Here is a 70,078-nt window from a genome sequence, read left to right as displayed (position 1 = left end):
GTCTTAGTACCCCGATTAGGGTGTCCCTAATTGTGATACCCGACAGTAGCCCCCGAGACTTTGGTTGAATCAGTGGGTTCGGCCAAAGGGTAATTCGGGGATTTCCCTTTTGACGTGATCAGTCAATGTCGCGCACCCGTCAGACGCGCCTGAGCACCAGCCCGGCGGATGCGACAACACGCTGGTCGGGATAGTACGCCCGTGGGGGGAGTACTTCGAGGCACGCGCCTCTTTGTTTGTTTGTTTGAAGGACAAGATGTGTCCGCGCGCTGAGGGGGGCCAGGGCGACGGTAGCGCCCGCTGCTTGGCAGCTGGTGCTTTCGTCGTGCTGTCCCGCACGTAGGGCCTTGGCCCCGGCGTTCCCGGTCGCCTTACGGCGCGCCGTTCGAGGGCAGCCGGCCAGAGCCGACGCTGCACCGCTCGGCGTCCAGGGGCTCAGCTCTGCTTTATTTCGTTCGGTCGTGTCTCGGCGCGGTGACCGAGGACCTCTTTTGCTCGTGGAGTGCCGTGTCGTCACGGGTGAAACAAGCCTCCGCTCCTTGACAAGCTTGAAGCTACAAGCCCGGCGCAGCTATAAATAGGGGTCGTGGGGTTCCCTTTCCTCCCCAACCTCCCAACTCTTTCTTCCAGTACTGCCTAAATCTTGTAATGTTTCCTTTGCCTTTTTGTGACCGGCCCCCAGGTGGGGTGGCCTGGCTTTATTAGGCTTTTGGCGCTAGAAGAATGCTTGTGAGCGGTAGGGGAAGACCGGAGTGGGCGTGCGCTCCATCCCTCAGGTTCAGTGGGATCAGCAGAAGAGCATTTGGCCCGTGGGGTCCCGCTCCTGCGATGTCCCCTAGCCTGAAGGGGGATGGAGACGCCTGACTGTGGCGCTGGCGCCAGGTCTGGCGGCTGTTTTTCGTATCGTTCTCCCCGGTGACAAGGTTGCTCTCGGGGAGACGGTGCGGAGGGCGCTGTCCGCCAGCTCGACCCCCCGCATGGTCTTGGGTGGAGGAGACGCTAGAAGAAGGCTTGCGAGGAAAGCACCCCGCTGGACCCGTGTGGTCTGGGGGCTGGTCCTCGCATCCCTAGCAGCCTCGCTGTTGCGTCAGCTAGGGGCTCGGTGCCTTTCTTCGTCGCTTGCTCCTCCCCAAGACAGGGAAAATTGCCACGTAGGTGGCAACGTGTTTGTATCTTTCGATGGCTTCGCGCCGGTGACCCTTTGTAATCTTTATTTGCATTGAGCAATAAAGTCCGCTTTCTCCTCTACGGGGAGCATTACCGAGGGTATAGGGGTGTACAGAGAGTCACGACCCTCGAATATGTGTGAAGTCTCCTTCGCGGGGGCGCGTCAGCGCACCCGCGGGTGTAGCCCCCGAGGCCTTGGAGGAGAGTTTGTGCTCGTCCAAGGGCTATGAACGTTGTCCCACTGGGTAGCTTTACTGGGGCGGCTGTCCAGCAACTTTTTCAGCCGGCATCAGCACTCTTTCAGCCGGCCTCGGCACTCTCAGTGCTGGTACAGTGGCCCGGCGCTTAGCTTAACCATCAGGAGAGCGCACGTCAACAGCGGAGGGTTTGGTTTCGACACGTGGAGTCTTCACGATTGACGGTCGTCGACTTATTCGAGGGTGTGGTTTGAACCGTGGTGTGCGAGGAGCCCCCGAGCCCAGGCCCGTGTGAAGGCGTTCAGGGGAACCCTCGACTTCGATTACGACCCTCGTCGCCCTTCCGCAGGGAGGACGGGTGAAGCGCACCATGCTACCCATGCCCGGGCCGCGAGCCATGGCTGCTTCTGTGAGCTATTAGCGGGTTGTTCAAGCGGACGTCTGTGCCCCGTTCGATAGGGGTCGGCTCGTGGTCCATAGACATGTCTCATAAAGCGCTCGCGAGGGTTCGCTAGGCGGGGCTCGAACCCATTCGGTAGGGTTCGAGGGCTCGATGCTCTCCCTCGATGGGATCCCCCTTCTAGGCACCCTCGACCGGCCTTGAACACTGCGTAGGATGTCTCGAACTCCGCGTTCGAGGGTAGCTTGTACGGCACATCCCTGCAGTCCCTGACTCTAATGATCTGGGGTGCCTGTCGAACCCCCCGAAGGGCCAGGCTTCGAACCCCTGATCAGTAAGGCCTCGAAATGCGATTCCTTCGAGGGTAAAGAGACCCCATGAAGTAATATTCCATCGTGATCTGAAAACGTCGCAGAGTCGCGAGCCACGCGCGTGCGCGGGTCTTCCGCCGGTAGCGGGCGGTGTGGCCCGATTTGTGCGGCACGGTGTGGGCGCGCCTTTTCAGGCGATAGCCTCGGGCAGACGAAGCGGCGTGGGCGGCGGCTGACGGATGGGATAGCGCAACAGTCGCGCCGCGCCTGCCGGTTACCTGCCGCATTTATTGCTGCGTGCGCGCGTGGGAGACTCCGCGGTCGTGGGGCCCATCCGTCAGCGATAGCAAAATCTACCGCATTCAATGCGGTAGATTTAGGCCGTGGCTACGGATGCGCCCGACTAGGTGAATAAATATGAAGAGAAAGGGGATGTTTTGGGTTCACCTAGCCATTTGCCTCCATCCTGCTTCGCCTTCTCCGCCTCCATCGCTTCCTGAACCCGTAGCCAAGAGCGAGAAGGAGAAAGGAGAAAGAGAGAGAGAGACTTAGCCGTTTTGGAGCCTTCTTTTTCGCATCCCCCCTCGACTCTCGGAGATGTCGGACATCCAGGAGCCCTTGCCATGGGGAAGTCCTCGCCACCGTGGCGGTGCTGGAGCAGCTGGTCGCCGACCGGCTGCTGCCACGGAACCCGGACTTGGGGGCGCCAGCGTGGATTTCCCCGCACCCGGACGAGACCGAGCCGAAGCCCCCGCAAGGCTATGTCGTGAGCTTCGTGCGCCTCCATGAGCGAGGCTTCGGCGTTCCCGTCAGCAGGTTCATGCGGGCCTTATGCGACTACTACGAGGTGGAGCTGCACAATTTCAGCCCCAACTCCATCTCGCAGGCGGCGGTCTTCGTCGCCGTCTGCGAGGGGTACCTCGGCATCGAGGCCCACTGGGACCTCTGGATCCATCTGTTTCGTGGCGAACTCTTCATCGAGAACGCGCGGAACCAGCCGAGGCGGTACGCGCGTGCCGGTGGCCTGACGTTCCAGGTCCGCCTGACCCGGAGGAATTTTTACATCACAAGCAAGATGACGACGAACAACTCCGGGTGGAGCCGAGGGTGGTTCTACCTTCGGAACCACAAGGGCGCACTTCCGGAGTTCACCAACAAAGTTCTCCGGGAGCGACCGCCGAAGTGGGACTGGGGGGTGTCGCCCCCAGCGCAACAGGCCAAGCTCGAGGACCTTACCGACGCGCTGGCGCGCTTGGCGAGAAAGGGGCTGACAGCAGCGGCCGTCATCGCGAACTTCCACCGGCAGAGGGTTATCCCTCTCGTGGAAAGGGCCCTGCCGATTTTCGAGCTCTTCCCTGGGAGCAAGGTTGAAGGCTCGAGGACGTCAAGCAAGCTTCTCTCCCACACCAACGCCGCCCGGAGGGCGAAGTACACGGTGGCAGAGTTTCCCCAAGATCCCGCGGATCTTTGGAGGATCAAGATGCGCCCCGAGCCGGGGTATATTTCCTTGGTAAGTTTTGGCTTCGAACTCGTCGTGCGTCATGTAGTTCCCCTTTCCTGACCCCATTTCGGGTGTGTTGTACAGGGGTTGAGGTGCGGCACCTCGAGGCCCCCGGTCCCAGAACAGCGCCTGATCAATCGCCTCCATGCGGAGAAGATGAAGAGGCGGAAGGACGCGGCGGAGATGAATGCCGAGAGGAAAAGGAAAAGAAAGGCGAGGCACGACAAGGCGTGCAAGCTCGCTCGAGCGGAGGGGAAGGCACAGCCCGCCACACCCGAGTCCTCGGAGGAGGACGAGAAGGAGGCCTCGGACGCCGAGGACCACGCTCCGAGGAGGGACGGGGAGGGCGCGAGCCCCCCACCGTTCTACCTGTGGGACGAAGAAGAGGGAGCAACCGTGGCGCCAGAGGAGCCGAGGGCCGTAGCGGGGTCATCGGCGAATCTCTCCCTCGAGGGTGCGGCGCGGGGGTCATCCTCGCCGGCGGCCGGCGAGGAGACGCCTGCGCCCTAGGTGCTGATCCGTGGCCACGAGGCTGTGGCGGGAGAGGAGTCGTCCGTGCTGGCAGCCTCGAGCCACCGGGCCGACACGAGGGGGGCGGCTTCGGGGTAGTCTTCGAGGGACAGCACGATGCCCCGGACCCGAAGGAGCGCCACGAGGAAGCGGAGTATGAGTGCTCGATCTGGGTAAGTATTTCGGATCTCGTTTTTGTTACGTATTTGGCGGATTTCTCGATCCTGCTCAACTCGCGTCTCTTGATTTCCAGCCCCGGGGCCGTTCCCAAGGATGCAGTGCGGCTTGCCCCGGCCAAGGCTCTCAAGACCGGGGCTCGCAGCACTCCGCACACGGCGCCGCAGCCCCAGCCCGCCGTGGATCTCGAGGCGGCGGCCGCTAGGCTACGGGAGGCCATGGCCCGAGGGGCCCAGGCGGCGCAGCAAGCCCGGGAGGAGGAGGGTGACGCCGGTCAGAGCGACGCCGGCCAGCGTGATGCCGAGGCGGCTGCTCAGGCGGCCGACGCCGGCAAAGAGGCCGGCCAGGGCGGTGTCGGTGGCGCTGCCCAGGCGGCCATCGACGTTGAGGCCGGTCAGGGCGACGCGGCCAGCGCCGCCCGACCGGATACGGAAGGAGAGACCGGTGGGGGCGTGCAGGAGCGCCCTGCCGACCATGTGGAGGAGACCCTCGTCTTCGAGCCCTCGAGGGCCGAGGCCGGGGGCGTCGCAGAGGAGGGTACGGCGCAAGAGGCACCGGCGGTGGAAGGAACCCCTGCGCCGGGGCCCGCGGAGGCCCTGGACGAGGGTACCGTTGCGGTTGTGGCTCAGCCAATGGCGCAAGGGGGTGTGACAGCGGTGGTGGACCTGCCGGACAGCAGCGAGGAGTACGGGGATTCGATGGACATCGACCCCGCTGCTGCGGCGAGCGCCGCCGTACACATCGCCGAGTTCGCGTCGGCCAGCGTAGGCGTGCTCGAAGCAGGGGCGTCCGAGGGGAGCCACCTCGGGGTGATCGTCCCGTCCGGTGTCCCCTCGGAGTTCCTTCGCAAGGAGTAGGAGGAGGAGGAGGCCTGGAACAAGCAGATGGGCGTCGGGCGCGAGATCTTGCAGACCCTCGACCGCGCTTATCAGCTTCATCAGAACGCGGATTACCAGGTCAGCCAGGTAAATATTTCCCCGCGGAAATTGCTCGGATTCGGTTTTGGCTTTTACGCGTCTTCACCCATGCCCTCCCCCTTTGCAGCAGCTGAGGCAAATCTCGCGCGAAAAGAGCGCCGAGATGAACCGGCTGTACTCCCAGATGAGCCAGCTCGGACAACACAACGCCGAGCTGGTGCTCAAAAACATCGACGCCAACACAAAAATGGCCGATCTGGGAGCGCGTCAGCAGGCGCTGGAGGAGGAGCTGGCGCGGGTTGCTGGTGAGCGAGACGTCCAGAGGGCGGCAGTGGAGCAGAAGGCCCGGGAGGCCAAGGCGCAAACTGCCGAGCTACAACGCCTTCGGACGGCGCTCGAGGAGAGAGCTCGTGAGGCGGAAGTGCAGAGCACTAAGATGCAGCGCCTCTGCACGACACTCGAGGAGCAGAAGGTCGAGCTCCTCCATAAAGAGGTGGCCGTAGTCATGCTCACCGGGACCCTCCGGGAAAAGGGCGAGGCCCTCAAGGGGAAGGAGGTGGCCCTCCAGAACATGGGGGCCGCTCTTAGAGAGAAGGAAGCCTCCTTGTCCTCGCTCGAAGAGGCCGCCCGTACCCAGAGGGAGGAGGCGCAGAAGAACATGGCGGGTGAGTACCTTCGATTTTTCGTCGATTTGTTTTCTTTCGTAACTGACATTGGTTTCCTTTGCTCAGAGCTGAGGCAAAAGGTGGCGGACGAGACCGCGGCGAAGGAAGCAGTTCACACCGCGCTCACGGCGGCACAGATGGAGTTTACTGAGCTGGAGCAGACCGCCGTGAGTGTGTGTCAAGAGCTCGAGGGGGAGGGTGCCGTCTCGGGCAGTTCGGTGATCAGCCGCCTGCGCGCGCTAGGTGGCCGGATAGCCGAACACGCCAAGAGCACCTTCCGCCTCGGTGTCCTGCGGGCTCTCGCCGTGGCCTCGACGCATTACCTCATGGATCTCCAGAAGGTGTCGTCGGGGTACGTCGTTCCTGATGACGCTGACGCGGACGCCGCATCGGCCATCATGGATGAAGCCGACGCAGCCGCGGAGGAGTTCGCCACCGTTCTCGCCGAGAAGCTCGAGGTAGACATCCCTCCCATCGCCGAATTCGACGCCCCTGAAGACCCGCTAGGGGGATGATAGCCTGTAGGAGAACTGGGCCTCGAAGCCCATGTAAATAGATTAGTGTTTATCACAGTCGCGCTTTGTAATCGCATCCTATGAGTATATGAATATAAGAGATTTTATTTTCGTAATTTGAATGTGTGGCCCGTCGAGGCCTTGTGTGTTCGAGCCTGTGTTCCTTTACTTTATTCCCATGTTCTTGTATGCGACTTGGACGAACGTCTGCGAGGAAGCTTGCGTTCATAAGCAACGTAGGCGTAGGGTGGTGAGGGGGGTGCCGTATCCCGGAGGCGTAGGCGGCCCCACGACTCGGCCGGCCCCGTACCATAGTTGCTTATGCCTTGCGTCCATTTTTTCCAAGGATACGAGAAACTTAGGGTCGAGACGGAAATATTTCGAAAAACAATAGCGACTTTTTGGGGACGTTCGGGGGTTCCCACCGTAGTAGCCCCCGAGGGAGGCTCGGCTTTGCCGAGGGTAAAGCCGAGCATACCTCAGAGTTAACGCGCATCCTAGCCTTCGAGGGCCCGGATGGTTCCCAAAAATAAACCAGTAAAGCGTACTTTATTATTTCGGGGAATTGAAGATGCGAGTACAAGCAAAAGTACAAAAAACTTGAAGTTCTAGGGATATAAGCGACGTAGCTGTTGTATATTCCAAGCGTTGGTGAGGACTTCGCCTTTTTCGTTTGCCAGCTTGTAGGTGCCGGGTTTGAGCACCTCGGCGATTATGTACGGTCCTTCCCATGGAGGTGAGAGCTTGTGGCAGCCCCTATTGTCCTGTCGAAGCCTCAGCACCAAGTCCCCTTCGTTGAGGTCTCGGCGCCGGACCCTCTGCGCTTGGTACCTTCGCAAGGACTGCTGGTAGCGCGCAGAGTGGAGGAGCGCCATGTCTCGAGCCTCGTCCACTTGATCCAGCGAGTCTTCGCGAGCTCGCTGGTTTCGTTGCTCTTGGTATGTCTTGAGCCTCGGCGATCCGTACTCCATGTCAGTGGGGAGTATAGCCTCGGCGCCGTAGGCGAGGAAGAACGGAGAAAAACCCGTGGCTCTGCTCGGGGTTGTCCTTAGGCTCCAAATGACCGAGGGTAGCTCTGTGAGCCACCTCCGGCCAAACTTGTTCAGCTTGTTGAAGATTCTTGGCTTCAGTCCCTGGAGGATCATGCCGTTGGCACGCTCCACTTGCCCGTTCGTCTGTGGGTGTGCCACAGCCGACCAGTCCACACGTATGTGGAAACTATCGCAGAACGCCAAGAACCTTTTGCCTGTGAACTGGGTGCCGTTGTCGGTGATGATCGAGTTCGGGACCCCGAACCTGAAGACAATGTCGGTGAAGAACAGAACTGCTTGCTCGGATTTGATCTTGCTGATGGGTCGAGCCTCTATCCATTTGGAGAATTTGTCGACCGCCACTAGCAAGTGGGTGAAGCCCCCGGGCGCCTTCTTCAGCGGGCCGACGAGGTCCAGTCCCCACACGGCGAACAGCCACGTGATGGGGATTGTCTGCAGAGCATGGGCCGGGAGGTGTGTTTTCTGAGCGTAGAACTGGCAACCCTCGCAGGTCCGCACAACGTCAGTGGCATCGGCGACCGTGGTGGGCCAGTAGAAACCTTGTCGAAACGCGTTACCCACGAGGGTGCGCAGCGCAGCATGGTGGCCACAGATGCCAGCGTGGATGTCGCGGATCAGCTCCTTGCCCTCGGGGACGGGGATGCATCGTTGCAAGACACCCGAGGGGCTGCGCTTGTGTAGCTCATTGTCGATTAGGATGAAGGACTTGGCCCGCCTGGCGAGGCGCCGCGCCTGGGCGCGGTTTGAGGGTAAGACCCCTCGAATCATCCAGTCAAGGTACTGGACGCGCCAGTCTCGCAAAGTGGGGGTCTCGTCAACTTCCATTGCCTCGCCCTCGTCCGCGGAGGTGGTTTCGAAGTCAATGTCCATGGGTTCGACCCCGTCCGCCGGGGGATTCCCACCAGAGCGCCCAACGGACGAGGGGCCCGACTCCGTCGGGTCCATGAACTCGACGGAGGGCTTGGTGATGTCTTGAGCGAAGATGTTCAGGGGGACGGTGGTCCGCCCCGACGCAATCTTGGCTAATTCATCGGCGTCCTCGTTGTACTTGCGCGGGATATGATTGAGCTCTAGGCCGTCGAACTTGTCTTCGAGGCGGCGCACTGCATTGCAGTATGCCTCCATCTTCGGGTCGTGACAGCTAGACTCCTACATGACTTGATCGACGACGAGTTGAGAGTCCCCGCGCACGTCGAGGCGCTTGACGCCGAGCTCGATGGCGATGCGGAGGCCACTGAGGAGGGCCTCATACTCTGCCATATTGTTAGACGCAGGGAAATGCAAACGTATTACGTACCGCATGTGTTCCCCGAGGGGTGAGATGAAGAGTAGGCCGGCTCCAGCGCCGGTTTTTATCACCGACCCGTCGAAGTACACTGTCCAGCATTCGCCCTGGATTTGCGGTGGAGGTAGCTGAGTGTCCGTCCACTCAGCCACGAAGTCGGCCAAGATTTGGGACTTGATCGCCTTGCAGGGGGGGCGTAGGTGAGCGTTTCTCCCATCAGCTCCACAGACCAATTGGCGATTCTACCCTCGGCTTCCCGGTTGCGGGCTATCTCTCCCAAGGGGAAAGACGAGACCACGGTGATGGGGTGGGCTTCGAAGTAGTGGCGCATCTTGCGCCGAGCCAGAACCACTGCGTAAAGCAGCTTCTGAATCTGCGGATAGCGTGTCTTAGTTTCAGACAACACCTCGCTGATGTAGTACACCGGCCGTTGGATGGGCAGAGCATGGCCCTCCTCTTGCCTTTCGTCCACGATCACCGCGCTGACCACCTGGGTTGTCGCAGCTATGTACAGATAGAGGGGCTCGCCATCCGTGGGTGGCGTGAGAATGGGGGCACGGGTGAGCGATGCCTTCAGCCTTTCGAGGGCTTCTTGAGCTTCGGGGGTCCATGTGAAGCGCTCGGTTTTCCTCAAGAATCGGTACAGGGGTAAGCCTTTTTCGCCGAGACGCGAAATGAAACGGCTAAGGGACGCTAGGCATCCCATGACCCTCTGTACCCCCTTTAGGTCTCGGATCGGTCCCATCCGAGTGATGGCCGAGACTTTGTCGGGGTTGGGTTCGATGCCCCGCTGGGAGACAATGAAGCCCAAGAGCATGCCTCGAGGCACCCCGAACACGCATTTCTCGGGGTTAAGCTTTACCCCTTTGGCCCGTAGACAATCGAACGCGATCCTAAGATCGGCGACCAGGTCGTCCGCCTTCCTGGATTTTACAACGATGTTATCGACATATGCCTCTACGCTGCGCCCGAGATGGTCTCCGAAAACGTGGAGCATACACCTCTAGTATGTGGCTCCGGCGTTTCTGAGGCCAAAGGGCATCGTGACGTAGCAGTACATGCCGAAGGGTGTGATAAAAGAAGTCGCGAGCTGGTCGGACTCTTTCATCTTGATTTGGTGATAACCGGAATAAGCATCAAGAAAGGATAAGAGTTCGCATCCCGCAGTAGTGTCTACAATCTGATCGATCCGTGGCAAAGGAAAGGGAACCTTCGGACATGTCTTATTTAAACTAGTGTAATCTACACACATCCTCCAGTTTCCACTCTTTTTCTTTACTAATACTGGATTAGCTAGCCACTCGGGATGGAATACCTCTTTGATGAATCCGGCCGCCAGAAATTTGGTGTAGCCACATCAGCTTGATAATTTTTAACCACTTGATCTATGATCCAACGACACCAAAGCATTTCAGATCGTGCCTCTTGCCCCTATCACTCCCACACCTGCCCGCCACGCCTGCCCGGGCTGCGCGCACCATCGCACAACAACGCCTTTCATTTTCCTGCTCGGCCTCCGCACAACAGCGCTGCCCACTCGGCTCCCTCCCTTCAGCTTCCTTCCGAGTACCACCAGCAGCCTCGACCCACCTCCACCCTGCAGTGTAGCCCGCTATTAATGATGCGATGAAGCACACACCGCCCCCACACCACCTCCATCCAGCAGCTCTCACCCCACACCTCTGCACAACAGCAGCCTCGACCCTTTGCATTTCCCTATTCATCTCAGCGCCGCCTGCTATCAATGGTCATCCACCGCCTCCACACCACCTCCGTCCAGCAGCCCTGACCCTGTGCCTTTTGCGTTCTCTGTTTAATTATCCCATTCAGTTATGCGTTTCATTTGGTGCTTAATTCCCCTATTTATATTTGTGTTCGCAGTCATTTGTGGCCACGATAATGTCCTGCTCCGTCTTCATCCCATTGCTTGCTCTCCTTTTGTTCAAAGCTATTGGCCCCCAAGTCTCCCATTGCCCTTTCTGATGTAGACCTACGCTGAACCACTCTGCACATTAGGCAAGGTAAAGTTACGTTAGGCCCTTCTACTTTGATAAGCTCTTTCAATTCCCTATGAACTGATAAATTACTTCTTTTAATTTTCAGACCCCTCTCTGTTCGTCGATAGCATTCCTTTCAATTTTTGTTCCAGCTAAGGTTTAATTTCCAAAGTGTCTCTGAATTTAAAGTTCATATTTCTTAAATTTCTATGTACACTTCATATCTCCATAATAGGAAAAGCCAACCAAAATAATGTCTCCTTCCCTGAAGCGGAGCCAGAAGTGCGTCTCCGCAATGGGGCTGCTGGGTCAGCGTCACCGCCATACCGGTGGTGTTAATCATCAAGCCTGTCATAACTCATGACCCTGGCGGTGCAGGACAACTAGCGCTGCGTGGTCACACACAAAGACAGACTGCAAGCAGGCCTTGTGGACTATTATGACAATGTGGTCTCCTCACGGCGGACGGCGGTGCTACACGCAAGCAGCTCCGGTTCATGTTCGATGGCACGTGAGTGAAGGGTGGAGCACATGCATGGGGGTTCTCAACATGGTAAGCAGTGACAAGCTAAGGTGGATACTTATATCCATATTCTTTTAGTGATGACAAATTATATTTGCATGAATATATGGTGCCTCCTCATTCTAATTACCAGTAATTGGTCTACATCACCTCATGCATAAATAAGAAATTCTCTTTATTGTACCCACATATATCTTAACTAAATATAATAACAAAAAAATACTAAAGATCCCGCAGCAACGCGTTGAGAATCACCTAGTTACTTTCGATGTTGTGGACATTCCTTTTCCCTACAACGCCATATTTGGTAGAGGATTCAACAATAAGTTTGAGGCAGCCATACGCCCAGGCTACCTCTCCATGAAAATTCCATGTCCAATAGGTATCATCACCACAGTACCAAGCAAGAAAGGCCGAAGCCAATGTTTCTCCAGCTCAGAGACATGTGCATCTAATAGAAGAAAATACAGTAGTCCCTCGGCAACCGCAAGAAAACAAGAACTATTTTATAAAATAAGGGGATTTCGCTTTAGGAATCCTGGCTTCCATATAATGTTGCCAAATAAGAAAAGTGAACTAATCTATAATTATCTACTTAGCAACTGCATTCCCTAATATGGTCAATTCAGCTTGACACTATCTTCACCTTGCACTCTTCAGTTACATGACATTGTGACTAGATCTCATCAAAACATTGTTCACAAAATAACCATGAGAAGTAGAAACATCTCACCTTTATCTATCTCTCTGAAGCAGAAATGCATAAAAAAGCACACAACTTCCACCATGTGGCCTGTTTCCTTGAAGCGTCCACTGCCACCATGTTGCAACCATGCTTACTTCTCTGTTTTCTCTCTTACATGCAAAATTCATACATAAAGCTTTACATTTTTCTATTTATCATTAAATTAGAAACCTAGAAGGTGAGCTTGGAAAAGAATAATATTAGCATTAAGGACACATCAATCTAATTGTACTAGGTTTTATATGACTATTTAGACCACTGTTCGCCTACATGGCCGTTTACACTATTTACACAGCATGTAAGCACTACTCGATGGGTAGCCGTGTAGGCCGATTAGCCGTGTAAGCCATATAAAACCATTTTGACCATTTATAAGGCCGTTTAAATGCTCATGTATTCCGACTATTTGCTACATAGTGGGTGACCGACCGTTCACTGTTTAATGTTTAGGCTAACATTGATTTAAATACATATGCATTAGCACATATATCCAAAATGAAATTGAATGTATGTGCAGAAACTCATAACTTGCAAATATAGCATTCTGACAGCAAGGTGATAAAGAAGTAGCCCACTGATAACCAATGGTAAAGGAACAGAACATCAATTTGTATGAAAGTGTAAGTCTGGGACAATGCAAGAACACAATATCTCATCATCAATTGAATTGAACTCAAGCGAATCTCTAACTCTAGACCTAAATATGACACGCACAACTGATATAAATGGGGACTCTACTAAATTAGCAAGCAAAACTGATACGAAAAAAATGTATACATTGTACCCATTTCATCAAACACATTGAGGGCATCATCCATGGAAGCGTCAATGCTGGCAACAAGGAGCACATGGGAGTGTGTTGGTGGATAATATAAGAAGCAGGCCCATGAGGTACAGAGGCCCTTCAGTGGAAGAAGAAAGATTGTTGTTTGCTGATTTGAGGAGATGGAGGAGAGAAAATGTTGTCTTGTTCTGCTGTTGTTCAACCTGCAAGGTGGGAAAAGAACATACAAGTGGTTTGAGGAGCTGAAAGGATTCGAGGGTTGCTACTGCTAGAAATTGGATTGGGATGCAATTCGATTGCAGCAAAGGGAGCCACCGCAGCTGTTCTTGCTTCAGTGGGGAAACAAAAAGAGAGAAAGGAAAATATGCTTGAGGTGTGCACGCTGTCCATCAGCTACTGCTCTTTGTGAATCTTATGGGAAAGGGAGAGCTACCTTGTGGAGCTAGATGATTGTTCTTGCGGTAGAGGAAGTATTGTGTTGGCGCCTTTCCAGGCCAACACACGATCCCACTAGCACGTGCGGCATGAGGAAGTGCTCGATGCAGCGCTTCCTGTGTGGGACGATCAGATCGGTCAGACCGGTTGTCAGTAAAACCAGCGACGAACCGACGAATGTTCTTCCAGGAGGGATCCCGTCAGGGCAAGCGCGTGTATGGTTGTTCTAGGATCGGCAGGATACCTAGAATGCCTTGAGACATCACGGAGATGAAGGAAGAACAACAGATACGAGGATGGAAAAGCTAGGGTTTGAGGAAAAGACAAAAAAATATTAAAATAGTAATTATATTTGTTTTTGATCGATTGGATACCTCAATCGGCCGTGACAAGAAATATTTTTACAGATCTAAATCTATGAAAATCCTTATTTGCACTCGGACTCCTCATAGACCGGTCGGCTCCTACCGGGTTAGCTACAGCGTTCGGACCGGTCGAACTGCCTGGATAGATCGGTCAGACCGATTGATATGTTATCTGCCAATTTTGGTCGTCAACATATTTCTCCTATTTTTTGGTAAAGCTTGCTTATCAAAAAACAATCTTCTGGACCAAAATTGTCTAAGGATGATGATCAACAATACAACAGCCTCTTATTTGCACTAAGGGCGATAAACAATTATCGGCCATGATTGTTCTATTCAAGTCGATGTCGAAACAATCTACTTTGGCCGCCACACTTTCTTCATGATAGATGACTTCACTAGCACGACCTCTACTTATTGTTCCATTGTTTCCTTCTTGCGCATACATTGCAAACTTCGTTTCTGGGTATGAGACAAACCTGAGGGACACCACCTCGGCTGCAAGTATTTTGAATCTTGCTTCGCACTCTTCCTATCCTCTTTGCTGCAATCAAGATCTTTTGTGACCAAATTATTGCTAGCAACAATCGGTCTTGGTGATGAAGCATGATTTGGATACATAGGAGGATATTGAATATAATAATACTGCATATGCATCATACAATCCATGGATGTATAAAAGTAAAGATATGACCAAAATAATGGAGCAAGCAGCCCATAAGGCGTAGCAATGCAATTACCTTGGTGTGGACAAGAAACCGATTGCTCTTGATGTCTCGATGATGATTCTGCCTTCTTAGCTTCATTTGGCTGCTGCTTCTTCTTCTTCTGAGTAGCCCCTTCTCTCTGGTACTTGGCAAGAGCTCCTTAAAACTCGGCCTTGCCCTATTCTTGGAAGAATTTCCAGGCTCTCTGAATGCACCGGTCAGACCGTTGACTTGTTGTTGGTCTTCTTCTTCTTGTCTTGCCCCCCGAGCGTCAAAGTCTTTGCTGCGTCCTAAGGGCTCTCCATCTATCAGCTTCTTCTCAGGTCTTTCATCACCAATGATTATATTTTTCCCCTTTGTCGATTCGGCTTGACTTTGCCGAATTAACACTCAAGTGTATGCACCAGAAAAGGATTTTGATCAATCTGCATGGTAGGAAGAACCAATCGTCCTTCATTTACGGCCGATTGAATCTGTCTACACAAAACATTACAATCATTGGTGGCATGCGAGAAAGTATTATGGAATTTACAATAAGCTCGCCGCTTTAACTCCTCGAGCAGCGGTATAGTATGTGTTATCTTAATGTATCCATTCTTATACAATTCATCAAATATTTTCTCATACTTGGACACATCAATGGTAAATTTCTCTTCTTGCCGATTTTTGTGAATCGGCTTAAGAGCAGAACAAGTATAAGATTTGGCTTGGGATGGCCAAATGAACTCAGCGGCATAAACATCTTTAGACTCATCGTCAGAATAATCTGAATTGCACTCTAGAGTATGCATACTAGAATGATGATGTTTATGATTTTCTTGATATTCTTTGCTTCGGCATTCTATAGCCAAAGCTCTTTGATGTACTTGAGTAACAGGAAAGAAATCATAGCCCTCTAATCTCTCTTTGATATTAGAGAGTAAGCCATTAAAAGCCAAATCTGCTAAATCTTTTTCAGCAATATTTACACTAAAGTGTCGGTTTTTTGTATCACGAAATATTCTTATGTAATCATTGACAGATTCATCACGCATCTGTCTATCCGATGTCAAGTGAGATAATTTGAGCTCATTATGCCCATAGGAAAAGTGCTCATGGAACGTTTGCTTTTGTTCCCACGAGCCAATAGAATTAGGTGCCAAAGAAGAAAATCATGAAAAGTGGTTCCAATGAAAGATAAAGAAAACAAGCACACTTTCAACTCATTTATAGAATCATCTTCTCCTATTTGGGCAAGATATTGACTAATATGCTCAAAAGTACTTTTACTATCTTCCCCATTAAATTTAACAAACTCAGAAAACCTAAAACCAGCACGATATGCAACCGAATCAAACGAAATAGGATACGGCCTTTAATGTGCACGAGTTAGCCCTCGCCGAAGCATATCCGGGCATGTCATAATCGCGCCAGCGCATGCCATCAGGCCACGAGCAGAGAGGTGGCGTTGGTGGGGAGGATGGCGGTGGATCAGGAGGCGTGGCAGTTGAAGGATGAGAGATCAGGAGATATAGGGTTTGGGTCTGCGGTTGGGGAGAGGGGGTATTGGAAAAATGCTTTCGAAGGTTGTTCTCTTCATATTGAAATAAATAAATTTTACATCATTGATAAACGAGACATATTTGAACATGATTATGCTTCTGGATGGATAAGTTGGACTAATAGTATATTTGAAGAAGAGTAAGATACATGAATAATAGCTATTGTACTTATCAGCTTGTTTCAGTTCAGTTATTATACACAAGGAAGTGTAAATTATAGCCACTAAATTTGCCCGACTATGCTAGTATGGTCATTGGCTCATTAATGGTTAACTACACATATTTAGATGATGTAGAATAGACTTTCGTGTCCTATTATGCAATGTGGTAGATCACAGCTCACACGTTTCTATTAGTATTCTACTAATAATTTGTTTTTTCTTTTATGCCATCATCTTCCTTGCTTCTTTTTAATTTCCCTCTATAACATCTCTTCGTAGCCCTTGTAGTGATTGTAGAGGGAAGGACATAATAGAGGTGGTTGTGTTGCCAGTGGTGTTTGGCAAGCGTTGAGACCGATGAGTGGGGACACACATCCAATACGGATCAGCTGACATGAGGCAGGCTTCAACACTTATTACTTATTCTGATTTTAGCTCACCTGCATATCCCGCCTATTTTTCTAGAGTTTTTTATTTATATACCCTTACAAAAGTTTGTGGTTGCCTACGTACCACTAAAAATTTCGGTCGCATCTATATACCCTCACCCGAATATTCTTTTACCTGTGTGTCCTTCTGTCCACCTCCATCCAGTTTACACCGTTAAAGTGCTGTTAAAGTGCTCTGACATGTGGACCCAGCCAGCAAAGATGGCAAAAATGCCGCTGCCCTCTCCCTCACTCCGTTCAGCTTCAGCATCGGAGCTCCCCGTCGGCCTCCACACCACTGCTCCTCCGCGTCCGCCTCGCCCAACGCCTCTACCGCGGTGCCGCTGGAGCGCTGCTTCGAGACGGAAGAAGCCCTCTGGTGCAGGCGCGAGGCGCTCGTGCGGCCGGCGCGGGGCCCTCCTGCAAGGCAGCACGCATCGCACGGCTCGCCTGCAAAGGGCGCGCAGGCGCGACGTGCGGCCGGCATATGCCCTCTTGCAAGGCAGCGCGCGTGGGCGCAGGAGCGGGCGTGAGAACCCCTATGGCCGCCGTGCAGCATCCTGCAGAGGAAATTGGAGGCAGCCTGGCTACAGCGGGGCACGTGAGAGCTGAAATTGGAGGTGGCGTGACTGCAGGTGGTGGTGAAATTGGAGCTCAAGTTAGTGCTGAAATTGAGGCGGAGCCACACCGTCCGGAGCGCCGTCAAATCGAGTGTCCCGAGCGGCACCGCGACGATGAGGCTGGCCCGGACGTCGCGCCAGTCGCGGGGGACGCCGCGGACGCGTACCACAGGAGCCGCGGCCCGAAACGCGAGCAGCGCCGCCTGGTCCGCCACGAGGTCCACTACGAGCGGGAGTGCGGCGCAGCACAGCGCGACGGTGAGGCGGGCTGGGGAGGCTCCGCCACCGACGCCCGGCGCTCGCCGCATTGCGGCCGGCGACGCCAATGCAACACGGCGGGGATCAGCACGAGAGGACGGAGCTACGGTACGGCAGGCTGGCGCTACGTCTGCCCGGAGCGCTGCGCGACAGGGAGAATCAACTGAGCGAAGAGGATCCGGTGGGCAGTTGCATGGATGCCGACGGGGAGGCCCAGTAGTGCTGAAGCTGAATAGAGTGAGAGAGAGAGAGGGCAGGGGTATTTTGTTCACCTTTGCTGGCTGGACCCACATGTCAAAGCATTTTGACGGTACAACTGGATGAAGGTGGATGGAAGGACACAGTTAAAAGAATATTCGAGCGAGGGTATACAGGTGCGAACGAATTTTTTAAGGGTATGTAGCTAACCACCAACTTTTATAAGGATATACATTTTTTTAAGGGTATGTAGCTAACCACCAACTTTTGTAAGAATATACATGTAAAGAACTCTTTTTTCTATTCTTTACCATAGCTTGAGCTCTCTTAGCTCTTCCATATTGACACTGCTCTAATATGGATGGGGAAATGAAAAAAATAGATGGATAGATAGAAAAATGAATAGAAATAAGAGGACCACGGCAATGAATAAAGTACCAACAACTACAACAACAACATAGTCTTTTGTCCTAAGCGAGTTGGGGTAGGCTAGTGATGAAACCCAAAAGACACAAAGGCCACGGTTCAGGCACGTTGATAACTAGTCTCCAAGCGCTCTTATCCAAAGCTACCTCCTCAGAGATATCTCAATCTTTAAGGTCTCTCTTAACTGACTCGTCCCAACTCAGTTTAGGTCTACATCTACCCCTCTTTAACTTATCAACACGCTTTAGCACCCCACTACGCACCGGCGCCTCCGGAGTCATCCGTTGGACATGTCCAAACCATCTCAACCGATGTTGGGTAAGTTTCTTCTCAATTGGTGCCACTCCTACCCTTTCCCGAATAACTTCATTCCGGACTCTATCCCTCCTTGTGTGCCGGCAAAACCACCGCAACATCCGCATCTCTGATACACTCAGTTGCTGGACATGTCACCTTTTTGTAGGCCAACATTCAGCACTGTATAACATCGCCGGGCGAATCGCTGTCCTATAGAACTTACCTTTTAGCTTTTGTGGCACCCTCCTGTCACAGAGGACACCAGAAGCTTGACGTTATTTCAACCAGCCAGCTGAGATTCTATGCCTAACATCTTCATTAATGTTGCCATCCTTTTGTAACATGTCAGAGCATTTCAACGGTATAACTGGATGAAGGTGCATGAAAGGACACAGGTAAAAGAATATTCAAGCGAGGGCATACAGGTGCCACCGAACTTTTTAAGGGTATGTAGCTAACCACCAACTTTTGTAAAGATATACATGTAAAGAACTCATTTTTCTATCACTTACCATAGCTTGAGCTCTCTTAGCTCTTCCCTATTGACACTACCCTAATATGGATGGGGAAATGAAAAAAAATAGATGGATAGATAGAATAATGAATAGAAATAAGAGGACCACGGTAATGAATAAAGTACCATTGCTTAGAATTCTTAGGCGTATAACTATTTACCAATAAGAAAAATATTGTTCCAATCCATGTTACGATTTGGTCATACTAAGTGATATATACGACATGGTCACACTAATCTATATCATCCAAATATGTAAAATTGAGAAGCCAATTATTAAATTGGATTAGTCAAGGCAAGTTTTAGTGGTCAAGATTTACAGGTTACTAAGTACAATGGCCAAATTGACATAGTCAACAAGTCTAGCGGCCACGATCTACACTTTTCCAGGTGTGATGGCCAAATTGATACGGGCTCATAAGTATAATGGCTATTCATGTACTTTACTGTTTGAAGAAAATGGAAGGAATTTTTTGTAAAAATAGGTGCGCCCTCACTCCTGCTGCAGTGTTGCTGCAACTCGCACACTGCGGTGCCACCACTACTGGAAAACAGGCTATGTGAACCGGTTGAAAAGACCCTTAGCCACCGATTTTCCAACCAATTCCCCCAAACCGAGACCAATGCGGTCGGCTTAAGACACCGGGTTTTTCAACCGGTACCTTAGGCATCCATTGTTACCGGTTGGAAGGACCAACCGATACCACAGAGGCTGCCACGCTGACGCAAACTGACAGCACCTTTGGTACCGGTTGGTCTTTCCAACCGGTACCAATGAGTTTTCCCTATTTTAACCAAATTCAGTTTTGTTTATTACTATTTATTTTTTTATAATTGCTAAGTGTACCCGAGCTCTATAGTACTATACGTCTATTGGTCGTGTTCGAGTTTCATAGAATATTTGAAACTAACTAAAAGTCAAACGCAAGCATATAATTAAGCTAATTGGCTACACTAATATATTTACAAATATACAAACCATGGTTTTTAAGGCGGTAAGGCGAAGTTAGGCGAGCGACCCCCGCCCGGACGCCTAGGCCTAGGCGATAGGCGAGGTGACGCCATACAAACACCACAAAATTCTGAAGCAAATCCAAACATAATATTGCCAATAGCATCTAGATTATAATAAGCATAATAAGTGGTGTTACTAGAGTACTTGTGCACAGCATATAGTAGTAGTCTAGTAGAATAGTCTAATGGCATAACATTAGTAGCCCTAAAGGCATAACTTGATTAGTGCTGCTGCTAACACACAACATATATAAACTAGCAAAAGAAAATCTGAATCTCTCATTTGTTAATAGCCATCATCAAACTCTCCAAGGATATTGGATGTCTCTGTGGCTTCTCCACCACCACCACCACCATTAGGATTGGGATCTTCCTCACAATCTGTCACATCTGTATCATCATATGGATCTTGATATTCTTCCTCCTCTTCATTTTCTGAACCCAACTAGCTCTTTCTGAACCACATCTATTGTAGAATTTCTAGCACGGTTGCCGCGGCCTGCTCTTGGAAAACATCTACCATGAAGTGATTGAGATGCTCCAATGGCTTCATAAACAAGATTCCAAGTAAGGTCACACTCACACCCACGAGCACCTTGAGGGGCCACATGCAGTGAGGCCCATTCATTGTCCCAATCAAACTCCTCAATAACCAAAGGATCAAATGCCACCTTGTCTTTTTCTTTCTTATTCCTATTTTCCTATTCAGACGTAATTTTTGGAATCTAGATTTCATCTTCCTATTGTAGGAAACAAAGGCAATTGAATTCAACCTCTTATGCAGCAATCGGTTCCTTTTCTTTGTGTGAATCTACAACATAAGAAAAACAATGCAGCAAAATATTTGGTAAGAATAGAAAACAAATGAGGAAAAAACTCACAAATTCAAAGGTGCTCCAATTCCTCTCACAACCAGATGATGAAGCACAAAGACTAACCACACGCCTAGCAAACCTCTGTAGCTCAATAGCACGACCTCCATACGAACGCCACCAATCAACTAGAATAAGAAATGCAAATCATATATCAGGAGGTGTAACTGAAAATTGCTTGCTGGAATTAAATTACTGTAATGTACATTTGAGAAAATTAAATTGTAAAAGGAACACTTACAAGGGCCCATTGACTTAAGGTTTTCTTTAGCCATTTTATTTGAAAAATCATCTCCTCTAAGATATTCATAATTCATGGCTTGAGCATTGATTTTGAGTCTAGTTTCCTCGTCCTCCACCATTCTTGCAAGCACATCAAGAAAGCAACCTCTTAACTGTCCAACAACTGCATCAGCATCATCTCTTATGAGAGGATGTAACTTCCCTGGATTCAAATACAATGCAGCCCCATATAGTGGATGATCCATTTGTTTCTCCCAGCGGCACTCAATCATGGCCATGATTCTCTTCAGCAAAGACTTCTTGGATTGGATGGCAAAGCTTGAACTGATCTTCTCCTTTGCATGATTCATCAATGCTTGAACTTCCGGCATTGCAGGCCTCTCATCTCCATCAACCACCCTAAGCACAATAAGGAGTGGGGCTGAAGCTCTTAAGCAATCTTTCACTGAATTCCAAAACTTTGTAGAGAGCACAGTGTCATGCACAAGTAGACCTGCTATGGTTCTTGCCAATTTATTTCCAGTCCATTCTGAACTTACAAATAAGTTCTTCAAAGCCTCCTTATGCTTGTACAAACTTTTCAAAGTAAGAAAGGCAGTTGCGAAACGGGTGATAGATAAAGCAATGTCACAAGATCAAGCCCACCTGTCCTCTTCCTCATCTCATAAAGAACTCTCCCATGCCGATAGATAAAAGTTGTCACACGTCTTGCCCGCAAAATAGGTTTCTTGAACTCCTTCGAGTTCCCTATGTCTTCCAACATGAGATCCAAGCAATGTGCAGCACATGGACTCCAAAATATTGTAGGAATCCTCTCCATTAAAAGCTTCCCCGCTGCCTTGAAGTTGGCCCCATTATCGATGACAACTTGAACAACCTTGTCTTTCCCAATCTCCTCAATTTTTTTTCTCCAGCAAATCAGCAAGCATGTTTGCACTATGCACTTCACTTGATGCATCAACGGACTCCAAGAAGTAAGTCCCCTCTAGGTTGTTCACTAGGAAGTTAATCAAGTCGCGTCCCCTCCTATCAGACCATCCATCCGACATGAGTGTGCAGCCATAGTGTTTACATGCCCTATCATGTTCCTCCCTTATGTTACTTGTTAACTTCACTTTTGAAGCAATGGCTCCCCAAGTTGATGAGGTGTTGGAGGCATGTACCTTGAACCATATTGTGCTGTGGCCTCAATTGCAATCTGAAATTGTCTTGCAGCTGCTGCATTAAAAGGTACGCCACACTCATAGAAGAACAAAGCCCACTGCATATCCACATAGTCCTTTTCCTCCTTGCTTTTTACCTTGGACTGAATTGTGGGCTGATAAGACCCTGCAAGTCTCTCATCTACCATCTCTTCTGGTGTTTTTCTAACCATCTCAGCAATAGACTTAGTGTTAGCTGCTTTAGTCTTGTTGTTGCTTGCCTCCTTTTGGCTGCTGGATCGATTTTCAGAAGCCTGTTCAGCTGTCACCTCCACCACTTTTGATTCTCCATCATCATCTTCTTCTAGGAATAATGGCCTTTTTCTCTTGTTTGCTTCCAAGTAAGCACTCATCTCCTTCCTAATTTCAGTGGTCAACTCTTTACTCTCACAAAGCACTGCATCTCCATAACCACCTGCCAAATGTTGCTTCAACCTTTTTATCCCTCCACGAACTGATAATGTGCATTTAACCTCATCTTTGTTCTGAAGGTTTGGCCAGTAGGCATACTTCCACCCTGGATCCTTTGACTTTTGTGGTTTCCTTGCTGGATCATTCTTGGGATCATATTCGCTGGCAATGGAAGGTGGACTCGCCATTGTGCTATCTGCTGCATGTATGAAAAATGAGAAATTACCATATAAAACAGGAGCAGCTAGCAGTTTTGCATTGAGCAGCTAGCAGTTTTGCATATAAAACAGGGACAAATTTATAAAACGAATCACTTTGGCACATTAAACAGAGCAATCAGCATATAAACTAAGCAATTACCATATAAAAAGAACAATTAGCATAAAAAATTGAGCAGCTAATATCCTAATCAGTGATCTTATTACCAGCTAATAAACAAAAGGTACAAAGCAGAGCAGCTAATGGACAAAGTCACAAGCAGCGCAGTAGTGCAGTAGCAGACTCGTGCCTTTCTTTATTTTATATGCATAAAGAAGCAGCAAGTGGAGCTCAGCTGCTCTGTTTTATATGCAACCAGACAAACACACACACAGAGAGAGAGGCGTACCTCAGCACTCAGCAGCTTACCTTGGTCTTGGGCGGCGACGAGTAAATCCAGCAGCCGGAGGGAGACGCAGACACGTGGAGCCAGCAGGAGAGACACAGAGGCGGCCAGATCTGACGCGTCGCGTGGGGAGACGCCGAGGAGCAGCTGGGATGCGGATGCGCCGGCAGCCGGAAGGGGGGCGGAGGAGCAGAGCTGCCGGCGGCTGGAAGGGAGGGACCGAGGGCGAGGTGCAGAGCTGCCGGCGCCCAAGGATGTGCCGGTGAGAAGCTAGCCGCCTGCCTTTCGTCGATCCAGGTATTTCCTCTCGGTTTCTCTCTATTTCTCGTCCCTAACAACAAACACATCTAGAGGGGGCTCATTTCTCTTCTCATCTTCTTCCTCCCCTTCTTTTCTTCTTCATATCCCCTTCTTCTTCATAATTTCTTCTTAAAAATAAAGAAGGGGCTTAGGGGGTATCCATTGATGTTGGGGAGGTAGGGGGCCTTGATCCCCCCTAGCCCCCCTTTGGATCCGCCTCTTTCCTTAACTCCCGCCTAATCTCTATCCCTCTTCGATTCTTCGCACGCGGCGGCAGACGGCGGGAAGTATCGTGCGGGAACCCTCTCTTCCACAGGCGGGAACGATTTCGGGGGCGGGCGGGCGGCAAACTCTGCATCTCGCGAGCAGGGCGTCCGCCAAAGCATGGTTGGCATCCCGCCGACGCCAAACAGGGGAAGGCGGACGCCTAACAGAGGAAGGCGGACGCCATACGCGAGGATAGCTAGGCGACCTGAATGCCCAGCAAAATGCAGCGCCCGAACGCCGCGACGCTTAGGCGTCGCCCTTAAAACCATGATACAAACAACAGGACATCACATTTAGAAATATTTATAAATGTACAAGTCATATATATAGTCCAACTGTTGGGCCTCTCAGGACGTCGATGCGAATCCTCTATGGATGTGACCGTCGTGGTAGAACTCGCCTCTAGGATCTCTCTCAAAATAAATCCGGCGAGCACCTCGCACACGACGTTAATTCGATCGGTAGAGTAAACTTCATCCGCGATTCGACTCATCTATCATTTTGAAAAAAAAGAACTGATATATTAATTTCATCGCATTAGTATAATTAGGAAAATATATTTGTGAACGGTTTGTACGTACTCTTAGCTCCTCTGTAGTAGACTTCCCGCATGGAGTCATAATATGCAGGAAGTCGCATACGTAGTACCCGCACCAATCAGTTCCTTATTTTTGTCTCACACACTTAATGAGAAAAATTTGAGATTAGTCAATATTCTTAAATATTAGTGTATGCCTACACAGAACAACTTGGGATTATTTAATTAGAAAAATATTCGTGAATCAACGTACCGGATAATTCATTCTAATGTTCAGTTCCTCCCTCCATTGACCACGTACTTTATTATTTTTCACAAATATTTATATAACAATAATATAAAACTATAAACTAAAAAGGGTCCAAACTATATCTACAAATATTTATCATGTGTATAAACTAAATCAAGTATTAATTACATCTACAAAATTAATTTGCTAAAGCATGGAAAAAATTACTCCTTTTTTAAAAAATTGAAAAATTCGCCTCCCCTCCCCTCACTCGGCTGCCATGAGCAGTGAGTTCACGGCATCTTGGAGGGGGAAGGAGGCGAGGTATATATAGTGACGACACAAAGGCACCAGTTGGTGCCCAATGACCCGGTGCTAAAAGTAAATGATCAGCACCGGTTAAAGGTTCCAACCGGTGCCTATGTCCAAGGCATGCACTGGCACCGGATCATGGGGTGACCCGATGCTAATGTCTCTTTGCTAGTCAATTGGTACCGGTTTTTGACGCGGCGCAACTTTCAGGCGCTTGGCACATGCCAAAAGTACTAGTTGTTGTTGCAACCGGTACTGATGCCTCGTATCAGTACCGGTTGCAACATGAGCTGGTACTTTTGGTCTGGATTTTTGGCTCGTTTTCTAGTAGTGAACCTGTTGCGGAAAGTGTGGAGAGGGCATCAAATGCCAACGGTCTTTCAGAAACCCGATATATAATTTGTGCTAATTAGTTTGTTTTGGACATTGAGTGGCACACTTAACATATATTTTAAAATTCAAGATTACATTTAAAAGTTTTACGAACCTAGATTATACCGCAAGACAAGTTCAAGTATAACTCGTATATTTCACTCTATACTCTATCATAATATTTTTAGATTACATTGTACAATTTATTAGACACTCACAACTCGCGTACACACACCACCCCTAACATGTAGGTAAGCAAAACTCTATCCCTATGAGCATCTTCGAATACTGAGTCGGCAAATTCTCGAGTTTGACGAAGTCATCACAGGCAGCTCGTTGTCGATGGGAACATCGCCTACTACTTAAAGCACAACACTTTTAAACTCTAGAATATTCACAGGGAGTCGAACCCAGAACCTGAGGTACTATCGAGACTCTTTGTAACCACTAGGGTACATGCTCTTGCACTCTATTTTAAACTTATCCCAAGTTCTCATCTCAGTTCCGGTACTATTAAAATGCATACAATAGTCCTTAAACTTGTCCCACGCTTTCATCTCAGTCTTTAAACTTGTCTCAAGTTATTATCCCGGTCCTCATACTCTCAAAATGCATATAATATTCTCCAAACTTATCCCACGTTCTTATTCTTGTCCTAAAACTTGTCCTACACTCTCATACATGTCCATATGCTTGTAAAACGCATTATTTGTTTAGAAAAAACTTTTGTGAATCATTTTAGAATTGTTTGGATTTCAGATCAAATTCGATTCACACTCACAGTGGATCCAAAATTTATGTACATATCAAAAACCTCTAAATAACCTCGATTTGATTTTTTTTCTCAGGATTTTTTACTGCAAACAATAAATAATTTCAAAACTATTTTAATCTCTATAACAAAATCAACTATTAAATAAATGCATTAAAATATCAATTATGTTGAAATGATTCGTAAAATATTTTTTTAAATAAAGTATATGGACTTAGATGAGAGTGTTGGGTAAGTGAGTATTATTTGCATTTTAAGAGTACTAGAATCGGAATAAGAACTTGGGGACAAGTGTCTGTGAAATTTACTCTAAATTATTTAGCAGTTGCGTTTGTTTCGTCGATAAGATTTTGGAGATTGGGCCGGAATTGACTCTAAAGATGGGCCGAATGACAGGGCGTAGGGATTACTGTAAAAGCCCAAACCCTCGCTGTCCCCCACTCTCCCTTCCCATTCTCTGGTCTCTTCTTCCTCCCTCCCTCCGGAGTCTCCGACAACAATGGCGGCCACGGCCGTCGCCGCCCGATCTATTGGCTTTTGCAATACAGTAGAAACACTATTCGATGTAGTTTTTTGTGCAAAATCACAAGCATGAACTTTCGGTAACGAAGAATGAGTAGTACCGAAACTATGTGATGATGCATGAGATGAAACACATGAAGAATTAACCTGTGGAGATGAATGTGATCTTGCTGAATTCTCATTAATTCGGCTATAAGTATTGGAAACATTTGGAGCTGAAATATGAGTATTAGCATTTGTATATGGTACTGAATTTATATATGCATCTTTCACTCTAGCATATAATGGTTGAGAATAATTGGCCGGATATCTAAAATCAGCATGGCCAATTTTATCATTCATCGACATGCTTTGAGTCAAATATTGTGAATTTACTGCCGATGAATAAGCATATGAAACACCTTGCTGAACAGTATTAAAATCATTAGCACATGATGTCTCATAAAGATTGGCCGAACTCACCATGTTAGTTTGGCCTTGATAATTGTTCATCGGCATGCGAACTTGTTCTGCTGCCGATGTATGAAAATATGTATGTTGTATGTTGCTAGTAGCATCAAAATTCAGATTATGCATATTATTTGGCATGGGCTGTTGCAAGCAATTTTCAGAATTATAAGCAGCATAATTAAAACCATCTGAATAATTAGTAGCCGATGCAATATGTATACCACTATTATGACTAGCAACATCAATATGAGAATTTGTGGTACTAGCAAAATAATCATTAGAAACATATGATGTAATTGCATGCTATACCTCAGGTGTGGTGTAGTAATATTGTTGTGGTGCATATGAATAACCCGCCATGTATACTTCTTAGTAGGTCTTGATGCTCATGGTCTTGTAATCAATAAATCCAGATATACTTGATAATCCAAACAATCAATAATCAACACTTTGCTTTTTCTTTTGATCTTTGATATGCAGCAGCAAGCAAAATAGAGTGCAATCGGCTTGAGCAGCCTGATGCAATACCACAATTATATTTGCAATCGGTCTAAAGAGACCAGATGCAATAATAAGGGCAAAGCAAAATAGTAGATCAATTAACACAAGGCTAGGGTAGAAAAATTCGATTGCTTTAATAACCAGAATTATCGTCCCCAGCGGAGTCGCCAAAATGTGTTGACGCAAGTTTCGGTCAACACACGTGAGCACTCGAACGTGCGAAGAGTAACGAGGCCGCGTAGACCGGTCAAACCGGTTGAGCAAACCGGTCAGACCGCTTTCTAGGATTTCGCTGGAATCGGTCGTCTCGAGAGATAAGTATCACACTTACGTGGTGAAGAGCGGCAAGGTTTACGAGCAAACCAGCAAAGGATAACCAACGCGCTTACGTGACGAAGAACGACTAGTTTACGAGCAAACTAGCAAAGGCCGTCGAAGCTCTCGCCCGGGAGGGACCCCGTCAGGGCGTGAACGTCGCCGGACGTGCCCTAGGTCGACCAGCGAGTTTAGGACGCCATCAATGGCCGTGGAGATCACGATGGACAGCAAGAGACATTGGAAAAGACTAGGGTTTAGAAGTAAAAAAGTAGATGCATAATGTTTTGTTCCATTGGGTGTGTCTCAATCGGCCATAGCCTTTTATATTATAAAAGGTGGGAAGGTCTGTACTCGTAGGAGGTCAAAAATATGTTAAAAACGACCTAGAATCAAATTAAAATTCTAATTCGGACTAATCTGGTAAACACCGGTCAGACCGGTCACCAAATCCGGTCAGACTGGACTCCTCGCGCTGCACAGCAGCCAATCCGGCCAGACCGGTTTTGCTCAGATAGGCGAACTTTCTGGCGCCATAACTCCTACACCCGGACTCCGAATTAGGTGATCCATATGTCCGTTTCGATCGTCTCGACCAGGGCTTCGTCTTGGTGCATTCAAACCATGATTTGACCTCATTTTGATGCCTTTTTGTGTCTATCTTTATCTCATTGATGAAATCATATCCAGAATATCCCAAAACGATCTTCATATCCTGCACAATGGTCATACATGCCAAACTTACAAAATAACAAGAGTTAATATTGAATTGGCTATTTTGGCATTTATCTTGCCTACTTTAGGTCATGCCAATTTTGAGTGTCAACAGAATCAGAATAAGAACTTGGGACAAGTGCTTGTGAAATTTACTCTAAATTATTTAGCAGTTGCGTTTGTTTCGATTCGATACGATTTTGCAGATTGGGCCGGAATTGACTCTAAAGATGGGCCGAATGACATGGCGTAGCGATTACTGTAAAACCCAAAGGCCCAAACCCTCGCCGTCCCCCACTCTCCCTTCCCATTCTCTCGTCTCTTCTTCCTCCCTCCCTCCGGAGTCTGCGACAACAATGGCGGCCACGGCCGTCGCCGCCCGATCTAGGGCCTTAGTCCAGGCCGTCTCCTCGTCCCTTCTCCGGCGCAGCTGCCTCCCCGCCTCCCGCCGCGCCTCCTGCATCAACAGGTACGCGCGCCCTCCTCCCTACGACGCGGAGTCTAACTCTTCCCACATCTCCTTCTCACGCGCTCACGCTAGTTGTACGTACCACCGCCGCCGTGCGTTGGTGGGCGTTGGGAGTTTCAGGTTGCCCCTGGCGTCAGGTGGGTTGCTCTCCGCGCTGCCGCTCCACAGCGCCGTCGCGTCGGCGCGGCTGCGGTCGGCCATCGCGTCCGAGTCGCGGAGCTGGTGTCTGGTCCCCCAAGGTACGGTCCCTGCTTACCCCGTATTCGTGGAAGGGCTTCCGGTAGTCCATGGGGCATTTAGGATGCGAGGGTCTGGGAACAGGGGTTGCTTCGTCAGGTGCTCTGACTTTTGCACGCTAACTGCAGCTTGGAATTGGGTATATTTGCTGGTTTTAAGCGTGGTAGACTGGCTGTTTGGGCCAAATTACTTGCTTGATTTGATTGGATACGATCATGTTGTTTTGAAGTTAGGTAGTCAGTCAGTCGTCGCCGTCGTCGCTCCGCCCTCGATACGTTCCCGAAGAGTCGGAGGCGCCGCGCGCGTCACGCCGCCGGCTCCGATGAGGTTTTCCTTTGTCGAGTCCTCAACAGGCCCCGCGTCGCTCCCCGCATGGGCGACTCGGGCGGCGGCCAACCCGTAGCAGCAGCAGCCCCTGTCCCTGTGCCCCCGCGGCCGCGCCGCCGCCTGAGCGAGCTGCAGGAAGCCCTCGTGGCTTGCAAGGAAGGCAGCGGCGAGGCCAATCGACGGTTGTTGGCCGCTCGGGCCCGGATCTGTGCGGGAGGTGTGGGAGCGGCGGTCATGGCGGCGGCCGCTGATGGCGCAATGGAGCTCGCGCGCGGAAGGCTCGGCCGCTGGCTGGCGTTGGTGGCAGCCGGCACGGCCGTATCTGGAGCTCTGGTGGCCGGATCCGGTGGCGGCGGGACTGGTTCCGTCGCCCCTCACGGCTGTGGTGGAGCGGCTGCGGCGTTTCGCCGTGGGGCGGCGGGTGGCCGAGTGGTGCGTGCTCCGGCTGTGTGAGGCCGGCCGTGACCTGGATCCGGGCGGCTTGCAAGGAAGGCGGCGGCGAGGCCAATCGACTGTTGTTGGCCGCTCGGACCCGGATCTGCGCGGGAGGTGCGGGAGCAGCGGTCATGGCGGCGCCGCTGATGGCGCAATGGAGCTCGCGCGCGGAAGGGCTCGGCCACTGGCTGGCGTTGGTGGCAGCCGGCACGACCGTGACCTCCACGACCACGCGCACGGCGTTGTGCACGGCGCCGGTGTGGAGCTCGGTGGCCCGGCGACGGCGTCAAGCGGCGGTTGCGGCCTGCGGGTTGCGAACTGCGACTGCAGTGTGGCGCGGGCTGGCGGCGGCGGGCGCGGGAGGCTGCGTGTGCGGCCGACAGCGGTGCCAGAGGCCGCGCGCGGAGGTCTGAGCGCGGCGCGTGGCGGAACGGCAGCATCACATGAGGTGACATGGCGGCGCCGCCGCCCCGATAGGGTTTTCCTCGACTACGGTCTCGTTTTGCCGGGCTGCGTGCGTGCTTGCCAGGGTTGGGAAGCTCCAGGCGAAAGCCTTTGCCGGCATTATTGCTTGTGGCCATGGCGGCGGCGCCCTAGGGCGTCGTTCTCCCCGGCGGGGGCGTCATGTTGGAGCCCCATTCCTGGTGCACGGGGGTTCTCTGGGTGAAAATCCTGTCCAGTTCATGGACGGACGATGGCGGCATCTTTGGCATCGTGCCCTTCTTGGAGGCATCGTCTCTTGAGACCCAACTCGGCTTTGGTAATATTGTACTTCATTGGTCTTGGGAGACTGCAATCGGTGGCGGCGGCATGGATGCGAGCTTGACGGGGGTTGCTGAGCTCAAGTGGAGGCATTCATCGTTGTGCTGGCGGCCAGGGGTTGCCACATGCTTGTCGGTGGCTGCTTGCAGCGTACCGCGGCGGCTGGCGCTGCTTAGCGGCTGTCAGTTCGGTACGGAACATCGTTGGAGGACGGCACTTGCGGCATCGACAACATGGGACGACTAGGCTTGCAGCGGACTGCGGCGGGTTCCTCAACCTCGCTTGAGCTACTCCGGTGTAGAACATCGTCGGAAGACGGCGCGAGCGACATCTTTGGCTTTCTAGCACAGCGGTGGAGGTCTTTCACGCGTGTTATGCAACGAGACGAGGTTGGCGTGAGGCGGCGGCTCGACTGTTTGATGGGGACCCTGGGAGGCGGGGCGACATTATCCACCATTCTGATGGCAACACAAGAGACAGATCTGTGACATGGAGTACTGTGGCGGACGTGGCAAGGCCCCCGCTTGCGGTGTTTCTTCGAGGCGACGAGAGTGGAGTTCAACGGCGGAGGTGGCGAGGCCCCCGCGCGTTGTGGAGTGGTCCGGATCTGGTGATATCACACTGTCAAGTGGTCGATGGTGTTGCAGCGGCACTACGGCGTAGGGTCCCGCATGGCGGTGGCCTTCTCGGTGCGGTGCAGTCTGCTTCTTCGGGTTCCCTATCGGCGTGGGGCCACGCTTGGCTCCGACGACTTTATGTGCGTGAGGCTATCTCTGGTTGTGGTGGTTTGACGTGGAGTTGAGTTTGAGTTTGCAGCCGGGTTGTTTTTTGTCTAGCCGGGTGTCGTTGAGTCGAGTTTCGAGTGGAGTTGCGTGGCCGCGTTGATGTCCCAATCCAACTGGCATGTGTTGTTTTTTTGTTGTGCCCAGTCTGGGCGCTGTTTCTTCTTTTTTAATATAATCGGTAGCTCTCCTGCTTGGTTCGTTTCAAAAAAGAAGTTAGGTGGGTTAGGATTGGCCACTGTAACTAAAAAGCACAAATTCTCGTTGTTAGATTGCAGGGGAGGAGGGCATGTTTTGCCCATTTTTCCTACTCTGAGGGCAACTGGTAATTTCAGATGGATATTGATGTGCATCCCTTGCACATTAGGTATCATCTTGAAATGTTCACTTCCATGCTTTTCATGACTATTTTACGTAGTAAGCTTTGTTTTGTTCTATTTCTATCTAGGAATGGCAGTCTTCAATGTTTTTCATTTATCCTAAAGGAATACGCATGGGTTATGCACAAATGATGAGCATTTGTTATCTTTGTATCTTGTACCTTGTGAAAAACATTATGGTTCCTCTTTAGTGACTGCTGTGCGTAGTGTTATAGATATCTTTGACATTCTTTGCGCTGATCTTGTATGAGTTGACGAGCTTGTGGATGTAGTGATTCAAGTGACGAGCACACAAAATGTAGCAATAATTTAGGAGCATATAGCATCTCTAGGTTGAACTTCGAAAGTTTGTTTCACTATTGTTTCTGTTGCTTTCCCTGGTTCAATACATCAGCTTGGCACTTTATCTTTTGATTCAGCATGGATCGCGATGATCAAATAGGCTAAACTATGGTATACTAAAAACTTGGTTTTGTACACCGGCTTTCCTTGGTACGCAGGGCCCCAACTCATTCAAACTCCACTTCATTTTAATAACTAGCATAAAATGAACTTGAGAGCAAAGAATTTTCATGGAACTAAGAGGATAGACGAACTATTAGTCAGGAATTATTGAATTATTGTTGATCTTCTGAATTAAAGTGCAGTGCAGCTCACTAGCTGCAGTGCTGTGATTATTGTATAGAATGCCTCACAATACTGGTGTCATCCATTACCTTACTGTGGAAGCCATTTGTTGTAAACTCATGTGATTTGCTTGAAATTAGCTTTAACTTTTGAGTGCAGCTACATGTTTCAGTTTTTCTTCTCTTCCAGGACTAGTAAAATGATTTGTGTGCATATTTTTGTATTCCTTTGAGCTTTAAGTCTTTAACATCTTACTGTAATGCAGTTCACTTAAACTTGTTTCTTTCTGTTGGCAGGAAATTCCATGCCTTTATGACAGCACTACCACCCTTTTTGTAATGTATGTGTCCAAATAATTTGGGGGCACTTATGCATTTGTTCTTACAATGTAAGCTATGAACGAGACTATAAGGCCTCTCCTGGTGATAAACAGTTCAGTGACAAAAAAAACAATATATTTATTTTGTGTTCAATCCAGCTACTTAATATAATCCTTATAATTTCATTCCCATGCTCCATTTTATTAAGTGTATTGTGATGTTTAACCATTGCATAAAATTTGGTTAGGCTACAGCTCGGTTTTATATTATGCTTTGTATTTGATAAAATGGAAATTCATGGTGATTAGCTTTTTATTTCTTTCTGCGTTTTGTTTCCTAAAGAAATAGCTCTTCAAATCTATCTAGGACTAGTCAAATTCTCATTATGTCTCTTTTCTTTGCACATTCCTGATGCTTATTTGGAAAAGTCCATTTTATTACCCTCGCCAATCCACTTTGTTTCTCTAACCCCTCAAAAAAAATTTAGGTTCAATTTGCTCATCAAATTATTTTGGTTGGTTCAATCTACCCCTAATGGGATTTGTCTTTCTTTTTTCTCCATGTACGGGTTTAGTTTTAAGATCAAACTTTGCGTGCGGATACCAGATAGAGATGATGCCTTATGTTAGGAAAAAATATTAAAAATGTTTACGGTTATTTTCATAGGTTAGGAATATTTAGAGGGTGTTTAGTTCCAAAAAAATTTGCACTGTACACGTTGCATCGAATCTTCGGACATATGTATGGAGCATTTATATACAGTAGAAAAAATAACTAATTACACATTTTAACTGATTCATACAACACGAATCTTTTAAACCTAATTAGTTCATAATTAGACATTAATTGCCAAATAACAACGAAATGTGCTATAGTACCAGAACCCAAACTTTTTCACCAACTAAACACCCACTTAATACAAAATTGATTCTAGAGATACAAAATTGCATGAAAGTAATTGTGAAAACTTCCTAAATTATTTTTCTAACATAAAATATCATGTGAAAAGTCATCTTGCAAAATTTGAACTTCAACTCAACTCATGCGGAGAGATAGAAAGGAGAAATTTTATTAAGAGGTAGATTTGACCAACTGAAATGGTTTGAGTGAGTACATCAAGTCTAAATTGTGGTCAGGAGATTAAGTGGACAAAGTAAAATGGTGGAGATAGTAATATGGTGGTCTTATTTCAATACGTGAATAAAGCCCCTTTTATCTAGATAGAAAAAGTTTACCATGTTCTTAGTTTTGTTCTTTGCCAAAAAATAAAAAAAATCATATCAGTAAATGAGCAATCTTGTTGTACCTGTACCTATACCTAGGACAGCGTCACTCGTGTCTAGCATGGCTGGAAAAAATTGGAAGGATAATTCTGTCAACAGAGCACGAGAAAAAAACACTGAAAACAAGATAGATGGTTTTGGAAACACCGATAATTCTTCCTTAGAGGTAGGTGTGCTTTCGTATTTGTGAGCACCTACACAATCCCATCAACTGCAAAAAAACGGGATGTCCCGAATTGGTAAAAGCGGGATATCCCGAATAAATACAGGAAATACGAAAACGATCGGAAAAATAGTCAAATCATTTCCATCCCAATTCCGAATTTGATATTCCCGTACCGAATCCGAATTTGTTCGAAAATTACGAAAACGAGCGGGTAAAATATAGAAATCTGAGTGGAACGGAACGAGATTTATTCCGACATTTTCAACCCTACCTACACTACATTTGTTTTTTTTAAAAAAAGGTTGTACCTCATGATAGAAATCCTCCAAATTTCAATATTTTTGGCTATTTGAAATTCCTGTAAGAGTAAATTTCACCGGTGGTCCTCGAACTTGTTCCGCGTTCTCATCCCGGTCCCGGTACTTGCAAAACGTGCATTCAACATCCTAAACTTGTTTTATTGTATCATTGCTGGTCCAAACAGCCCCCCGCGCGCGTCCGACAGCTGACACCGTGGATTTGGCGGGATTTTTGCCGCCTTTGCTATCACGTGGGGCATGCGTGTAAGTCTGGGCACAGGTAAAATAAGCAGAAACCCCCCTGACGTTTCCTCACTCTTATTTCGCCCCCCTCCTCTCTTCATCGATCAGACTACCATAGTGGCGGCAGCAAGGAACACAAAGCGGCGGCGGCGGCGGCGAGGAACACGAAGCGGCGGCGACGATGAGGAAGGCTGCTGCTTGGCCCAACCAAAGACCACGGCAGTGGGGAGAGGGTTGGGCGGGTGTCTCCATCACCCTTGTCCTCTTCCCCATGGCCCCACGGAGGCGAAAGGAAGGGGAACCACCCCCTGAATACGGTGACTGCCCCTCTTCCTCATGGCTTTAGGATCTTCTCTGGTAGTAATAAATTAGGATTCGAGTCATACCTCACTGTTGTAGGTAGAAAGATTGGTTTATCAGGGGTTAGGGTTTGTTATATCTGTTGGAATGTTAGGGATTTATGGTCCTGGTAAAGCGATTTGTGGGTTTCTGAAGTAAGCTTATTTGTTGTAGGTCCCAAATCTAAGATTTTTCCGGTAGAAGTTCACCATGGTGGAGTTTTTAGTGGCATTGGAGTTGACCGTGCCTATGTAGGTGGACAGTTGGATTGGTTTAATAATGTGGAAGCTAGTAGTTGGTCTTATTTCTGGATAGAGGAATTCATAATGCTGCTTAACTATGGTTTTAGTCCCAGAAATCTAAAAGTGTATTGGTTATTGTCTGGCAAGGAGTTATCTGATGGTTTAAGGACTTTAGCATCTGATCATGACATTGGGAAAAGCAGCAGCAGTAGCAGTTAGGCAATCAAAGGTTCAAGATGTTGATTCTGACGATGAGGACTTGGGTCTTCCTGAAGATTCTGATGGAGAAGGTGGTGTCAAATTGAAGTTAAAGAGCTTTATGCCAGATGACCTCAACAATCCAACATTTACTATTGGTATGTGCTTTCCTTCTGTAGAGATGGTGAGAAAAGCTGTGACAGAGTACAGTTTGAGGCATAGAGTTGACATCAAGATGCCTAGGAATGACAAGACAAGAATAGGTGCCCATTGTGCACCTGGCTGCCCATGGAAATTATATGCAGCAAAGGATAGCAGGGCAAATACCATCATGGTGAAGTCCTATGTTGGAGAGCACAACTGTAGAAGGGAGTGGATTTTGGAATAATGCACTGCAAATTGGCTTGCTGATAAATACATTGAGAGTTTTAGAGCTGATGACAAGATGACCTTGGGCAATTTTGCTAGGGTTGTTCAAAAGGAATGGAATCTGACACCTTCAAGGAGTAAGCTATCAAGAGCAAGAAGATTAGCCCTAAATCAGATTTATGGTGATGAGATTGAGCAATACAATAAGCTTTGGGACTATGGATGTGAGATTAGAAGGTCTAACCCTGGTAGCACATTGTTCCTAAGGCTATCAGATGGGCACTTCAACAACTTGTACTTTGCACTTGATGCTTACAAGAGAGGATTTCTAAGTGGCTGCAGACCAATTATTTGTTTGGATGGATGCCACATCAAGACTAAATTTGGTGGGCAACTTTTAACTGCTGTGGGAGTTGACCCAAATGACTGTATATTTCCAATAGCAATGGCAGTAGTAGAAGTAGAGTCCTTGAGCACATGGAAGTGGTTTCTAGAAACACTCAAAGAAGAGCTCAACATTGGCAACACATATCCCTGGACCATTATGACTGACAAACAAAAGGTAATTAGTCACACTTTTCATATTATTTTTCTTGCAAGTTCTTATGACATTATTTATTTCTCATGATCATTAATTTCTGTCCATGCAGGGTCGCATACCTGCAGTACAACAAGTCTTTCCAGAATCAGAGCATCGGTTTTGTGTCCGACATCTGTACCAAAACTTCCAGGAACATTTCAAAGGTGAGAATCTTAAGAATAAGCTATGGGCATGTGCTAGGTCGAGTTCTGTTCAACAGTGGAATATTAACATGGAGGCCATGAAGGTTCTTGACTCTGATGCACACGCTTGGCTTGAGAAAATGCCACCAAACACTTGGGTAAGGGCTTTTTTCAGTACTTTCCCTAAGTGCGACATCCTTCTTAATAACAGTTGTGAAGTATTCAACAAGTATATACTTGATGCAAGAGAGCTACCAATACTCAGTATGCTTGAAAGGATAAAGGGACAGCTCATGACTAGATTCTACAGCAAGCAGACAGAGATCAATGAGAATTGGACAGGACCTGTTTGTCCAAAGATCAGAAAGAAGCTATTGAAGAATTCAGACTATGCTAACCTATGTTATGTGATGCCAGCTGGTAAGGGCATTTTCCAAGTGCAGTATAAGGGTGCTGACTATATTGTTGATATTTGCAACAAGACATGTGATTGCAGAAGATGGGATTTGACAGGAATCCCATGCAACCATATTGTGGCCTGTCTTAGGCATGAAAGGATTCCTGCCGAGGAGGTACTCCCAGTCTGCTATTCCACTGAAACATTCAACAAGGTGTATGGTTTTAATATAATGCCTTGTGCTGACAAGAACAATTGGGAAAAGACCAATGGACCTAAAGTACTACCACCTGTGTATGAGAAAAAGGTTGGGAGGCCACCTAAATCTAGGAGGAAGCAGCCCCATGAGGTGCAAGGCAAGGATGGCCCAAAGCTGTCCAGACATGGTGTTATCATTACTTGTAGCTGGTGCAAAGGCCAACATCACAATAGAGCTGGATGCAGTCTTAGGAAGCTGGGAGTTAATCCTATTGCTCATAGCAATCCAAATCCTGTTATTGATGAAAATGTGCTAGATGATGAACCTGTCATCACCCAGCTAATAGTGTTACCTCATACATGCTCTCATAGTGTCACAAATGCTTTTATAATATCATACATGCATGCATTCTGATCCTAGTGTCTTTGTAGGAAACTGGTCACTCGCAAGCTGCACATGTTCAACTTCAGGACACCATGTTATCACAAATGATACAAGAGGTAAGGTGGGCAAAAACTTATTCTTACATTGCAATCATTTTTTCATTGACACCATGCTAAATCTGCAGGCTTCAAGTATTGTTGCTCCATACCAACCTCTAGGATCTCTGCCAGATTGTTCTTATATTGCAGCCAACCAACCTGTTCCACGGCCTATTCCACCCACCACTGCATCCAAAGCTGTCAAGGCAGCACTGAACAAGCGCAAGGCTGCTGGAAACAAGTCGAAGGATGCAACAGGGAAGAAAGCAAAGGCCACAAGGAGTAAGACTGTGGGTAACGCTACAAACAGTGGCGGAAGCAGATTTTCAACTTAGGGGGGGCTTGGTTCTTCCTCCTCTCTATCTCCACTCATTTCTTCACCTTGTTTTTCTCTTTTTCTCTCATATTTCTTCTTTGATTTCAATGGAAGTTTGGGCTGTAGGGGGGGCTAGAGCCCCCCTAGCCCCCCCTGTAAATCCGCCCCTGGCTACAAAGAAGAAGTAATCAAGAAGCCACCTTTTGTGAATGGCCGCTTCTACTGACCCATTTTGTGAATGAAAGAAGCTGAGCTGACCCCTTTTGTGAATGAAAGATAGATTTCTTTTGTGATGTAATTTGCTCCAAAACTATGTCTGGAAGCTTACATCATTTAATATCTCCTAGCTAGATGTGTCGAAGAGTTGTTTGAGCTCTGTAAAAGAACTAAATCAGGGCTCTGATCCATGGTGCTAGCACCAAAAACCTTATCTGGATGTGATGGTCATATGGTATATTAAGCTAGATGCAATTCCCAGCTATTAATCTACTATATTATCTTCTTCTCGTACAAATATCATTATTACTAGATTTTTAGGGGCTTCAAGGGCTTAGATGCAAACTTGCATACATAGATTGGGTGGAAACAACTGCAAAGGCGGTAAAAATCCCGCCAAATCCACGGTGTCAGCTGTCGGACGCGCGCGGGGGCTATTTGGACTGACAATGATACAATAAAACAAGTTTAGGATGTTGAATGCACGTTTTGCAAGTACCGGGACCGGGATGAGAACGCGGAACAAGTTCGAGGACCGCCAGTGAAATTTACTCTTCCTGTAACTTATTTTCTTCCAAAGGTGTCTTTTCCAATTGGGATTCAAATGAGAACGGCAAAAATGCCGTGTAAGGTAAATAGAAAAAGAAAAAGAAAATCGGATGTATGCTTAATGCACTTTCCATTAGCGCCAAAAATGATTTGGCGAAACCTTATCTCCTGGCTCCTGCCCGTCCCGCACTGATGGCAGCTCTGCCATCCCCATGGCCTCCCTCTTCGCCACGCGCTCCCTGCCCGCTCACCAGCGGCGCCACCTCCTCTTCACTTCATCCTCCTCGCCTCCCATCACCTCCCGCAGGTCTCTCGTTCCTCCACCGCCATGCCGCGGCCGCGCCCGCGAGTTGCTCAACGTAATGCCCCAGAGAGACGACGGCAGGTCTCCAATCCCAAGAACGGAGGAACGCAGAGCAGGCTCGGCCAGAGTACGGCATGGCTCAAACGGAGGAACTGTTCGAGGAGACACCACGACCCGGGAGGCAGGCCCGCCGGTACAGCGGGAAAGCAGCCGTGGCGTGCCAAGGCCGTGGAAGAAAGGGGACAGGGTTTTCGTAGAAGAACGTACGGACTGGGTCTCCCATGAGAAGAATTGGAGGAGAGGCCCGATGGCGACTGGGGAGCAAGAATGGCGAAGGGATGCGAAACGCTTGACAAGAGGCAGAAATGGAATGTGGGCAAAAGAATCAGAAAATGCTGGAAACTCAAGAGATGTGGGTAGCGGAAGAAGAAACATGACCAAGAAAAAGAAGAGATCAAAGGGTCGTGAGCTGGGAGGCAAGCTGAGAGTTGAGCTGGACATGTGCTCGAAGAGAGGAGATGTGATGGGAGCAATCTCACTGTATGACTCTGCAGTTGAGGATGGGATCAGATTGGGCCAGCACCACTACAATGTGCTCCTTTACCTGTGTTCTTCTGCTGCTCTTGGTTTTGTCCAACCAGCAAAGAGTGGCAATACCGGTAGTGGCATCACTAGTATCGGTCCTGCACAGAAACTTGATTCATCACCCAACAGAAGCTTGAGAGGTTCAGAGGAGGAGGATGCATCTGAAAGTCATGTTCAAGATGAGGAGAAAGACAAGGCTGATCTGTTGCCTTCAGATGATTTAAATGTGCAAACAGCTGTCATACCAGTAGGAGATGAGCTCAGAGAGTATGCACGCGCACGAGGGTTTGAGATATTTGAGAAGATGTGCGAAGAGAGAGAGAGAATTCAAATGAGTGAGGCTGCTCTGACTGCAAAGGCACGTATGGCTTTGTCAATTGGCAATGGTGACATGGCTTTTGAGATTGTCAAACAAATGAAAGACCTTGGTATTACGCCGAAGCTGCGGTCATATGGTCCTGCTTTGACAGCATTTTGCAATACCGGTAATGTTGAAAAAGCATTTGAAGTGGAAGCCCATATGTTGGAATCTGGAATCACACCAGAAGAAGCTGAGTTGGAGATGCTTCTCAGGGTTAGTGTGGTTGGCCGACGCGGAGACAAGGTGTATTATTTGCTGCATAAGTTTAGGGCTGCTGTCAGACAGGTATCTCCTTCCGCAGCTCAATTATTTGAGGCTTGGTTTAGTAGCCCAACAGCATCTAAAGTTGGGAAGAGAAAGTGGGATGCAGGTGCTATAGCAAAGGCTATTGAGAATAATGGAGGGGGTTGGCACGGGTTTGGTTGGCTAGGGAGAGGAAAATGGATTGTAACACGCTCGAACATCAACAAGAATGGTGTCTGCCTTGCTTGCAGAGAGAAGCTGACGATTATAGATCTTGACCCAAAAGAAACGGAACAGTTTGCCACATTTGTGGAAAAATTAGCTATCAAGAGAGAGAAGAACTCGAATTTTGAGAAATTCCAGGTGATTTACCTTGAACTTTTGTAATTTTGGCTTACTAGGTTGTGCATGATTCAAATGTATGAGTTTCGCATGATACAGAATTGTACAGGATATACTAAAATTTTCCACAACCATTGATTGGGGCAATAGGAATGTGAATAACCCAGATAACAGATGAAACGAAATGTATTGATTTTGAGAACATGCTCATCGATAATAAAATGATTAAAAATAGTACCAGTATTAACTCTGCATATAAGCTACAGTATCTAGATCATACATTGTAGCAAATCTATTAGCAAACTTGCTGCTACTATCTTTAAAAATGTTATTATTATTATCTTGATATCAGAAATAGTATGACCTTTCACTGATAACATTAGGATTTTGGTAGGACTTCAGTTGTGAACCTTATGCATCTGAAATAGGTATCCTGGATTGTTTCTTCTTCGATCATAGCTCCTGTATGCAAGGTTATATTTGTGCTTTATAATGGGTGAAATTGAGGTCCACATTGGAGATATTTTGTATGGTTCTTGGAATCCCTTTATCCTTCTATTTATCTTTTGTACCCTGTTTTCAATTTTCAGAGATGGCTTGAAAAGCATGGACCTTTTGAAGCAGTCGTGGATGCCGCCAATGTTGGCCTTTTTAGCCATAAACATATTTCCTTGAGTGAGGCATGTACACTGTGCTAAATCTTTCTTGTATATTTCTCATTTTTCTTTCTTCTAGTTTCTAAAATTTCTCTATCTTTAATTTTCGCCTGTCCTTGCTTAACTGGACAGGTTAATGCTGTTGCTGATGCTATAAGGCAAAGTTTTACGTCAAGAAAGTGGCCTTTGATAATTTTACATAACAGGCATCTCACTGGAGAACGTATGAAGAAACCTGGTAATCACAAATTGGTAGAGAAATGGAAGCAAACAAATTCTATCTATGCAACCCCTAATGGCTCAAATGATGATTGGTAAGATTTTGAGATATCTCTTGGATGCTTTGCACCAACTATCAATGTGCATATTGAAGTTAATTTGAGGAAATTGTGTTAAGGGTTAGTGGGTCACCAACTTGTTGCAATGGTTCAAGTAGCTCGCCAAATAACTATTTAAACTGCTGCTATATTTTATCTAGACGATTTAGCCCCACCATCCCAGTTAGTATCTTTTATCTCTAATCCAGCTTCATAGTATCAGGTGACAATGTCTTCAACAGTTTTGGACTAGGCGTTCATGACCTATTTGAACCTTCACAACAAGTTTAGTGTCCCAGTAGAATTTACTCAACTAATTTCATTATTTTCCTTAAAAATACCAATTTATGTTTATAAAAAACTCGATTTTGAATTCTATAACTAAATTGAACAGAAAGAACTTGTTTTTGATCAACTTGAAAAACTATTTATTCATTATTGGCTTCGTCAGAGTGGTTTTAGCAACTTGCTTCCATCCTTTGGTTTTGATTTCTATGTTTTTGCTGTCCATGAATTATCCCTAATTGTATATGCTGCCCTGCTGGAGTAAATAACATTTTGGCCATATAGTTCAGGTACTGGCTATATGCTTCTATCAGATGCAAATGCTTGATCATTACCAATGATGAAATGAGAGATCACACGTTTCAGATATTGAAAAAGGATTTCTTCCCCAAATGGAAGGAAAGGCATCAGGTGAGGATCATTTATTTGACAAAAGAGAAGGTTCTCATCTATGGAAGTTGAAGCTAATTCTACTGTTGCTATTCTACCACACCGTCGCCCGACACTGTTGTGTTGGTTGCTGATATTGTGCATATAACACGCTAATATTTAGGCAAATAACCCTTTTCATCTGAGAACTTAAACATACCGAACAGGAACAAAAGATTTCACATGTTCTGCATTAATACATCATTAAGAAACTAGAAAGCATGTTCATGATGTGTTTGTGCTTGTTCCTTTAGTTCTTTGGCCTTTTTAGGCCATGTACAGATTTCCTTATTTCTTTCATATATTTGTATATATTTAACACTACAGTAGGGGGTTCCCCTACTGTTTTCTCTTAAACAAAAAGCTAGAAAACCATGAAATGGTAATATAGTTCTATATGTTTTGCAAAAAATTTACATTCGCATGATATTTTAGGACAAAACTAAACAGAATAGTAGCACCAGATTTTTTGTAGGCATCATGTTATTCCTGAACCATTGCTTGACTAACATAAACGTGTATCATAGAGTTGTCCTTTGCTCAGTAAATATATATTTCATTGCAATTTACAGCAGAGCTTATTCATGGTGTTATTTTCACAACAGGTACGCTTCAGTTATGAAGACAGCTCCATCACATTTCAAATGCCACCTCCATACTCAGTTGTAATTCAGGTTTGAGTTTATTGTGAAATAATATATCGGTTGTGGAATATATCCATTTCAAGAATCTTTCAACCACTTGACTGAAAGAATAAGAAATTATCTGGGTGCATAATTATAGTGTTTGAATATGTTCCATTGATTAAGTAGGTTATGTCTAGGAAGATTATATGAACTAAAAACTTAACTAGAATTATGAATAATAAATAGTCTTGTTAAACGGGTCTTTGAGGCAGTACACCTGCAAAATCTGCAGTTGTTAATCAGGTCTATGCAAGAACAGTTAGTTTCATGGATAGACAAATCTTGTAGCTTTATAAGGGATTTTTCTTTCTCCTGCTGGCTCCTGGTCAGCTGTTTTCTCATTTAGTACTTAGTAATAATGTTTTTTTAAGAAAGTTTTTTTTTTCTTTTGTTTCAGTAAGAAGCATAAGCAGGGATTCCCGTGCTAATCTGTAAAAAAAATATCTACAGTTGTACACATTAGTCCGTAGCTCAGAGGGAAAGAAGAATATATACATTTTCCATTAACTGAGGGAAAAGGAGAAATATTACTCCGCTTATTTTTCAGTGCATGTTATAACACATCGATTAATAAGACCTGTTACAGTTGTCTAAGAATATAATATACCTTCAATTATATGTATTGGAGTTGTGGAGAATATAACTGTATTTTCAAATAAAATAGTGCAATTATGCAAATTAAGTATTTAGCTTATATAAAACTTTTCGATCATGTTGATGAGTTTCTTGTACTTTATCCATCTATTCTCTCTGAAATTCAGGAATCTGAGAAAGGCCATCTGCATATCCCTGTCTCAGAGGAAGGATTGCTAGAGGAGGACCGAACCTGGCTATGTGTTACGCGGCGCAATTCCCAGGCACAATAATCATGAAGATGGAGTTGATCCAGAACTTTGATGTGAATAAATTTGAACACAGATTAACATCCTTGTAAAGCTAAATGTTGATCATCTTTTTATGATCAGTCAGGTCAGTATCTCATTTATCATCTGGTCATTAGTCTATGAAATGTTTTGAATGGCTCGTGAAAGCGATCGGGTGCTCTAGCCTAAGAGGAGGAGAGGGTGAATTAGGCACTCTTAAAACCTTAACATGTGGCTCCAACTAGTTTGCACAAAACTTAAACTAAATCAAGCTATCTAGATGTGCAACTACGGTTCACCTTAGTGTGAAACTCTCATCCCAAAAGAGTTTTGCAACCTATAGCCAATCCTAACAAGATACTACACTAAGAAAGTAAAGGCATACAAGTTGCAATATGAAATGCGGAAGGTTAAAGAGAGAGATGAGAGGAAGCAAACTCTCGACACGAGGATTTATCCCGTGGTTTGGATTGCCACAAATGCGCCCCTACGTCCACGTTGTTGAAGCACTCACGAAGAGTATCGCTTCCCGGCAATCAAGTCTCTTCCGTGAACACAATCACGGTCACCTTGATCCCGATCTTCACTAAGGGAGATTGCCCACGAAGGAGGGGTCTCCGTCCCCCGCACAAAGTTGTCGACGCCGCTCCACACCAAGCCGGAGGGTCGTTGACTTGCCGGCGAGCCACCAATGCTCCAAGGAGGCCGGTGCACCGAGATACAAGTTTGATTCACTCTAGAACCACAGTACAAGGATCTAAACCTTGCTTGATCACTCACTCAAGAGCTAATCTAGCACTAACACTCACAAAGTTTGTGCTAAGGACTAAAGATTTAATCTTTATGCTCTGGGATGGCTTGGAGGTGTTCTTGGGTGTGTGTATGGGATGTCCAGCAACTCCAGCAAACTCAAAATGGCCGGGGTGAGGCATATATATAGGCCACCATGTTTTGTAGCCGTTGCTCCAACGGTCAGCAGAAAACAGCATACCATCAGATGAACCGATGCCTCTGCATGGGGTGGCGCCGGTTCATCCGGTCACTCTCAGACCTGAAGTAGCCTTTGAGCTTCTGACGCACAGTCTGCAGCACCATCGGTTTAACCGATGACTGTGTGTCGGTTAAACCGGTCACTCACAGCACTCAACTAGCCGTTGGACCTCTTTCTCTTCTGCTGACGTTGTTACACCGGTGCTATGCTCCGATGTACCACCGGTTCAACCTGTAACACCCCTGTGTTAATCAAGGTGCTAATCGCGGGTTAACTCGCTAATTACGGACTTAAGCTCATCGTTAGCATTAATCGAGTTCGCGTGGTAAAACATTGTTTAGCCGCGTTCGATCTCGTTTTTGTCCTTAATCCGGGCTTCAAATCAACTTTCGCCCAAAACAAAAGTTGTAGCTCTTATCGTTCTCTACAACTTCTATTTTGGCCAAATTTCACGTTCCAATGTAAAATTTGGAGTTTTGGAGGGTCAAAGTCAGCTAAAAACCACTCAATCTCGGTCAACGGTGACTCCCCTGTATTTGGTCAGTTCACCGCCGAGCTCGACGTTCGCGTCACCACGCGTCGGCCGGCGTCGATCCTCGCTCTCCGCGCAGACGTGCAGACGCGTCCTTATCCCCTCTCCCAGAGCCGTGTCCGTTTTCCCCTTTCTTCTCCTTCCTCACGCGCGTGGGTTGAGCCGAGCTCGAACAGAGCCATCGCCGGTCGCCGTGCCGACCATCCTCGCCGCCGTGCCTCGATTCGCCGCGCCCAGAGCCGCACCACCTCGCCCTCCACCTCCACCGCCACTCCGCGAGCTCGATTGAGCCGCTCCCCGGCCAAATCGGCGTCCAGACCACTGCGGCCGCCATTGTTGCCGCCTGAAGCCTCGACCTCGCCGTCGACGACCTCCTTCCGGCCTCCCTCCGCTCCAATCGAGTCGCCGGTGAGCTTCTCCGCGCGCCCCTCTTCCTTCCCGACCCCTTCCCCGGCCGAATCTCGCGCCACCGCCGCTGCGCCCGCTGCGGGCCGCCTCTGCGCAGCCTTGCGCGGCGCCGCCTCGCGCATGGGGTTCGCTTGGGCCACTAGGCGTGCGCGCCCCGCCTCCGCCGCCGGCCGGCCACGGCTGGACCGGACCGCCGCGCCGCCGCGCGCGCCCCTTCGCTGCCGCCGCCGTCGCCCCGCAGGTGCCCCGCGCCGTCGCCCCGGCCCTGCGAGCGCCCTTGCCCCGCTCCGCCGGCCGCCCTGGCCGCGGGCCCGCTCCACCGCACCGCCGACCGGAGCCCGCCCGCGGAAACCGCCGTCGCCGCCGAGCCTGGTTGTTGCCGCGGCCATGGCGCGCGTGCGAGCAGAGAGCAGAGCAAGGGGAGGGGCGCCCCCCTCTCTCTTTGAGCCACTGCCGGGTGGGGCCCGCGGGTCAGTGAGAGAGGGGGGGATTAAGGGTATTCTTGTTTGTTTTCTTTATTGTGTTTCTCGGCTGAAATTTCTTAATTGCAAAACAATTCATAGGAAAATCCTATAAATGCAAAATAAATTTTGTTAGGTTTCTAAAAGCGAGATCTTCAGAAGAAAAATACTTGTGCATGGGAAATGTCACTTTTGCCCCTGCTAAAAATTCAGTTTGTGTTCAACCTAGTTTATTTAATACCGGTTGTTCTATTGCTCTAAAAATTATGAAATTTTCGCAGTAGCTTACTTTTTGTATGTGTAATCCATTGAAAAATTTTCAGGAGCATAGCCTATATGCATGTTTGTGGATCTTTTGTTGCTCAGTTTATTTTTGCTAGGGCAAAAATAAATGTTTTCTTTTTGCAATAAAAGTTAATAACTTTTTCTTGCATGTGTTGTCAATGCCTTTTCCTGCTAGTAAAATGTTACTACTTTATTCATGTCGGCAAGTTGAGTTCCTGCGCGTGTTTCGCTCCTAGCCGCAATCTTTTCTTTTTGCGCTGCCAAATAATCTTTCTTTCGGTGTTGTCTTTTCATCGTGATCTCTTGTATCATTTCATTGCACCATTTTAAGTCTTGCATGGCATCTTTCCTTACGTGTAGACGTCACGAGCGAAGCCATCTACGAGTTGGTCGCTGAGCCGATCCAGGAGCCGCAAGCAGGGGAACCACGAGCCGAAGCAGCCGTCGAGCCAGATCCAGAAGTTGCTAACCCCGCTGACTGGCAAGGCAAGCCCCGGTGCATAACCCTTAATTTCAGTATTCAATATTTGTTATATATTTATTGTGCATTTAGGTTTCTAGGAGTTGATTGGAACCTTAGATGCATGATCCCTAGGTTTCCTCAGTCACTCTACTAGTATACAGGTCGTTAGTACTGCAATGCTTAATTAGGATTCGGTAGAAGTCGAGTGATTCCTGTCACTCGCGAGATATAGGTCTTGTTGCTTATGAAAAAGTTAATGGAGAACGGATCTTTGAGAAAAAAGAAAGGAAAAACAGAGACCGGGCGGAGATGGATTGGTTATGGATATGGAAGTTATGGAAAGTGAGCCTCCACCTGTGTCGATTGAGGACCGTACCGTTGTTGGCACTACTGATCGAGGATTGAACAGTACTAACCGCATGCCGGGAGTATGAGGTAGTCGAAACCGGTAAGCTCAGTACCATATGTGCACCGGTAGGCGGACTTGATATTGTCTTCACCAGTGGAGCTAGTATACAAACTCATGGCTGACCCTTCGTTGGTATCGGTTGGGCTAGCAGTCCCGGGTCGCAGGGCAGTTCGCCTATTCGGTGTGCATATGTGAAGGGTTGGTGTGTATATCCCGACGGGACATATACGTGCCGTGTTGGTTAGGTCCACCTTGCAAGGTTAAATCGAATCGATTCGCCGTGACTCGCGGATATGAGAACCTTGATCTCTCTGTCTCATCGTAGTAAAGAAGTGGAATGAGTTTGAACTGAGAATGTTGGCTGTGGTAATCTGAAAAGATAATGTGATCAACCATGCGTGCTCTAGATGTTTAGGCAAATCTAGTTGGTACCTGATAAACTTAAATTGAGCAAAAACATTGCAAGTAAGGATCCAGTATTAGTAGCTTTTCAGCAAAACAAACTCCAGAGCCAAAAAGCTTTTCATGTCTAGTTAATGGGCTAAGTATACCCATGGACGGGTAAGTCTTGCTGAGTATTAGAATACTCAGGCTTGTTGTTGCCATATATTTTAGCAGGTTACGTTCCGGAGGACTCCGAGGAGTTCTGCGCCTCGTGGATCGGTCAACCACTTCCTCCGGGTTGGTCGGTCGAGTGGGTCCCGTCTTCTTCGTGAAGTTCGGGCAGGTGAGCCTCACATCAGTGGGCAAGATGTGAAGTTCGTCTTCTGTGACATCGGCGTTATCTATCGTTTTGTATTTTGAAGCTTGTCTTAAACTCTATTTTATTTACTTTCCGCTGCGTTTGAACTCTGAGGTTTGACTGGTAAAGCTAGCTTGTAAACACTTTTTGTAGTTTAAGTTGGTGCTTCTGTTAAACTCGGGTTGTAAGTGGCTTTGATCGCTTTTGTTGCCGGTAATCATCTGTGCTCGTCTTTTGGCGAGAGTTCCTGTGTAATCGATCCTGGTTACAACAGGCGGTCTGAGTGTACTGGTTGAGTGCAGTAATTCTGATTTAAGTTTAAGTGTTAATTACTGCACTTGATTGGTATTATTTGGACTGTCCTGTGATAGCTGGCATCAGAGCTAATTGCACTGGGGGGTGATTACTGGTGTACTTAGCTACGTTAAGTAAACTTTGTTTTGCAAAAATTTCGGGTTTTCGAAAAGTCGACGCTAGATGCGCTAAGGAATACAGTAGATAGTTCGTATGCCCTAATTATGTTTTATAAATTAGGTGGCATCTAAGTATCTATTTTATTCCAGCACTTCCAGCATTTACTTCTCGTTAAACCTTACTTTTATGCACAACTACTATTATGTAACGACGCACCTACGTTGAGGTAAGCAAGGTTAGTATTCTGATAGTCCTTAGAATAGCCCACGTGTTTCATACGTGCGCGGGTCCCGTATGTTGAGCATACGAGGAGGTGATAAGGCTCAATTCAAACGAGCCTGTCGCTATCTGCCACCTGATATGGAGTGCGGATTTTACCGTGTGATTGTGATCACGGCCATCTCGTAAGGCAATGTTACGAGGTGAAGACTCGTTATGCAGTTGGTCATAACCGTGTACCTTGGGACACGTGTACCCTTGGGTGTCCCGTAAGGCGATTTGTACGGGAAGTGAATACGTTGCTTCGGTAACGTATGCAGCGCTGCCCATTCAGCGTCGAACGTCTGGGTGCCATCTCTATAGTGGATGGTAATGTATGTGTGAATATGTGGGAAACTGCATATGCGTTACCCGTGTGGCGTAGGACACATGGGGGCCGTTCGTGGGTGCTGGCACGAAGGGTCCAGAAATGGATATTTATATCTATCTCTTGTTGACCTGGTTTGTTTGCAGGAACACTAACTACGTAAGCACGTTATGAATCCTTGATCGTAGGAACGACTAGTATATATAGGGAGAGTATGTAATTGTGCCACTAGTCGTCTTCGTATACCATAATTGGTAATTATTTGGGTGAGGACGATAGAACGAGCATGCATCTTGCATATTCGAGTTGGTTGGTCGCTTCGTAGTTAATAATTGTGCAACCTTAAGACTGCAATGTTATAACTAGCCGAGTTACCAACCTGCTGTTCAACCCGATTAGATGCGGTTTCAACTGAAGCAAACCCTTTTGTTCTCTTGGTGAACCATATCGCGAAGGGAACGATTCATGCTGTGTGTTCATATTAATTATGCACATTCTTTATTTGCATGGATTAGTCCCGATAGCGGAATGGCTAACCAAGGGATGGTGCTTTTGCAGATGGGCAATAACAACACTGCTAACCGTGGAAATGAGGGTCAATGAGCACAGCCACCACCGTCTCCATCCTTGACTCAGGCTATTGCGGCTCTTATTGCCGACCGCAATGAGCAGACCGAATTGTTGAGGCAACTAGTGCAAAGCAATGCCGGCAGAGGTCGACAAGCACCACCAGCAGAAACTGACTACGTCGGTTTTCTTGCTACTCAACCACCTCTGTTCCACAAAGCCGAAGATCCCCTTGAGGCAGATGCTTGGATTCGCACCATGGAGGACAAGTTTGGCATTCTTAATTGCACAGAAGTGGACAAGACTGCCTTTGCAACGCAACAGCTGAGAGGCCCGGCAAAGATATGGTGGGCTAGTCATTTAGCTATGCAACCAACAGAGAGACAGATTCCCTGGTCAGAATTTAGAGAGATTTTTAGGGCACATTATATTCCAGAAGGTTTCATAAAAGTGAAAGTGGGGGAGTTTCTAAATCTAAAACAAGAGAACAAATCAGTGATGGAATATGCCAACATTTTCAATCATCTTGCACAATATGCTGCACATCATGTAGATACCGATGAAAAGAAGCAAGATTGTTTCCAGAAAGGGTTAAATACTGAGTTACTCATGCGTTTAGCAGCGAGAACATTTACCAGTTACAGTAACATGGTCAGTAAAGCTATCCTCCAAGAAGATGCGATGCTGAAGCACGAAAAGGCGAAAAAGAGGAAGAAATCACCTATTGGGTCTTCTGGGAATGTTGTGCAACGCCTACGCTTGGGATCCACTAGCTTTTCCCAAACTCAATATCAACTACAACAGGGGATGCCTGAACATGTGGCTCCTTCACAGTTGGAGCAAAAGAAAACCGTATTGCAGCATGTTTTTCGCTCCCACCCTGACCCGTGCAAGCATCACCTAGCCGAGGGTTGTCATCACTTGGAGAATATCTGTTACACTCCACCCAAGCCGAGAAAAGGCTCTAGCAATACAAATAAGAAAAAGAAGGTGCCGTATATTAAGGATGGTTGTGTGAGTTATACCACTTGTGAGGACGTGCCAGAAGGGGAACACGTGATGGCGGATATATTTTCCCTCAATGATCAGCCAATTAGGGTTCTATTTGACTATGGTGCTTCACATACATTTCTTAGTAAGGCTTGTGCAGATAGGCATGGATTGAAAATTGAGTGCATGAATACTTCATATAAAATTCAATCCCCAGGTGGTCAAATAATCACAAACCAAATGGCAAGAATGGTACCAATCAACTTGGCTGGGAGAATCTTTCCGACTATTTTTATCGTTCTTCCACATCAAGGGATTGATATCATATTGGGTATGAATTGGATGAAGGCGCATGGAGTTGTATTGGATACTCAGGCACATGCTGTTCATATCAATTCACGTGCACATGGTTCTACGGTGTTACTTTTGACCAAGTACAAGGCACACAATACAACCATAAATAAATTGGAGGGTAAAAGCTTAGAGGAGATATCTGTAGTGTGCGATTATTCAGATGTCTTTCCAGAGGATTTACCTGGACTGCCACCTGATCGGGACGTTGAGTTTGTTATTGAACTCCAACCGGGTACAACACCTATCTCTAGAAGGCCATATCGGATGCCGCCGAATGAATTGGCAGAACTGAAGGTACAATTGCAAGACCTACTGAATAAGGGTTTCATTCGTCCAAGCTCATCACCGTGGGGATGCCCAGCTTTATTTGTGAAAAAGAAAGACCAAAGTTTGAGGTTATGTGTTGATTACCGGCCTCTAAATGCGGTTACCATCAAGAATAAATACCCATTGCCTCGCATTGACATTCTCTTTGATCAGTTAGCCGGAGCTAAGGTATTTTCTAAGATAGATCTTCGATCCAGTTATCACCAAATAAAGATCAGGCCTCAGGACATTCCAAAGACTGCTTTCTCCACTCGCTATGGTTTATTTGAGTATCTAGTCATGTCTTTTGGATTGACTAATGCTCCAGCTTATTTCATGTATCTTATGAATTCGGTTTTCATGCCTGAGTTGGACAAGTTCATTGTGGTATTCATTGATGACATCCTGATATACTCCAAGAATGAAGAAGAGCACGCCAAGCACCTTCAAATTGTTCTTCAACGTCTACGAGAGCACAAGTTGTATGCAAAATTCAGCAAATGTGAATTTTGGCTTAAAGAAGTTCCTTTCTTAGGCCATGTCATATCTGCAGAGGGTATTTCAGTTGATCCTGGAAAAGTTCAAGATGTATTGGATTGGGAGGCTCCAATATCAGTTAAGGAAATCCGCAGCTTTCTAGGACTAGCTGGGTATTATCGTCGATTCATCCCAGAGTTTTCAAAAATTGCTAAGCCTATGACCGAGCTACTCAAGAAAGGTGTCAAGTTTCATTGGAATGACAAATGTGAAGAGGCTTTCCACACTCTGAAAAAGTTGTTAACTTCTGCACCTATCTTGGCTCAACCTGATACATCAAAACCATTTGACATATACTGTGATGCATCTGGTATTGGTATTGGTTGTGTCTTGATGCAGGAGAACCGAGTGATTGCATATGCGTCTAGGTCACTCAAACGCCACGAGGAAAACTACCCAACTCATGATTTGGAATTAGCTGCTGTAGTTCATGCTCTGAAGATATGGAGACATTATCTCTTGGGTAGTCCTTGTCGCATCTACACTGACCACAAGAGCCTTAAGTATCTTTTTACTCAACCTGATCTGAACATGCGCCAAAGGCGATGGTTGGAACTGATCAAGGATTATGAACTTGAAGTGCATTATCATCCTGGTAAAGCGAATGTAGTTGCAGATGCGCTAAGTCGCAAAGCTCACTGTCATTGCATCTCAGCTATACCATTAAGCGAGTCTCTTTGCTTTGAAATGGAAAAGCTGGACTTGAGCATCGTACCCCATGGCACATTGGCTCATCTAGAACTCACTCCTACTCTTCATGATCTAATCATCACAGCACAAAAGAAAGATAAAGGAATAAAGGAAATTCAGAGGAGATTATCAGAAGGAGATTTGAAAGTAAGTTGTTTTCACCAAGATAGTGAGAATGTGTTATGGTTTAAGAACCGATTAGTGGTGCCTAAGGATTTTGCACTCAGAAAGCAAATTCTTGATGAAGCTCATACCTCTCGACTATCAATTCATCCTGGTAGCAACAAGATGTATCAGGACCTCAAACAACAGTTTTGGTGGACTCGGATGAAAAGAGAGATTGCCAAGTATGTGTCAGAATGTGACATCTGTCGTAGGGTCAAAGCTAGTCATCTTAGACCAGCTGGAACGTTGCAACCCTTGAGTATTCCTGAATGGAAATGGGAAGACATCAGCATGGATTTCGTTGTTGGTTTACCTCGAACTCAAAAGGGTTACGATTCGATCTGGGTCATTGTAGACCGCCTGACCAAATCCGCACATTTTCTTCCAATTAAAACAATCTATCGAGCAAAGAAGTATGCCGAGTTGTATATGGATCGCATCCTATGTTTACATGGAGTGCCAAAGACTATCATATCAGATCGAGGAACCCAGTTTGTTGCTCGCTTCTGGGAACAATTGCATACTTGTTTAGGAACTCGATTGATCCGCAGCTCAGCTTATCACCCTCAACCAGATGGCCAAACGAAGAGAATTAATCAGATTTTAGAAGATATGCTCCGCGCATGTGTTTTAGCCTACCCGCAGAAATGGGATGAATGCTTGCCATTAGTGGAATTTTCTTATAACAATAGCTATCAAGAAAGCATTAAAATGGCACCATTCGAAGCTTTATACGGTCGTCGATGCCGTACTCCACTGAATTGGTCCGAAGTTGGAGAGAGGACTATTTTTGGACCTGACATGGTTAAAGAAGCCGAAGAACAAGTTCATCTGATTCAAGAAAACTTGAAGATTGCGCAGTCCCGTTACAAAAGTTATGCGGATAAACGGCGTGATCCACTTGTTTTTGAAGTTGGTGACCACGTCTATTTAAAAGTATCACCTTGGAAAGGCGTGCAAAGATTTGGAATAAAAGAAAAACTTGCTCCCCGCTACATTGGTCCATATCCAATTATAGAAAGATGTGGTCCAGTAGCTTACCGGTTGAATCTTCCAGAAAAATTTTCGGCAATTCATAACATCTTCCATGTATCGCAACTCAAGAAGTGTCTTAGAGTTCCAACTGAAGCAATTGACAGTGACATCATTCAGTTAGAATCTGATCTCACTTATCCTGAACGTCCAATCAAGATACTTGATCGCAAGGATCGAGTTACTCGTCGCACAACCAACCGATTCTACAAAGTTCAATGGAGTAATCACTCCGAAGATGAAGCTACTTGGGAGAAAGAAGAATTTCTGGGATCTAAGTATCCGGACTTCTTAAACGCTCATCAAGGTATTTCTCACTTGAACTATCTCACCTTGTACGTTCCCGCGTGCCTAAATCTCAGGACGAGATTCCTTTAAGGGGGGAAGGCTGTAACACCCCTGTGTTAATCAAGGTGCTAATCGCGGGTTAACTCGCTAATTACGGACTTAAGCTCATCGTTAGCGTTAATCGAGTTCGCGTGGTAAAACATTGTTTAGCCGCGTTCGATCTCGTTTTTGTCCTTAATCCGGGCTTCAAATCAACTTTCGCCCAAAACAAAAGTTGTAGCTCTTATCGTTCTCTACAACTTCTATTTTGGCCAAATTTCACGTTCCAATGTAAAATTTGGAGTTTTGGAGGGTCAAAGTCAGCTAAAAACCACTCAATCTCGGTCAACGGTGACTCCCCTGTTTTTGGTCAGTTCACCGCCGAGCTCGACGTTCGCGTCGGCCGGCGTCGATCCTCGCTCTCCGCGCAGACGTGCAGATGCGTCCTTATCCCCTCTCCCAGAGCCGTGTCCGTTTTCCCCTTTCTTCTCCTTCCTCACGCGCGTGGGTTGAGCCGAGCTCGAACAGAGCCATCGCCGGTCGCCGTGCCAACCATCCTCGCCGCCGTGCCTCGATTCGCCGCGCCCAGAGCCGCACCACCTCGCCCTCCACCTCCACCGCCACTCCGCGAGCTCGATTGAGCCGCTCCCCGGCCAAATCGGCGTCCAGACCACCGCGGCCGCCATTGTTGCCGCCCGAAGCCTCGCCCTCGCTGTCGACGACCTCCTTCCGGCCTCCCTCCGCTCCAATCGAGTCGCCGGTGAGCTTCTCCGCGCGCCCCCTCTTCCTTCCCGACCCCTTCCCCGGCCGAATCTCGCGCCACCGCCGCCGGTGAGCTGCCGCGCCGCCGTGAACGCCATGGCGCCGCCGCTGCCCCCGCTGCGGGCCGCCTCTGCGCAGCCTTGCACGGCGCCGCCTCGCGCATGGGGTTCGCCTAGGCCACTAGCCGCGCGCGCGCCCCGCCTCCGCCGCTGGCCGGCCACGGCTGGACCGGACCGCCGCGCCGCCGCGCGCGCCCCTGCGCTGCCGCCGCCGTTGCCCCGCAGGTGCCCCGCGCCGTCGCCCCGGCCCTGCGAGCACCCTTGCCCCGCTCCGCCGGCCGCCCTGGCCGCGGGCCCGCTCCACCGCACCGCCGACCGGAGCCCGCGGCCCGCTCCACCGCACCGCCGACCGGAGCCCGCGGCCCGCTCCACCGCACCGCCGACCGGAGCCCGCCCGCGGAAACCGCCGCCGCCGCCGAGCCTGGTTGTTGCCGCGACCATGGCGCGCGTGCGAGCAGAGAGCAGAGCAGGGGAGGGGCGCCCCCCCCCCTCTCTCTTTGAGCCACTGCCGGGTGGGGCCCGCGGGTCAGTGAGAGAGGGGGGATTAAGGGTATTCTTGTTTGTTTTCTTTATTGTGTTTCTCGGCTGAAATTTCTTAATTGCAAAACAATTCATAGGAAAATCCTATAAATGCAAAATAAATTTTGTTAGGTTTCTAAAATCGAGATCTTCAGAAGAAAAATACTTGTGCATGGGAAATGTCACTTTTGCCCCTGCTAAAAATTCAGTTTGTGTTCAACCTAGTTTATTTAATACCGGTTGTTCTATTGCTCTAAAAATTATGAAATTTTCGCAGTAGCTTACTTTTTGTATGTGTAATCCATTGAAAAATTTTCAGGAGCATAGCCTATATGCATGTTTGTGGATCTTTTGTTGCTCAGTTTATTTTTGCTAGGGCAAAAATAAATGTTTTCTTTTTGCAATAAAAGTTAATAACTTTTTCTTGCATGTGTTGTCAATGCCTTTTCCTGCTAGTAAAATGTTACTACTTTATTCATGTCGGCAAGTTGAGTTCCTGCGCGTGTTTCGCTCCTAGCCGCAATCTTTTCTTTTTGCGCTGCCAAATAATCTTTCTTTCGGTGTTGTCTTTTCATCGTGATCTCTTGTATCATTTCATTGCACCATTTTAAGTCTTGCATGGCATCTTTCCTTACGTGTAGACGTCACGAGCGAAGCCGTCTACGAGTTGGTCGCTGAGCCGATCCAGGAGCCGCAAGCAGGGGAACCACGAGCCGAAGCAGCCGTCGAGCCAGATCCAGAAGTTGCTAACCCTGCTGACTCGCAAGGCAAGCCCCGGTGCATAACCCTTAATTTCAGTATTCAATATTTGTTATATATTTATTGTGCATTTAGGTTTCTAGGAGTTGATTGGAACCTTAGATGCATGATCCCTAGGTTTCCTCAGTCACTCTACTAGTATACAGGTCGTTAGTACTGCAATGCTTAATTAGGATTCGGTAGAAGTCGAGTGATTCCTGTCACTCGCGAGATATAGGTCTTGTTGCTTATGAAAAAGTTAATGGAGAACGGATCTTTGAGAAAAAAGAAAGGAAAAACAGAGACCGGGCGGAGATGGATTGGTTATGGATATGGAAGTTATGGAAAGTGAGCCTCCGCCTGTGTCGATTGAGGACCGTACCATTGTTGGCACTACTGATCGAGGATTGAACAGTACTAACCGCATGCCGGGAGTAGGAGGTAGTCGAAACCGGTAAGCTCAGTACCATATGTGCACCGGTAGGCGGACTTGATACTGTCTTCACCAGTGGAGCTAGTATACAAACTCATGGCTGACCCTTCGTTGGTATCGGTGGGGCTAGCAGTCCCGGGTCGCAGGGCAGTTCGCCTATTCGGTGTGCATATGTGAAGGGTTGGTGTGTATATCCCGACGGGACATATACGTGCCGTGTTGGTTAGGTCCACCTTGCAAGGTTAAATCGAATCGATTCGCCGTGACTCGCGGATATGAGAACCTTGATCTCTCTGTCACATCGTAGTAAAGAAGTGGAATGAGTTTGAACTGAGAATGTTGGCTGTGGTAATCTGAAAAGATAATGTGATCAACCATGCGTGCTCTAGATGTTTAGGCAAATCTAGTTGGTACCTGATAAACTTAAATTGAGCAAAAACATTGCAAGTAAGGATCCAGTATTAGTAGCTTTTCAGCAAAACAAACTCCAGAGCCAAAAAGCTTTTCATGTCTAGTTAATGGGCTAAGTATACCCATGGACGGGTAAGTCTTGCTGAGTATTAGAATACTCAGGCTTGTTGTTGCCATATATTTTAGCAGGTTACGTTCCGGAGGACTCCGAGGAGTTCTGCGCCTCGTGGATCGGTCAACCACTTCCTCCGGGTTGGTCGGTCGAGTGGGTCCCGTCTTCTTCGTGAAGTTCGGGCAGGTGAGCCTCACATCAGTGGGCAAGATGTGAAGTTCGTCTTCTGTGACATCGGCGTTATCTATCGTTTTGTATTTTGAAGCTTGTCTTAAACTCTATTTTATTTACTTTCCGCTGCGTTTGAACTCTGAGGTTTGACTGGTAAAGCTAGCTTGTAAACACTTTTTGTAGTTTAAGTTGGTGCTTCTGTTAAACTCGGGTTGTAAGTGGCTTTGATCGCTTTTGTTGCCGGTAATCATCTGTGCTCATCTTTTGGCGAGAGTTCCTGTGTAATCGATCCTGGTTACAGCAGGCGGTCTGAGTGTACTGGTTGAGTGCAGTAATTCTGGTTTAAGTTTAAGTGTTAATTACTGCACTTGATTGGTATTATTTGGACTGTCCTGTGACACAACCGGTGCTGAAGGCGTGGCTCCTACGCGCTTGACATCGTCTCTGGAACATAGTACATTGAATGCACCGATGCCTATCTTGACGCCGTCGGTTCAACCGGTGACCTAGCTATCTTGACTTGGTCTTCGCTTGATCTTCATTTGGTGCTCAAACTTGCACCAATGCCAAGGCGTCGGATCTTCCGACAACCATCGGATGCACCGATGCTATAGCCATCGGTTCTTCCGGTGCTACAGATTTCAGTAGAACTCGTCCAATTCAGCGTTTCTTTGAGTTCTTTCTTCCTGTTTTGCTTTGTATGGTCTTTTTACTTCATCCCTGGGATCTAGAAATGTTCACTTAACAAAAGTATTAGTCCCATTGATTGCGTTGTCATTCGATCACCAAAATCACTCGAAATGGCATAAATAGTGTCATGTTCGTTACAGCTTGACAGTTATGATGGTCAAATACAAACTGGAGGAAAAATGGCATCAAGCTCCATAGTGAAAGATTCTAATCATGATTTCTAGATGCTTTCATGTTACAAAAATTCAGATATTATATTTCTATCATGTCATGCGCTTTGTGTTGGTTCTATGTTCTCTAATAAACTGACATAGCTGATAACCTGATTCCCTGCTACTTGAAACAGGATCTCTGTCAAAATCTTAATAAAAAAAAAGAAACAGGATCTCTGCTAAAGGCAGAGGATTTCCCTCTCTACATTTTTCCTCTGGCCCAGGTGAGGAGAGGCTTCCTTACAGGATCAGAAAATTTGTTGTTGAGATAGTGTTGCATACTGACATTGCTTCCATTGGTGAAGTTTTACATCCTTATGACATCATGGAAAAAGAACAGACCTTGGGAGATTTAGTTATTATATGCTATTGTATCCTCTTGTTGCCCCTTCCTCTTCATCCGATTATGCGTGGTGAAATCCAACATGTTCTGGTTGTTAGATAATCTTGCACGTTCTCATGTTCCTAGTGATGTTCTGCTAGTTAGCAATAAGCTGGGCTCGCTAAGTTGTTGTGGCGACCGCGTCTATCGGCACCTGATGCATGCTCGTTCATGCAGAGGCAGCCCGGGTCTTTAGCTAGTGTGTGGGCGCACTTCTTCTTCCGATCGTGGGATGGCGCGGTCAAGTAGGGGAGCAGGGAGTGCGCATCGCGTCCATGGTTTTAGGGAGCCACGATTCCTTCTGTTAGCATCTATATACTCGCAATCAAAGAGTCAGAAAAGCTGCCAAGTTCAGCAGCACCAAACACCTTGTTCTACAGTGTGTGTTTTTTGTTCGTGTGCAAGAGTTTTGTGTGCGTGTGTCTCTCGTCTTCCTGGACGCCGGGAGCTCGCCGGAGCTCCGTCAATTGGCATCAGAGTCGGGGGGACAGGGACCACCGCCGCGCAATGGCTTCGCCGCCGCCCCGCGGCCGTTCGCCAGCATCCTCGGGCAAGATCGGGACGTCGGGCGGTGACAAGGGGAAATCGCCAAAGCGGACGCCATCCCCTTCCCCAAGCCGTTCGCCGCCACGCCGGTCGCGCACTCGGTACGCACGCCGTCCGCGGGAGATCGTTGTCGAGCGCGTGATCCAGGAGTCCGGCGGCTCATGTAACTGGCCACAACTCACGAAGAAGACCAACTACGGCTCCTGGTCGTTGTTGATGAAGCTCAAGCTCCAAGCACGCCACCTCTGGGGCACCTTCGAGCACGGGAACGTCGACTTCCACGACGATCAGACCGCCCTTGAGGCGATTTGCAGCGGGGTGCCACCGGAGTTGGTGCCCACCTTGGCGACGAAGACATCGGCCAAGGCCGCCTGGGATGCCATCAGGACGATGCGCATCGGCGATGAGAGAGTGCGGAAGTCGACGGCCCAGAGCCTGCGCGCGGAGTACGAGCAGATCGCGTTCCGCGACGGCGAGTCCGTGGAGGACTTCGCGCTCCGGCTGTCGAACATCGTCCAACGCCTGGCGATCCTCGGGGACACGGAGCCGGAGGCCAAGGTGGTGGTCAAGTACCTCCGCATCACACGGACACGGCTAAGGTACAAGCAGCTCGTCGTCTCCATCAAGACGCTCCTCGACATCAACACACTCTCCGTGGAAGAGCTGACAGGCCGTCTCAAGGCGGCCACTGACGACGAACCGGCGTCGACCGCCGTCAACGCCTAGCTGAACCTCACGGAGGAGGATCTCATGGCGCGCGTGGTGTCATGTCTACAACTCGGCGGCGACTCCTCTACCCCGAACTCAGGCCAGCGCATGGGACGCGGGCGCGGGCGCGGAAGGGGTCGCGGCGGAGGACGTCCGCCCAGGAACGACGACAACGACGACGCCGGCGCGTCCGGGCCGATCTCCGGTGACCGCTGCAAGTACTGCAAGAAGAAGGGGCATTGGGCCCGCGAGTGTCGCAAGAAGAAACGCGACGAGGCGGCCCACCTAGCCCAGGCGGATGATGGAGATGGATCGATGCTAATGCTTGCCACGACTCAGGTCAACGCTGCTGCATCGCCGCCGCCGCCGCATGTGAACTCCTCCGTTACAGTGAGATCTATTCTGATTCGCCTCGAGGAAAACAAGTTGTTCATCCAGGTTGGGCACGGGACTCAGGAAGAGTCCACGAGATGGATCCTCGATACTGGCGCTACAAATCACATGACGGGCGCGCGGTCGGCCTTCTCCGAGCTCGACGCCGGCGTTCATGGCACCGTCAAGTTCGGCGACGGCTCCATCGTCGACATCGAGGGGCACGGCACCGTCCTCTTCAAGCGCAAGAGTGGCGAACATCAGGCGCTCGCCGGGGTGTACCACATCCCTCGCCTCACCGCCAACATCATCTCCCTGGGGCAGCCCGACGAGGACGGCTACAAGTGGTCGTGCGAGGAAGGTGTCCTCAGCGTCTGGGACCAGCGTCGACGACTGCTGGCCAAGGTGACACGCTCGGCGAACCACCTCTACATCCTCCGCCTTGACGTCGGGAGGCCAGTATGCCTGGCTACGAAGGCAGGCGACATGGCGTGGCGTTGGCATGCGAGGTATGGGCACCTCAACTTTCGCGCACTCGAGAGGCTGGCACGGAACGCCATGGTGCGCGGACTGCCGCGGATCGACCACGTCGACCAGGTCTGCGACATCTGCCTCGCCGGGAAACAACGTCGACATCCGTTCCCCGCAAAGGCGAAGTACCGCGCGCTGGACAAACTCGAGCTTGTGCACGGCGACATCTGCGGACTGGTGACGCCACCAACGCCGAGCGGCAACAAGTTCTTCCTCCTCCTCGTCGATGACTTGAGCCGCTACATGTAGCTCGTGCTCCTGGGGTCCAAGGACCAGGCAGCTAACGCCATCAAACGCTTCCAGGGAGGAGCGGAGGCTGAGGCCGGCACGAAGCTGCGGACGCTGCGCACCGATAGCGGCGGCGAGTTCACCGCGCGCACGTTCGCGGACTACTGCGCCAAGGAGGGAGTCCAGAGGCACCTCACTGCACCCTACACGCCGCAATAGAACGGCGTGGTTGAAAGGCGCAATCAGACGGTGATGGGAATGGCTAGGAGCATGATGAAGGGGATGTCGCTGCCGAGCTGGTTTTGGGGGGAGGCCGTTAACACCGCGGTCTTCATCCTGAACCGAGCTCCGACGCTGAGCGTTGATGGGAAGCAATGTTTTAAATCGCTGGCTAAGATGTTTAGCGGCAGAGCTGCCGCTACGGCGTTTAGTGGGCTATAGCCGGCATTTAGCGGGCTATAGCCGGCTTTAACGGGCTAAATGCCATAGCGTTTGGCCTTCCTAGAAGTTATAGCCGTCTATAGCGGAAGCTATAGCCGGCTATTTAAAACCTTGATGGGAAGACGCCGTATGAGGTATGGTTCGATACTAAGCCCCCTGTGCATTTCCTCCGCACCTTCGACTGTGTCGCGCACGTTAAGGCCACCGGCAAGCTCCTCGCCAAGCTCGACGACAGAAGCACGCCAATGGTGTTCGTGGGGGACGAGCCCGGCTCGAAGGCATACCGGTTGTACAATCCAAGCACACGGCGCGTCGTCATCTCTCGGGATGTCGTCTTCGAGGAGGAACGCGCCTGGGATTGGGGTGCGGAGAAGGGAGCTGGACCGGATGACGACATCGAGCCGTTCCAGGTGGAGACCATCGTGTTCCAGGGGAGGTATGGAGGCCCTACCACTACGCCCTCCCCACCAACATCCACGCCACCGCCAGCGCCCACGACGCCGGTCACCGCTGCGCCAACGCCCGCGACGCCAATGACCGCACCGCCGGCACCAGCGACGCCGGTTTCTACAGTGCTCCCTGGGGGGAGCAGGAGCCTCAAACGCCAACGCCAATGCAAGGACCAGAGATCGAGTTCGCTACGCCACCAAGTGGCGAGCTTGATCTGGACGTCGACCACGACGATGCTCCACTCCGGTTCAGGATGCTGGACAATGTGCTCGGGTCTGCCAGTCCACCTGGGCAGGCTGATCACGTTCTGGGAGAAAAGCTCATGCTCGCCGTCGGTGACGAACCGGCGACGTTCGAGGAGGCGCAAGGTGACGAGGGCTGGCGCATGGCGATCCTTGAGGAGATGGCGTCGATCGAGCAGAATGACACCTGGTACCTGACTGACCTCCCACCTGGACACCGCCCCATCGGACTCAAATGGGTGTTCAAGGTGAAGCGCGACGAGAGTGGCGCCATCATCAAGTACAAAGCTCGCCTCGTCGCCAAAGGCTATGTCCAACAGCAAGGCATCGATTTTGAGGAGATGTTCGCACCCGTGGCCAGAATGGAGTCGGCGCGGATGGTCCTCGCCGTGGCAGCACATGAGGGGTGGCTTGTGCATCACATGGATGTCAAGTCGGCTTTCCTCAACAGCGAACTCGACGAGGAGGTCTACGTTCGTCAACCACCGGGGTTCAATGCAGCTGGACATGAAACAAAGGTGCTTCGGCTGAGGAAGGCGCTGTATGGGCTTCGACAAGCACCCCGTGCCTGGAACGTGAAGCTGGACGGGAGCCTGCACGAGCTGGGATTCGTCAGATGCACCAATGAGCACGGCCTGTACACGCGCGGCGTCGCGGCGTCGCATGTGGTCGTGGGGTTCTATGTGGATGATCTCATCATCACCGGTGCGAGCGCCAAGGAGATTGGGGCATTCAAGGAGGAGATGCGTCGCCTGTTCAGGATGAGCGACTTGGGCCTGCTCTCGTTCTATCTCGGGATCGAGGTGAAGCAAACCAAGAGCGCCATCACGTTGTGCCAGGCGAGTTACGCAAGGAAGCTGCTGGAGAAGGCAAATCTGGAGGGATGTAATCCCTACCAGACACCGATGGAGGCCCGCCTCAAACTCTCCAAGGACAGTGGCACGCCGGAGGTCGACGCAACCTTGTATCGCAGCCTGGTTGGGAGCCTGCGCTACTTGGTTCATACTCGACCGGACATTTCGTTTGCCTTCGGGTATGTAAGCAGATACATGGAGCGGCCGCAACAGGAGCACATGGTGGCGGTCAAGCATCTGCTTCGGTATATCGCCGGAACGATTGACTACGGCCTTCTCTACTCCAAGCACGGCAACGGCGAGCTCCACCTTTGTGGGTACAGTGACAGCGACCTGGGGGGAGACGTCGATGACAGGAAGAGCACCACCGGCATGATCTTCTTCCTTGGGAACATGCCTGTCTCATGGCAGTCCCAGAAACAGCGAGTGGTGGCATTGTCATCATGTGAAGCTGAGTACATCGCTGGCGCTGGAGCAGTGTGCCAAGCTGTGTGGCTCGGGCGGCTACTGAACGTCGACATCAAGCTTCGGCCGCCCAAGTTGAAGATGGACAACATGTCCGCAATCGCACTGAGTAAGAATCCCATTCTTCATGACAGGAGCAAACATATTGACACGAAGTATCATTATATTCGTGAATGTGTGGAGAATGGGAGGATCGAGCTGGATTTCACGAGCTCTCAGGAGCAGCTCGCTGATGTCCTGACGAAGTCGCTCGGCCGCGTCAAGTTTCAGGAACTTCGTGGCAAGATCGGCGCCGTCGAAGTCAAGTGAACGGTGCACGGATTAGGGGGAGATTGTTAGATAATGTTGCACGTTCTCATGTTCCTAGTGATGTTCTGCTAGTTAGCAATAAGCTGGGCTCGCTAAGTTGTTGTGGCGAGCGTGTCTGTCGGCACCTGATGCATGCTCGTTCATGCAGAGGCAGCCCGGGTCTTTAGCTAGTGTGGGGGCACACTTCTTCTTCCGATCGTGGGATGGCGCGGTCAAGTAGGGGAGCAGGGAGTGCGCATCGCGTCTGTGGTTTTAGGGAGCCACGATTCCTTCTGTTAGCATCTATATACTCGCAATCAAAGAGTCAGAAAAGCTGCCAAGGTCAGCAGCATCAAACACCTTGTTCTAGCGTGTGTGTGTTTTTTGTTTGTGTGCAAGAGTTTTGTGTGTGTGTCTCTCTCGTCTTCCTGGACACCGGGAGCTCGCCGGAGCTCCATCACTGGTTGGAGGATAGAGCATCATTCAGTATCCGATTTGGAGTCTTTCTTAAAACTGCAAAATGGAATTCATGTTGAAAATGTCGTCAATGTAGGTTTTTTAGTTGTGTCATCAGCAGCCTCTAAACTTATCTGAGAGTATCACTAACGATTCCCAAACATGCCCAAGGGTGTCCCCCACGTCCCTAAACTATTAATTTGCAGTCCCTTGTCCCTGATTTTGCTAAGTGATCCAACCGAGGTCTAAAATCTGTGGTAGATCTTCAATGGCTGATGTGGACGCTAAGTCACCAACATGCCATGCCATGCTATGATGCTAGGGCATAATATTTGGGTTCTATCTCATTGAACAAGAGTTGGTGAGAAATAGTTATTACTAGAAAGGCCCGCGTCGTAGTATTATAGTTGATGTGGACTTTAGATTATGCATGTAATAGTTGTTGTGTGCAGGTAAATGTACAATTTTTTTGAGCTACGTAGTTAATATAAATCCATTTTTTTTGTTATTTTTGCATAGGTGTCATGGTCTGTAGCTGTTGTTGTACTTGGTATATATTTTGGGCATTATATTATTGTGACACTATTATTTAAGTAGTATATTATTTAGGGGCATCGAAATGGAGCTTTGGCATTTGTTGTTGTATTTATTGTGGTGAATGTGGTGAAAGAAGGGTAAAATAATTTATATGGGATGGTGGGGCACAGTCAGTCAAATACTTAATGTATTTGCGAAATCATGAGTCAATTAATAAATGTGATGTTTTTAAGGAAGCAGTGGTTATATTTAAATATGCCGTGTTATTGTGGAGATCCATGAGAAGGCAAAGAACAATTTTTTATAGCTATGAAGAAAAACATAGATCTAAAGCTACAGCAAAAAAATTGTACTAAAGCATACCATATTATATGTTCATTGTGTAGATCTACTCATTTGGAGTCTAACACAATTTGATTTTCTATTTTATGATTTTTCTGTGATTTACTATGATTTTTCAAAACTGATTTAGGGGGTAATTTGACCGGTTTTGGAAAGTTCAGGGGGTGATATAGACGATTTCATAGTTTGGGGGGTTATGTAGACCAACCCCATAGTTGAGGGGGTGATATAGACTTTTTCCTATATTTAGCAAAATAAGGTGTCATGTTGAACGAATTATGAAAAATATTTTGAATTTACAATTTTGTTGTGCAGCAAAGCTTTAGGTTTTGAAATTTTGAGAAATTTTTGTATTCAAAAGTTTTTAGAAGCATTTCAAAGTGGAAATTTTATATATATTAAAGATGTGGATTTTGAAATTATAAGCAACTTTTATATTGATTATTTTTTATTTGAAGACGCTTTGGTGTCCAAATTGTAGGTACAACGAGTCGTATGTAAATATTTATGCAAATGAATTGTGAATAGCGTTTTGAATTTTAAAATTTGCTCTATAATAAAGTTGTAGTTTTTGTATTTTAGATCAAATTTTATATTGAACAACTCTTGATTCTAGCGTGTTTTGGTGCTCAAATTGTACGTATAATGTTGCTTGTATAGAAGTAACGAATGAAACGGGTTGTGCCTTGATTTAATTGAAATACAAGGGGTTTTCTAAAAATTTGCTAAGAGAAGATCAGGACGGCGGGTTGATACAACGAAAATGTAAGGTTTTATTTGCAAATTTCCCTAAACTGAGGAGGTTGGATTGCGGTTGATTTCAAGAAAAGATGAGGACTTTTTCATAAAGTGACCTGAGAGGAGGCTATACTTTTTTTTTGCGAGAAAAGGAAGTAACTATATTAAGAAAAGTGATAGCACAGTACAGCCCTTTCTTGCAGGAAAGACCCTAAAAGAAAAGAAAATTACAACCAAGCCCCTGCTGGTGAAACTGTTCGTCTTCCTTCTCCGTTCCAAGCGGCGACGGCCATCCGGTCGCAGAAGCACGAATCGAAGCCCCCAACCCGCTTCCTCTTTCCTCCGCAACGAAGATCTGACTTCAAACATTGAAAGACCGCAAGAATCCTCGGGAAGTGAACACGGCCATCAGCATCTCCGTTATGGCTCAGCCCTACACCTCCTACCGCAGAGCTCCAATCCACGAATTCAACAACACAAAGAAGGCCACCAACCACCCAAACAGCAAGAAAGGGAGAAAAGGAAAACAATCCGCCCCGACGGGCGCCACACCATCGGTCGGAAGGCGAGATCCACGATCGCCGGCAGCACCGACAACCCGGAACAAACGGCGACGCAGGGGAGACGAGAGGTCGATCCCCAACCACAGCAAAACGCTAACCTGCAGGCTGGCGAAGAAGCAGATCCGGCGCCGACATCGCTGACGGAAGAATCAGCAACGCCCTCCTGGAGTAGCAAGTCTGTCGCCCCATCAGCAGGCGACCAAAAACTTCCGCGGAATGTCAGCACGGCCATCCCCGGAACCCTAGCTCCGTCGTAACCAACGACGAGCAAACCTATCTATGACTAGATCTACCTATCTAGACTAGAAACTACACCGGCAGTGGAACCGACCCCCTCCCCTTCTTCTCCGGCGCAAGAAAGGTCGCCGGAGACGAAGGGGAGGCGGCGGAAACGACCCCAGACGCGATTCGCCTCCCCTGTCGCCTCTCTCTACTGTAGCAGGGTGGAAGCAGCGAGAAAGGGAGCAGAGAGGAGGCTATACTGCGGGTTGATTTCGCAAAAGATCAAATTTTTTTTTACAAAATGACAGAGATTCACATGATCTGGCTGCCCAGCCGATGGGATGGTGGGTGACGTGGCCAGCTGGAAAGCCTTTTTTTGGTTCTGAAATCGTATATAGAGATTTGTTATTAAGAGTTGCACCAGTTGACTGAACCCGATCGTGTGATCTGTTTACATTCCCATCCTAGACTTGGCCCGAGAGGCTGAGATTGTGGAAACAAAACGTCCCAGATTGGTATCCTTTTGCACAAACTTTATTCAATGATTGCGCTTGGATTGCATGCAGTAAACTGCACATTGCAAGCTGGAAATTTGAGAATGAGAGCTGCATTCGCACAGATTAGTGACTACCCTGAATCAGGCAGTGCTACGAATAAGAAATCTTGAGATAAAAAAAAAGGAGGAAAAGGAACAGGGGTGTATGGCTAGGGACCGTGTGGGACACCAAGGCATTCTCTGTTTCTGCATGGTATTTGTGCAGAGGGGAATTATGACAGCATATATTAGTATTACTACTGAACTCAAAAAGTGGCAAAAGAATTATGTACTATAAGGAAATGCTTCTGCAGCTTTCAAATAAGGTGAGGCTATGTATCCACTCACTTGACCTTATTAGCCGCCAACCTTACCAGCTGCAGGTTTCCTCTGCTTCATTTTGGCAATGCTCAAAAGATCACCAAAAAGTGAATCTTCTGGTCTGCTCTGCTTATTTACTGTCGTTCCATTTGAACCACCATTTTGAACTGAAAGGCTGTTCATCCTCTGGGAAAGCTCATTTGCGCTAGCATATGCATATGCAGCGTTTGGAATATAGTAGCCCCCAGATGGTTGGCCATATCCATTACCAGATATCTGAACACCATACAGCTGTTGTTGGTTCATCCCATAATATCCTCCTCCAAATGCCTGCTGGGGATACATGACCATTCCTTGGTTCATTTGCATCGAAGGGTACATTACACCGTACTGCATGTTCAACTGCATAGGCTGTGGCTGTGGAGGCCCCAGCTGTGTGCCAGCAACCGGTTGCAATTGCAGTCCTCCTGGTTGTCCCCTTGGCATTGGTTGTGCTGGCATGAATCCATTACCTTGCTGACTGACTTGCAGCGGTTGAGGTTGCATGCTTTCTGGTTGTAATGCTGTCCCAACTGGTCTGTCGTCGTCGAATGGGTTAGTCGATCGTTTAATTTCCCATGGCGCTGGTGGCATATATCCATTTCGATTATCTGAACCTGTTAAAAAGTGATTGTGAAATGCTGGAGCTATCTTAAAATGGATGGGGCATGCAGACTTTTTGGACAAAGTTGATAAGCTAACTCTTTGATGAAACATTAGCCCTACACAGGGAAGGATGTTTCGTAACACTACTGTAGTCACAGAACATTTGAAAATAACACGGAAAAAGAAACAATAACGTGCTCCTGTTTATTGTGAAAAGTTTTGTACCTAGCTTGGACTTTATCAGAAAGCAGTGTTTTAATAAATATATGTCCATTAATTGAAGGTATAGTAATCAATCTTTTCCAAAATGCTGAGAAATAAAACACAGGGAAACTATTGTAGAACAAGCAAACGCTGAGAAAGAAATCTAGTACCATAATATAGGGCTTGCTTTTCGGGATTTGTTCCATAAGCTGGCTGCCCATTCGATGAACCTGTAGTGTTCAGTTGGGTCTGTTGATCATAAGGTACAATGGCATTGGATGTGGCGTCATTTGGATAAGCAGATGGATGCTGAGACACAGCAGGTCTTACTGGAGGAGTATATGTTTGTGATGAAATAGAATTTGAGCTCGAGGAATTAAAAGAGTTTGGAAGGTTATTGTTGCTCTTTTTGGCAGTATTTTGTTCAAACATATCTGCAAAGGCTAAGACGTTCTGATCTGAAGCTGAATATTCAGTGACAGGAACAAGCGCCAGGGAGTTTGCAGGTTCTGGTTTGATATAATCATCTCCACTAAGGAGGTCGATCTTAGGAGCTGGTGCCACATGAGCTTTTGAGCTACTGGATGATGGAGGTGCAGGAAGTGCTAAAATCTCAAAGGGAGACTGGTTGGTGGCACTTGTACTTGCTGAAGACCTGAAATATGTAGACAGAAAAAACCTAGTTAGTTAACTGTTGTGGGTTAGTGGAGAGGAGAACTACCAAACAATGGGAACCGATCAGTTCCTACCAGTTATCAGAAATCTTTGCTCGCATCTAGATTTTGTTATATGGATGATTTATGCCCTAAATTTTTTAGGTTCTGAAGGGATTACATAAACTTGAATGGAGAAAAATGTTTGTCCCAAAGATACAGAAAAGCACTAACTACTCTAATTTTGCTTTGCATAGCGAACAGTTTGATGAACACTGGTTCTACGAGTTTCTAAGAACCCAAAATTCCATATACACACGAGTGTCACATGCCTAGTAAAATCGAATCCAATGATTTAAACAAAATGCTAAATATGATGTTCCAACCTTTGAACTGGTTCTTTTGCAGTATCTGTCTTTCTTGTTGCAGAACTCTCAATTTGTGACTGCAGAGATTTTGGCTTTTCTACCCGAATTGCTATACCTGCAGCAATAGCATCATGTTTTGCAAGGACATGCTGCAAATCATCATTCAAAGAAAGACCCTGGCTGAGCAACTCCTCATTCCTGTTCAAACATAGCATCAATGCACAAGTCATAAGAAAATGTAAAAATTGACATTGGGCTCCATGGTTGCAATTAATGAGTTATGGAAAATATTGCACCAAAATATTAATTGTGGCACTATACGATATGTTGGCATAAACATATTCTCATTCTGATATTTTACAAGTCATCAAAAAACTGACAAGAGTCATCAAGGAAACTTACGAGGTACTGTTGACAAGCTGTACTGCTCTTTGCTTGTAGGAACGGCATTGATCCACAAGGTCAACAATGACATCCTGCCTAAGCCCCTGCATATTCAGTATAATTTAGAAATCCTGAACTGCATGTAGATTAATTTGCAATAAAATGTCGAAAACTGATGAAGGTGGTCACTGACAGTTTCTTCCACCCATTATAGTTGTCACTGACAGTTTCTTCCACCCATTATATAAAGCACAATTAATTTTCTGAGGACAAAATAGCTACAAGTTCATCAAGAAAGTACCTCTCGGTTACCTGGATCCAAAGCATCCAACATCTCTGAAAGAATATCCATGATGCCACGTGCATTCTGAATTTCTGTAAGGCTGGTGAAACAACCATGATCATTCCCAAACTTGTATAAAAGCACAGGCCAAGTTATCTAACGGACGGGAACTAACGGTTCACAAACATC

General features: G+C 47.9%; 4 protein-coding genes and 1 long non-coding RNA gene across 11 annotated transcripts in view; 3 read left to right on the top strand and 2 right to left on the bottom strand.

Annotated features, from left to right (window-relative positions):
* Nucleotides 1-19,788: 19,788 nt before the first annotated feature.
* LOC120655354 lies at nt 19,789-23,372 on the bottom strand. Of its 2 annotated transcripts, none has more exons than XM_039933114.1 (4): nt 23,066-23,372; nt 20,824-22,637; nt 20,592-20,710; nt 19,789-20,521 (listed from the first exon to the last, which is right to left on the bottom strand). In XM_039933114.1, the coding sequence occupies exons 2-4, from the start codon at nt 21,194-21,196 to the stop codon at nt 20,177-20,179; spliced, it is 837 nt and encodes a 278-aa protein (XP_039789048.1). In that variant the 5' UTR covers nt 21,197-22,637; nt 23,066-23,372; the 3' UTR covers nt 19,789-20,176. The 2 variants fall into 2 exon arrangements, with proteins under 2 accessions (XP_039789048.1, XP_039789049.1); XM_039933115.1 differs by having other exon boundaries at nt 20,824-22,634.
* A 5,242-nt stretch (nt 23,373-28,614) lies between these two features.
* LOC120655355 lies at nt 28,615-32,862 on the top strand. Its single transcript, XR_005667440.1, has 3 exons — nt 28,615-28,803; nt 28,924-29,042; nt 32,650-32,862. It is a non-coding gene; the product is annotated as an uncharacterized LOC120655355 (long non-coding RNA).
* Nucleotides 32,863-32,968: 106 nt separating this feature from the next.
* Nucleotides 32,969-38,365, top strand: LOC120655353. 2 transcript variants are annotated; one of them, XM_039933113.1, is made up of 5 exons: nt 32,969-34,981; nt 35,178-36,374; nt 36,463-36,693; nt 37,563-37,631; nt 37,700-38,365. In XM_039933113.1, exons 2-5 carry the CDS (start codon nt 35,889-35,891, stop codon nt 37,946-37,948), a joined length of 1,035 nt encoding a protein of 344 aa, XP_039789047.1. In that variant the 5' UTR covers nt 32,969-34,981; nt 35,178-35,888; the 3' UTR covers nt 37,949-38,365. The 2 variants fall into 2 exon arrangements, with proteins under 2 accessions (XP_039789047.1, XP_039789045.1); XM_039933111.1 differs by having other exon boundaries at nt 36,463-37,468; nt 37,561-37,631.
* Nucleotides 38,366-38,836: 471 nt separating this feature from the next.
* LOC120655351 (proteinaceous RNase P 1, chloroplastic/mitochondrial-like) lies at nt 38,837-58,591 on the top strand. 5 transcript variants are annotated; one of them, XR_005667437.1, is made up of 7 exons: nt 38,837-40,550; nt 41,120-41,209; nt 41,318-41,499; nt 42,078-42,198; nt 42,822-42,890; nt 43,664-43,871; nt 58,266-58,591. XR_005667437.1 is itself a non-coding variant. In XM_039933109.1 (6 exons), exons 1-6 carry the CDS (start codon nt 38,907-38,909, stop codon nt 43,766-43,768), a joined length of 2,211 nt encoding a protein of 736 aa, XP_039789043.1. In that variant the 5' UTR covers nt 38,882-38,906; the 3' UTR covers nt 43,769-43,887. The 5 variants fall into 5 exon arrangements, 2 of the variants coding, with proteins under 2 accessions (XP_039789044.1, XP_039789043.1); XR_005667438.1 differs by lacking the exon at nt 42,822-42,890 and having other exon boundaries at nt 38,838-40,550; XM_039933109.1 differs by lacking the exon at nt 58,266-58,591 and having other exon boundaries at nt 38,882-40,550; nt 43,664-43,887.
* Nucleotides 58,592-67,141: 8,550 nt separating this feature from the next.
* The window catches only part of LOC120655350 (TOM1-like protein 9), a 7,003-nt gene continuing 4,066 nt past the window's right edge, over nt 67,142-70,078 (bottom strand). Inside the window, exons 6-10 of the mRNA XM_039933108.1 lie at nt 69,908-69,989; nt 69,625-69,710; nt 69,241-69,420; nt 68,372-68,856; nt 67,142-68,008 (exon numbers count right to left, since the gene is read on the bottom strand). Coding sequence (XP_039789042.1) covers nt 67,389-68,008; nt 68,372-68,856; nt 69,241-69,420; nt 69,625-69,710; nt 69,908-69,989 — 1,453 coding nt within the window. The 3' untranslated portion in view covers nt 67,142-67,388. The remainder of the gene's footprint in view (nt 68,009-68,371; nt 68,857-69,240; nt 69,421-69,624; nt 69,711-69,907; nt 69,990-70,078) is intronic.

This window comes from Panicum virgatum, chromosome 1N (assembly GCF_016808335.1).
Source record: "Panicum virgatum strain AP13 chromosome 1N, P.virgatum_v5, whole genome shotgun sequence".
NCBI classification, from domain to species: domain Eukaryota; kingdom Viridiplantae; phylum Streptophyta; class Magnoliopsida; order Poales; family Poaceae; genus Panicum; species Panicum virgatum.
This window is presented reverse-complemented; position numbering and strand designations above follow the sequence as displayed.

Bases quoted from the DNA above. Each gene is read 5' to 3' on its own strand.
- LOC120655354 (XM_039933114.1), bottom strand. From the start codon at position 21,196: ATGCCGGAAGTTCAAGCATTGATGAATCATGCAAAGGAGAAGATCAGT. The intron at 20,711-20,823 runs GTAAGTGTTCCT...TTCTTATTCTAG, and splicing joins CCTTAAGTCAATGGGCCCTT to TTGATTGGTGGCGTTCGTAT. The intron at 20,522-20,591 runs GTGAGTTTTTTC...CTTATGTTGTAG, and splicing joins ATTGGAGCACCTTTGAATTT to ATTCACACAAAGAAAAGGAA.
- LOC120655351 (XM_039933109.1), top strand. From the start codon at position 38,907: ATGGCCTCCCTCTTCGCCACGCGCTCCCTGCCCGCTCACCAGCGGCGC. The intron at 40,551-41,119 runs GTGATTTACCTT...TTCAATTTTCAG, and splicing joins CGAATTTTGAGAAATTCCAG to AGATGGCTTGAAAAGCATGG. The intron at 42,891-43,663 runs GTTTGAGTTTAT...TCTGAAATTCAG, and splicing joins CATACTCAGTTGTAATTCAG to GAATCTGAGAAAGGCCATCT.
- LOC120655353 (XM_039933111.1), top strand. From the start codon at position 35,889: ATGACCTTGGGCAATTTTGCTAGGGTTGTTCAAAAGGAATGGAATCTG. The intron at 36,375-36,462 runs GTAATTAGTCAC...CTGTCCATGCAG, and splicing joins TTATGACTGACAAACAAAAG to GGTCGCATACCTGCAGTACA. The intron at 37,632-37,699 runs GTAAGGTGGGCA...CTAAATCTGCAG, and splicing joins TATCACAAATGATACAAGAG to GCTTCAAGTATTGTTGCTCC.